Source organism: Choloepus didactylus, chromosome 27, assembly GCF_015220235.1.
Source record: "Choloepus didactylus isolate mChoDid1 chromosome 27, mChoDid1.pri, whole genome shotgun sequence".
NCBI classification, from domain to species: Eukaryota; Metazoa; Chordata; class Mammalia; order Pilosa; family Megalonychidae; genus Choloepus; species Choloepus didactylus.
This window is the reverse complement of record NC_051333.1, coordinates 10,257,874-10,327,500: the sequence shown is the minus strand read 5'-3', so window position 1 is coordinate 10,327,500 and position 69,627 is coordinate 10,257,874. Positions and strand designations below refer to the sequence as shown.

The following is a 69,627-nucleotide window of genomic DNA, read 5'->3' as shown; positions in this document are numbered from 1 at the left end:
AAGACTGTAACTGTGTAGCGAAATAAACCCCCATTTTATAAAAGCCTATCCATCTCTGGTGTTTTGCATTCTGCAGCATTAGCAAACTAGGACAGACGTGGACACACGTCTGCACTGGGGAGTGAAAGAGTCTGTCTGTCTGTTGGAGCTTTGTCCGGCCGCCCTTCAGGCTGCAGCTCCTTGGAGAGTGGGGGGCAGTTTCTGATTAAGTTCCGCATCCCCTATATCTGGCAGAGAAGGGAGGTGCCATAAATCCTGGCATGAATGAGCAAGTGAATAACTGAATGAGCAAATGACAACAAATCCCATTTATTTCACACTCCCCAGGTGCTGGGTGCTGTGCGAACCCTCACACACCTGATGGAATTAAATCCATTCCACAGTTTCTATGATGCAGGGATTATTATGATCCCCAGTGTACAGAGGAAGGAAATTGAGGCATAGAGATACCCCATAATTTGTCTAAGATCATACAACACCTGACAGAGTCTAGAGTTGGTCCAGGTCTCTACAACTCAAAAGCCATTTTTCCTAACCACTGACCCCTCCTAATTGTGATGGGATAAAACTTTCCCCCAATCCCTGGGACATATGGCCACCTCTCTCCAGGTCAGGCATTCAGCAAGCTAGAAGAACAAAAGGTTCCGTTTTGCCCTGAATTCAGAAAGGATAAAAGAGGCAGAGACACTTTGAGCCCAGCGAGGCTTCCAATGTTCTGTATGACATGGCAACTCTTTGAAGGGGTGGGGGTGTCTTGAGGATGCTTGAGTCAGTATCAGGAAGGTGGGAGGGTCCCTTCTCTCTCCCCAATCACCGTGGACCCATAGCCCTCACCAGTTCCACGCAGGGGAAGCCTCTGCACATGCTGTGCCACCTACCCAGAATGCCACGCCCCATCACCCCACCCCACCACCCCCTAAAAGACTCTACCCTTTCTCTCCTCTCTCAGCATCACTTTATTGGGGAAGCCAGCCCTGACCTCTCTGGTTGAACCTATTGCCCCTCAGGGAATCTCAGACTGGAGGTCCTCCGTTGTATTCTCTCTGACACACACACACACACACACACACACACACAGGTTAACAGCTCCTGGTGAAGGATCTCAAAGAAGATCGGGCAACACTGGGCCTGTGTTCCCCAATGCCAACAATTGGCTGGACTACAGTGGCTGCCCCTTTAGATGAAGCTGGACCCCTCCAGTTCCCCCACCTCCCTCCTCACTGTGTTGTATTACACCTGCCCAGCTCCCAGAGGTGTTTGAGTTTGAGACATCAATCCTGTAACATTTTCTGTGAGCACCAGCTTCTGCGTCTTCATTACTGTGAACTTAATTCCTTCATCCATTCATTTAATATGTATGTAATGAGCATCATCTGTGTGCTAGGCTCTCTTCTAACTGCTGAGAACACAGCAGAGAAAAAAAAGAGACCAAGTCCATGGCCTCTTGGCACTTATAGTCTAGTGTGGAAGACAACAAATAAATACATAGGTGATCAAATGTAATATAATATATGACATGATGCCAGGTGGTCTAAAGTGCTATTAAGATAAATAGAACAGGGTGGGGCCAACTCTGTCCATGTCCCAAATATCCATGTGCTCCTCTACAGTCTCCGGCCTCATGCAGCTACACTGGGGCCATGGGACAGGGGGTGTTCAATGGAATAAGGGTGACTGTGGTTGGTATAAGCCACTTCCAGACCTGACCCTTAAAATCATCCCAGGTGACCCATCTGTGCCGTCTTCCCTGCCAGGGTGGCCTTGGAGAGATTCTAGAGTGTAGACTCAAAGAGAGTTTGGCTGCCTTGCCAGGACACGGTGCGAAAGGAAGAGACCAGCCTCTGTTGTGCTGACCTGCTGAGTTTGGGGAGATATTTGTTACATCAGCAGAGCCTATCCTGACTAATGTACAGAATAAGAAAATAGAGAGTGAAGAGGTACGGGGGCTGTTTCAGATGGAGTGGCCAGGGAGGCCATGGGGAACTTTTTAATGAATGGAGAACGGCATAAATAATATTCCACTTGGAATTTTGTATTTGTTTATATGATAATTTGGTTATTGTCTATCTCCCCACAGAAGTGTAAGCTCCATGGGAGTGGGTTGGTTTATTTCTTGCCATTACATTCATAGTCTCGGGAGGCTACTATTTTATTGTTAGTTTTTAACATGGAAAATTTCAAATAAATACAATGGTAGAGAATATAATGAATTCCCATGAACCTAGACCCCAGCTTCAACAATTACCAACTCATTGGCCAGTCTTGTTTCTGCCATCCTCCCGCCACTCCCTGCCTCCAGCCATGGGTATTTTGAAGCAAACCCCAGAGTCATGTCATTCCATCCATAAGTATTTTGGTATGTATACCCCATGTTCTAGTTTGCTAATGCTGCCAGAATGCAAAACACCAGAAATGGATTGGCTTTTATAAAAGGGGGTTTATTTGGTTACACAGTTACAGTCTTAAGGCCATAAAGTGTCCAAGTAACACATCAGCAATGGGTACCTTCGCTAGAGGATGGCCAATGGTGTCCGGAAAACCTCTGTTAGCTGGGAAAGCACGTGGCTTGTGTCTGCTCCAAAGCTTTGGTTTCAAAATGGCTTTCTCCCAGGACGTTCCTCAAAAATGTCACTCTTAGTTGCACATGGGGTATTTGTGTTCTCTTAGCTTCTCCGGAGCAAGAGTCTGCTTTCAATGGCCGTTTTCAAACTGTCTCTCATCTGCAGTTCCTGTGCTTTCTTCAAAGTGGCCCTCTTGGCTGTAGCTCCTCTTCAAAACGTCACTCATAGCTGCACTGAATTCCCTCTGCCTGTCAGCTCATTTATATGGCTCCACTGATCAAGGCCCACCCTCAACGGGTGGGGCCATGCCTCCATGGAAATATCTCATCAGTTATCACCTACAGTTGGGTGGGGCGTATTTCCGTGCAAACAACCTAATCCAAACGTTCCAACTTAATCCCCACTAATATGTCTGCCCCACAGGATTGCATCAAAGAATATGGCTTTTTCTGGGGGACATAATACATTCAAACCAGCACACCCCAAATATAAGCATTTTTTAAAAAAAGAAACACATATGCACAATATCAACAAATCATAAAAATAATAATTTCTTAATATCATTAAATATCCAGTTATTGCTCAAGGTTACCTTATTCTCCTAAGTGTCTTATGGACAGTTGATTCATTTGAATCAAGTTCTAAACAAAGTCCATACATTGCAATTAGTTAACATGCCTTATAAGCCTCTCTTAATCCACAGGCTCCTCTATCTTGCAATCTATTACAGAACCTGGGTCATTTGTCCTCCAGAACTACACTGTCCCATTTAGTAGCCACTAGCTGCATGTGGCTGCTTAAATTTAAATTAAATAAAATTAAATTAAATTGAAATTCAGTTCTTCACTCACTCACTGCATTTCAAGTGGCTGACAACCATAGGTGGCCAATGGCTACTGTCTTGGACAGCACCGATCTGGAACATTTCCCATCATCACAGGAAGTTCTATTAGACAGGACTGCTCTAGAGTCACCCAGAGTCTAGAATTGACCAGTTGCTTCCTCATGGTGTATTTCACATTTTCCTGTGTCCACGCAAACTGGTAGTGAGATCCAGAAGCTGGATCAGATTCGGGTTCATTTATTTTGGCTGAGACCCCCCACTGGGAGACACATCAAGTCCAGTTGTCTCTATTTCATGATAACGGCTGCCACTCACATCCTATTGTCCAAAGGAGACCACATGACCAAGCCCACCCTCAATGGAGCAGGAAATATTTGATGTATTTCACCTTCTCAGGAGAGCCTGCAAAGTCACCAGGTAAAGTCATGGATCTATAATTCTAGAAGAAGCAGGGAGTGGAGATTTGATAATGATTAGCCAATCTACCTCAGGGGCTACTATTTTTCTCATATCCATTTTTCAGAAATCACATTTCTAACTCACAGAGAAGTTAAGTAACTTGCCTGAGAGCACACAGTTGGGAAGCAGCGGAGCTGAGATTTGAACCCAGGCAGGCTGGCTCCAGAGCCCAGGCTCATAACCACTACACTATAGGAAAATAGTTCCGGTAAGAGCAGGAATGCAAAGGGCTCAGCATAGCCCATGGCCCGGTGCCCGGGTACAGTGCTGGGAGCCCTGCTATCTATGTCCATCACCTGTTTCCAGGTTGGCCTTGGCTTGAGTTTGGAGGGATTTTCTGACCTTGGCAGGGTTCCAGGGAGGACAGCTGCACTTTCTAAACCCACCTTATTAGGAGCTGGAGGCATGAGGGATAGGGGTAAGAGATAAGATCAGATCACCAGAGCCACTCCTCAAGCCTTGGACAGTGAGGGAGGGCGAGTCAAACAAGGGAGGGGAACATCAGGCAAGCAAGACGTCTGATCAGAGGTAGAAGCGGTCCCAACCAGCAACACTGGCTTCTCGGAACTGGGCGCTCACAGTTCCGAATTTTTGTTGCCGAGCCCTCTTTCCCTGTCAGTAAGAGAAACATTTCTTCCCCGGTATCCCAAGGCCTGAGACTCTGCCTCCGTGAAGCTGCTCACAGGCAGTGCTCCAAGATAATTTCCTACAGAGAGTGCAGCGGATATTTCCCAAAAATGGCTACAGCATGCTCTTCCAGAACCTTGCCACCCCCATCAAGAAATAAAGTCCATTTCCCTGGCCTTCGTGATTGCCTTGAAGGAAAGAAAGAGGTAGAAGTGACACCAAGTGTGACTTCCCAGGCTAGGGCATGAAAGGAGTCACTGCTTCTGTCTGTCTCCTCCCACCCCACGCCCCTTCTCTCTCCCTCTCTCCCTTCTCCTCTCTCTTGGAACTTGGCCGCCATAATGAGAGGAAGCCAAGCAGTCACGGGGAAGGGCTGCTTGTGGGGTGGTCCCATCACAGCCTCCAGTGGAGGTCCCTGCTGACAAGCAGTGTCAACCAGTAGACCCCTGAGCGAGGACACCTTCAGGTGATTCCAGTCCTGCAACTGATGCCAAATGGAGCAGAGAGGGGCTGTGTCTCCTGGACCCTGCTGAAATGGCAGATTTCTGAGCAAAATAAGTCTTCTCTTTGGGGTGGTTCGTTTTGCAAAATAGAGAGCTTCCAGCTCTTTCCCAGCTGAGGGGAAAGAGAACTTGGGGAGGTGTGTCCCTTCATCCAGATGGAACGCAGATAAAGTCGCTTCCCTGATCAGAAGTCTCCCACTCTTCCGTCTCCCTCAGAGTTAAAGTCAAGTCCATGCATAACCTAAAAGACCCTTCCCACGTCATCTGACCCCACCACCACGTCACCCCCTCCCCACATGCCACCTCTTTGCTCTCATCTCTACCTGCTCTCCCCGTCCATCTCTCTGCTCCAGCCACACTGGCCTCCTTGCTGAGCCTTGAACTTGCCAGGCAAGTCCCACCCCAGCTTTTCTCCCAGAAATCCCCACAGCTCCCTCCCTGACCTCCAGGTCTTTGCTCAAATGGCACTTCATTAAACCCCTCCATGACCACACCATTTAAAATCACAGCCCCTCCCTGTCTAAAAAGCCCCCACTCATCCCTATTCCCTGTTTTGCATTTCTCCATAGCACTCATCACAATCTAATTATTAAATATTTTACTTATTTTTCCCCTGTGTAGTCTGTTTCCCCCACTAGAGTGTAAGCCCCATGAAGGCAGGGCAGAGATCTCTGCCTTTTTTTTCCCCACTGTGTCCCCTGTGCCCACAACAGTGCCTGGCAGGTATTTGGCTCTCTGTGACTATTGGTTGAATAAATCAAGTGAATGAATGGATTAATAGGTGGGAATATTATTGGATAAGCAGATCAGGGGATGAAGAAAGAGTAGCAGAGGAAAAGACCACAAAACACCTTGAAAACATGATTTCCAATGGCCCAAGACAGACATATTTAAAAAAAAACTCTCATCTCCACCATCAAACTAATCAACAAATAATCAGAGAATCTCCAAACGTGCCTCTCTTGCTCTTGAGTGTCTTGTTTCTCTTATTTTATTACCAGCATTTTCAAACGTACAAAAAAGTTGAGAGATTTTACAGTGAACACCCATATAGACAGTCACCCAGGAGCTCCACTTAACATCTTCCTTTATTAGCTTTGACTTATTTCTATCCATTTATCCATCCTTTAGCTGTCATCTCTCTAGCTTAATTTTTAATGAACTTCAGTGAAAGTTGCAGACAATAGTGCAACCCCTAAATCCTTCAATTTGTCTATCAATATTTGTTTACTGTTCTTTATTTTCGATTTTGAGGTAAAATTCACATACAGTGAAATGAACAAATCTTAAGAGTACCATTTACTGAGTTTCTTTTTCCATTCACTGAGTTTCAAAAATACCTATACCTATGTAACCCAAACCCCCATCAAGATAAAGAACCACATTTCCATGACCCCAGAAAGTTCCCTCATGCCCCTTTCCCAGTCAACTTTTGTCCCTGCCCTGAAGTAACCACTGTTCTGATTTTTTTTCCCACCATAGATTAGCTTTTCCTGTTCTGGATTTAAAATGGAATGACACCATATATTCTTTTTTTGTGTCTGGCTTCTTTCATTCAGCAAAATGTTTTTGAGATCCATCCATGTTGTTGTGTGTGTCATTAGTTCATTCCTTTTCTTTGCTGATTAGTATTTCATTGCATGGGTGAATTACAGTTTGTTGATGAACTTCAATAGCTCCTCTGTGGGTCCCGTCTCCATCTCTTTAGCACCTGCCCTAACCAGCCATCAACCCTTCCCACCCAGGTCCCCACCGCAGCCTCCTGCCTGTTTTCTGGCCTCCAGTCTTGTCCACATGACAGCCAGAGGGATACTTATAAGGCAGGCACATTCTGTGTTCCTTTCCTGCTCAAACTCCTTCTATGGCTCCCCAGTACTTTCAGGAGAAAGCCCGAGCTGTTTAATTGGCTTAGAGGCCTGATTTGAAATCACCCCCATGCACCACTCCAGCATCACATCCCACCTCCTCTCCTTGCTGCAGCCACAGTCCGCTTTTCAGTTCCCCAAATGCACCAAGCCCTCTTTTGCCTCTGAATTGTTGCATTCTCTTCCCTTTGCATAGAATACTTTTCCCTAGCCCTCTATTCACCTGCCTCACTCTTATTCATCCTTCAAGTCTCCATTCAGATGTCCCCTCCTTAGAAACCTTAACAACCCCCACCGGCAGGGTGAGGCCCCTCCACTGAGCTCCCCGCAATTTCTGGAGGCTCAGATCTCTCCCCTTTTTCATATACAAAGGCTGTCAGTGCCTCCTAAACTTTGCTTCCAGGAACAAAACTTGTCTTTCCAGACAAATAAGAACACTTCCTTTTCAGCAAAAATTGGAAACCATGTTAACAAACACATTTCCCTTATTGCCTTAGCTGCCAGGAACCTCAGGGTGAAGTTTAACGTTAACCTAGGTCATAGATGCCTGATGCATCTGTATATAAAAAGTGTCAGTTCTCTTAACAAGTGTTAGTTTTCCTCAGTCAATGATAGAAATGTAAGTCCCTCAGATTGTCTATCTGCCATGACTCCCTCATCCAAATATCCTTTCCACTGAATCAGCCCTCCACTCCTTCCCCCTTCCAAATCCTTGCATTATGCCCCCTGGAACTCTCATTACATGGTTAACAATGTCTCTTCCCTATGGTCTTCCTTGAACATTTCTACTACCTGTGTCCTTACCTAAAAGTCCTAAGGACGCTGCTTTCTCAGCAGCCCTCTCTCATTCAGGTCTTTCATTTCTTCACACTCCGCATGCCTCCATGCTGGGGATCAAGAGCTCATTGCTCTGTTTATCTAGATTCTTTGGGGGGCAAGCAGCTGAAATCAACTCAAACTAATCCAAGCATAAAATAGGCAAAGAAAGCAATATTTAGGAACAAAAAGCAACAACCAAAGAAGCATAATGGCTTGTGTAAAAGTCCAACACTTATACAGAATTTAATAATTACATCAGGTTCAGGTGTGGCTGGATCCAGGTACCAAGTGTTGGCATCAGGACTGTCTTCCCCAAACTTTCAGTTCTGCTTTGTTCTGTATTGACTTCATCTGAAAGATGCCTGTGCCAGTTTGAATGTATTATGTCCCCCAAAATGCCATTATCCTTGATGTAATCTTGTGTGGGCAGACTGATCAGTTTTAATTAGATTGTAATTCTTTGAGTGTTTCCATGGAGATGCGACCCACCCAGCTGCGGGCGATGACTCTAGTTGGATAATTTCCATGAAGATGTGGCCCCGCCTATTCAGTGTAATCCTTGATGAGTTTACTGGAGCACTAGATAAGCTCAGACAGAAGGAGCAAGCTTGCTACAGCCAAGAGGGACACTTTGAAGAATGCAGAGAAGCTGAGAGAGTAGCTGCAGATGAGAGGCAGTTTGAAGATGGCTGTTGAAAGCAGGCTCTTGTTCCAGAGAAGCTAAGAGAGGACAAACACCCCAAGAGCAACTAAGAGTGACATTTTTGAGGAACTGCAGCCCAGAGAGGAACATCCTAGGAGAAAGCCATTTTGAAACCAGCACTTTGGAGCAGCTGCCAGCCACATGCCTTTCCAGCTAACAGAGGTTTTCCAGACACCATGGCCATCCTCCAGTGAAGGTACTCTTTGTTGATGGACACTTTATGGCCTTAAGACTATAACTTTGTAACCAAATAAACCCCCTTTTATAAAAGCCAATCCATTCTGGTGTTTTGCATGCTGGCAGCATTAGCAAACTAGAACAATGCCCCTTCCCTCTTGGTGGCAGGGTGACCCCACCAGCTTGGAGCTCACATCCCTCCAGCTGGGCAACTCCAGCAGAAATAGAGAACCTGTTTCTTGATGGGTACAGCAAAAGTCTCAGGGTTGGTTCTCATTGGATTAGGCTAGGTCACATGCCTCCCTTGAACCAATTGCTGTGACCAGGGAAACAAGATAAACTGATTGGCTCAGTCTGGGTCTTATGCCTATAGCTGGTGCTGGTGAGGTGAGGAGTGTGATCAGCTCCCATTCAAAAATATAAAAATAAAAATGAAACAGACTGAGAGGGCAGAGAAGCGGTTCCCCAAAAGAAAACAGCAGATACTGGGTAGGCAAAACCTGCGGACTTCTCTTCCTCGGTTGCCTTCAGAATGTTGATCCCCCATGCTGTTGATTAGCAACCCCGCCCCAACACACACCCCTACACTGTTCCTTATCCAGTTGTGATGCTTTTACCACTCCGTGGTAAACTTATACCTTCACCTTCTTACCTGGACAGTAGAAAGGTGTCATTTTACTGCTCCTTTAAGAGTGGGTGTGATTGGATTTTACATACTTACTTGGCCTAATCTTAATCATTCATCAGTGGGAACCTGAAAGGGGAGTTAGAGAGGCTGTGGGATCAGGGTGGAGCAGAGGAGGTGGGGCTGAGGTACAAGAGGGGGTGACACTGGAGGAATGGGGGACAGTTGGCGGTGGGAGATGACGGATGAGGGTTGAAGGGAAGGCCTGGGGACCGAGGGGGGAGTGGGGGATACAGAGGGGGAAAGACTCTAGAAGTGGGGTGGGGGTGGGCGCTGGAGAATGAAAAGGGAACACTGCGGGGCTCAGAAGGAAAGGAAGAGGGGGCAGAGCTGGGCGACTGCGGAAGGTGGGCACAGAGGAGGTGGGATTGGAGGTGCGCGGGCCCCAATTAAGGGAGGAAAAAGAGGGGTGAGACGGGGAGTGGGGGAGAGGGTGGTGTAAGGTCCAGGGTGGGTCCAGCAGAGCATGGGTGTCGCACTTCGCGGGACATGCAGGCTGGGCCAGAAGGTGCGGCCCGCCCACCGGTGCGGGTGACACAGCTGAGAAAGTCCGCGGCCAGGGGCGTGGCCGGGCGCGCGCGCCTGTGAGTGCGTGTGTGAGTGTGTGCGCGCGTGTGTGTTACACGGCACCCCCCACCCACCCCTCCTAGCGTTCCGAGCCTTCGCCTCTGGTCCCGCCTCTTTCTCAGGAGTGACGGGCCCATCATCCAATCACACCGCGGGCGGGGAGCGACGCAGCCAACGGCGCGGCAGGGGGCGGAGCTGGGGAGGGGGCGCGCAGGGCCAGGGGAGGGGGCGAGGGGCCTCGGAGAGCTTCCGAGCCGCGACGCGCGAGCCATGGCGCTGGGGCAGCAGCGCGCAAGGTACGCGATTCCGGGACAGGGATGAGAGGAATTGGGGGGCTCCCTTGCTGGGGACCCCTGAGACGGTTGGGGAGTGCGCGGGTGCACATCCCCGCCGCGCCCTCAGCCCTAGGGGATTTGCAGGGCTGGGGGACTCCCTCAAGTCCCCGACTGCCCCGCCCCTCTCGCCCGGAGCAATCTCGGGGTCGTGATCCCTGATTTCCTAAAGCCCTGGGTGCGCTTCCCGCCTGGTTGGGGGTGAAACTCGGGGACCCCACGGAATTGGGTTTGAGCAGTCCCCGGGCGGAGGCAAAGTCTCCACATATTGTCTCCTTCGGCCGCCGGAACCCCAGAATTGAGGTTGTTCTTTGCCACCAGCCCCCTGGGATCCTAGGGGTTAAGGGGTATCCCCAAAATTGAGCCTCCCCAGATATAGGAAATCCCTTGGAATCGGGATTTCAGTTCTGAGATCAAGAAAAGAGGGATCCCCTTTGAGCACACTCCCCCCGGCAGTCTCCCCAACTTTAGGTTCCCCTAGAAATGGACGGCGGGATCCCCTTCTCAGGGGCCCTTGCATCTCCTTTGGAAAGGTAGGGTCACCCCCTTTAATAACAGGGAGACAAGGCTGACACACTTCCCAAAGTCTGGCCCCTTATCTCACCTCCCACCCAACCCAGTCCTTATTACTTAGGCATATATTGAAGGGAGAGGGGAAACCCACTGAAGCCATATTTTGGGGAGACCCCCATGTGGGGTGCTGTGCCTGATTCACTGTGAGACCCTGCAAGGCGTGCCATGAGTGCTCCCTGCCGCAGTCCGCAGTGGAGTGGTCCTCAGCAGAGAGGAATTGGGGGTTCACCTCCCGCAGGTGCAGACTGCAGGGGCACAAAGGGACCTGTGCTCAGGCTCCACTCCCAAGGGTTCCTATCTGGCCTTGTTCCAGGGGTCCCCAGAAAATGTCCCAGTCCCTTGGTTTTCCTTTTCCAATCTCAGGCATCCAGCAAGCCTCACCCCCTTCCCTCCTCCCTGGCTTCGTGGGTCTGATTGGATCCATCCACACCCCCCTGTTTTTCACACACACCCCCAAATCCCCCTCCCTACCTCATTCTACTCCAGTCCATGGCTCGGGGCTGATCAGGGAACACCACCCCCCCCCTTAGGGGGCAGCCCAGCCCCGCCCCTCCTGGCACCCCCTCCTGGCTGGGTGGGGGCCCCTCCTGGCTGAGCTGGGGCACCCCCTCCTCCCCACCCAAGGCCAGCCCTTTCCTGTCGTGTCATCCCACCGCTGTGCACCACCCACTCATAACTTGCACCCGGATCCCAGCCGCGGTACCATCCCCTTCCGCGCCCCCCAGGATGGCACTTCAGCCAAAGGGGGTCTGGACAGTGGTGAGTGGGCTCCCCACGCCCCCTTCCCTCCTTCTTTCTTGCTCCCAGCTTGGGCTTGCTGCCATCTCACCCCAGGCAGGGATATTCTTGGGAAGTCCCAGAGGGGCACACTGCCCCGGGTGCCTTCCTGGGGCAGAGGAAACCCCAGAGAAGAAACTGCTTTGGGGACCAGCACTCCACCAGATTACCTGTCCTTGGGAATGAGTAGTTGGGGTTCCAGAGACCTCCCCTGGGTCCCTTCTTGAACCCAAATCCAGCCCCTGGCCCCTCAGGCCACCTCCAGGAAATGCCAGCAGTGGTCCCTCCTAGATACGACCTAGCCCCCACCCCAAATCCCCTACACTTTTTGCAAGATGCCCCCAATAACCAGCTGAAAGTCAGGAGAGGCCCAGGAGCAGTCCTGAATGTGGGGCAGGGTCTCCCCACTTTGTCCTTGCCTTGGATTGTAGATGGTGAGTTCCTCAGGGCAGGGAAGAGGTGGGCTTCTCCCCTTTCTTTGAGCCCCCCCATTCTCAGGCCTCAGCCTGGGACCTCCAGACCCTGGCCCCGCCCTCTGTTTTCAGCTAGAACACGGAGGAAGGGTGGCAGAGTTCCAGCCACACGTCCCAAGCCGGGCAGAGTGCCAGGGGGCTGGACTGGGGCTGGGCATGGGGCCAGACAGGGAGATCCAGAGGCAGCAGGGCTGGGGGAGGGGGAGGGGACTTGAGCCACTGGGCAAAGGAAGGACAGGGACAGGGGACCCATGGCATGGCCTCTAAGGGCACAAACCCCAAAGCCAGGGTTCGAACCCCAGCTCACCTGCTTCCAAGCTGTGTGGCCTGGTGATTGAATGCCTCTTGGGCCTCAGTTCCACAGCCTGGAAAACAAGGGCCATACCCCCTCTGCACAGGACTAAGGTGAGGAGCCTGGGAGGTAAGAGAAACGGACGCTTGGGCAAGGCACTCAATAGGTGCCCAATACACTGAGTTCAAGTCAGACAGTTCTGGGCGGAAGTACACAGGCCGGGTCTGAATCCCAACTCTGCTCTCCTTACAAGCTGTGTGACCTCAGGCAAGTCACATTGCCTTCCTGGGCCTGTTTCCTTGTCAGGAAAATGGGGGAGGCAATAGTTGGTACAGGGTCGGATCAAGTAGGGTGTGAGGTTGAGCATAACTGAGCAGTGAAGATGCGGAAGGTGCTGGAATAGTTGGTACAGGGTCAGATCAACTGGGGTGTGAGGTTGAGCATAACTGAGCGGTGAAAATGCCGAAGGTGCTGGTATCATCAGCTGGGTGCCCTTGGGCCAGGAGCCTGTTTCTCTCTCTGTAAAAGGGAGAATACTTTTCCTACCCTCTAACTCTCTAGTTTGTGAGTCTTCAACAAGTCAAAAGTGTTATTATCACTATTATTTAGTCCTCCACCCCAAGGTACCTGTGTGTGAACCATGTACATACCTGGCAGGTAAACACACACCGTCTCACATATTCACCACCAAACCCCACATGCTACTGCAGCACCTAAGAACCTCTGGAGCCTGAACCTGCCATCCTGGAAATGAACAAAGGGAGAAAAATAATAAAATTCTAACCTTTATATAGCACTAGCTGCTTGCCAGGTCCTCTTCTAAGCCCTTGACAAATAGTAACTCATTTAATCTTTAAAAACAAAAAACAAACCAACCCTATGAGGTAGGTGCTATTTGTTATACTCAAAGAGGCAGGGCAGCTCGCCCAAAGTCACACGGCTCATAAGTGGGAGAGTCAGGACTGGAATCCAGGCCTGAGCCCAAGGAACTAGCCCCCCACTCAGCTTAGCCCAGGAAAGGCCAGAGACCCAGGCGTCTGTGATGGGAGCAAGAGGCCCGCACTTTCCCCTTGGAGGAGGAAACAGAAACAGGCTGGGAGCTGGAAGGAGGGTCCCTGCAGCCACCAGCTGGCTCCTTCTATGGCAGGAGCAGCCCTGCCACAGAGAGGATTAGGGATCCCAGCTGCTTGAGAAGTGGGGGGGCTGGCCCCACCCCCATTCCTCCTTCCTCCTCCCTCTGCCTGGGCCCCCAGCTCAGGGAGGCCCTCCCACCCTCTGGGCAGGAAGACAAACAGGGCTGGAACAGAACAGAACAGGACGGAATGTCCTCTTGGGCAGGGCAGGACGGGAGGCCCCTGCTCCCCACCAGCGAGGGAGGGACTGGGGGGATTCCTGAAGCCTCGATCCATCCAACTCCCCGCCAAGGGCCGTCTTCTGTGCCTCCCACCCTGTCGCATGAGGGCTTTTTTCCCATCCATAGTTGGGACCAAAATCCCCTCCCCTCTCCCCCTGGTGTCTGGGACTAGGGCTGGTGCCACCCCCAGAAATGGCCTCGGGCTTGCCTTTGGGATTAGACAGAAACATGAAGACTGGAACCTCACTACCCGGGTTCAAATCCCAGCTCTGCCAGTTCCTGGCTCTTGATCTCTTGGGCAAAAGACTTCACTGGTCAGATCCTCAGTTTCCCCTTTGTAAAATGGAAGCGTAGAATGCCTCTCTTCCAGGGCTCTTCTGAAGATTGAGAGACTGCCTATAGGCAGATTACTTAACCCAGTGCTAGACACCAATGCTTAGCAAATTAGACCTGCTTAGTATTAATGGCATTGTCGATATTATAAATACAGAGATTACAGACTATGTAAGAGAATAAGTATACTATCTAATGCATATAAGATGACTATATACTATATACCATACCATAAGTACTATGCTCTGTAATTCTTTATTCAAATATTAAAGCACACAGACTTTGGATTCAGACAGACCTGGAGTCTGGATTTTAAAACAGTGACAAAAACCAGTAGAGGCACTAAGACCTGGGGACAAGCCCAGAGCCAAAGAGACAGAGAATAATTAAAAGTGTTTATGCTGACCAGTATTCAAACTCTGGTTTCACTACTTATGGCCAAGCACTGTACCTCTCTGTGCCTCAGTGTCCTCATCTGTTCAGTGGGGATATTGAGCATTAGATGGGGGACGTCGTTACAGGCTTGGCACAAGGACTGTCATAACAGTGCAAGCTAGTTAAGCGACAGATATTTCTGACAATCGCACACTTCCACTCCCAACCTCCCACACAGAATTTAGGTATTTAAAGTGGATTTAAGGGTAGGGGTGAGTAGGTTAGCCGTTGGCTCCACAGAAACCTGGGATTGCTTTTCTGTGTTACCGTGGGGAGACCCTGTCCCTCTTAGGGCCCCTCGTTGGTGGGTCATTGGACTTTGAGATGTGTGCTCACGGATTCTGAGGATTCAGCTCGGCTGGGGAGGGGAAAGGGCAGGCGAGGGGATTCCTGGAGGCTTTAGGGCCGCATGCCCGGGAAGTTGCAGACATTTCAAGCTCCCTCCTTCCCTGGCCCCGGGCCAGCTCAGCCATCGCCCCCTCCCAGCAGGAGGCCTCCCTGGCCCCCAGCCGTCCCCAGCCTGGGAAATAAACAGCAGATTAGTCAGGGAGGGGACAGAGCAGCCTTAGGCACGCCTAGGAGAGGAGCCAGGCAAGGCACCCGAAGGGCAGCATGGGCTGGCACCGGGACAGGTAAAAAGCTGGGCTAGGAGGGGCTCCAGGGGATAACCCTCCCAGGCCGAGAGGCCCGGGAACTCGCCCAGGCCACACAGCGAGGCTTGCGAGGACGCGGCCCTGCCCTCTGTGACCTCGGGCCCTGAGGGGCGGCACCCCGCGTGCTTGTCCCGTCCACCTTCTTCCCTGCGGGAGAGCGCTGTGTTCTTGCCCACAGGTCGAGCACCGAGTTGCGCAAGGAGAAGTCCCGGGATGCGGCCCGCAGCCGGCGCAGCCAGGAGACCGAGGTGCTGTACCAGCTGGCGCACACGCTGCCCTTCGCGCGCGGCGTCAGCGCGCACCTGGACAAGGCCTCCATCATGCGCCTGACCATCAGCTACCTGCGCATGCACCGCCTCTGCGCCGCAGGTGAGCCCCGCCCCCGGGAAGCCAGGCCCGGACCAGGCCCCGCCCCCTGAGGAGGTCTTCCTAGGCGGAGCCCCACCCCTCCTTGCAACAGCTTCCCAGGCGAGGGGCCCCGCCCCGCTTCGAGCTCCGCGCCAGCCGCAGCCCAGTTTCCGGGGAAGTCCCGCCCCCTCAGTAGCCTATCAGGTGGAAGGCCCCTCCCCTGGGAATGCGGCCTGTGGAATCTTTCCTAGAATTCTCCCAGGAAACAGGAGGTCCGATAACTGACTAAGGCGCCTCAACCCTTAGGATTTGGTCCCCTGGGAGACCATTCTGGCTAGGCCCGTCCGCTTATAATAAATACCTTTGGAAGGGGGCTCCTCCACCCAATACTTTTTAACGTAGGGGAGCCCTTCTTCCCCTTCCAGCCTCCCCCTCCTCCTTTCCTTCAGAAGCTATCGCGATGAATTCCCCATGCAGTTAAAAGTCCACTCTTCAAGAGGCTTACAGACACACACACACACACACACACACACACACACACATCTTTTGGGAATCCCAGGACTCTGAATACCTTTTATTTTGGGGGAAGTAGAGCAATGCCCTAGCAGATTATGCCCTATGAGAATTCCCTGCCCCCTAGTATTTCAGTTCTCTGGTTGGCTCTACCCTTTTAGGTCCCTTGGGAGTCCCCACTACTTTAGGATTCTGTCCCCTGGGAGACTCAGGCTCTTTAGAATTCTGCCTCCTTCCCCTAAGTCCCTGACCTTTAAGAATTCGGAATCCCCTGGAGGCCTGGTTCCCTTAGAATTCTGTTCTCTTGGGAGACCCACCTCCTTAGAATTCTGTCCCCCAGGAGGCCCTGCTATCTTAGAATTCTACTCCCTGTTGGCTCTGCACACTCCTTTGGGACTCCAGGCCACTGGGATGTGCCCCCACTCACCTGGAGGTACCTGTAGCCTCCTCTGAGTGAGGAAAGGCAGAGGGAGTCCAGCCAGTTTGGGGCCAGGGCTGATGTGAGATGCCCTGTCCACCCTGCCCTGGGCACCAGGGAAATGGAACCAGGCGGGGACAGTGGGAGAACCGCTGGATGCCTGCTACCTGAAGGCCCTGGAGGGCTTCGTCATGGTGCTCACCGCTGAGGGAGATATGGCTTACCTGTCGGAGAACGTCAGCAAACACCTGGGCCTCAGTCAGGTGAGAGGAGCTGCTTGCTGTGTGCCTGGCCCTGTGCTGGGTGATGCCGGGGATACAGCGATGACCGTGACAGCTCAGGTCCTGCCTTTGAAGGGCCCAAGGTACAGAAGGGAGAAAGGCATGTCACCAGACAGGAAAACTCAGGCTCGTCAGGGCTGGGGTGGAGCAACCCAGGGAACTGAGGGAGCCTTGGTAAGAAGGTACAACTCACCTAGCCTGGGAGGTAATGGCGGGCTTCCTAGAGGAGAAGATATCTGAGCTGAAACCTAAAGGAGCTAGCCAGACAAGGGGGTAAGGAGAACGGATGGGACCAGCGAAGATTGGGAATGAACATGGCAGAGGGAAGAGAACATACAAAGGCCAGAGGCAAGATCAAACAAAGCACCTGGGGGTAAATAAAGGAAGTTTTTACTGGCTAGATGCAGAGTGCAATGGGAAAAGTTGAGAAAAGGTTAGAGAGATCAGCAGGGCCCATATTATTTAGGGTCAAATTAGAAAGTTTATCTCCAAAGCAGACATGGAAGGATTGTAAGCAGGGGAGAGGTTGTTTCAGAAAGGTAGAATCAGATTTACATTTTAGAAATATCTCTGTAGCTATTGCTTGGAGATAGAATTGAAGGGAGTAAGATTAGAGCTAGGAGACCAGCCAGGAGGTGGATGCAAGGACTCAGGTGGGAGAAGAGAGGTGGGGATAGGGGCTATGAAGACAAGACCTAGATAAGAGAGATTTAGGAGGTAGAACAAATTTCACTGAATCCTGACGGCAAGCCCTATGAGTGAGTAACCATTCTTTCTTTCTATTTCACATAAATGGTCTCCACGATTGAAATCTATTGCTTTTCTGCCTAGAATTCATTACCCCTCTCCTGGTACTAATTTCACTACTTGTTTGAGTCCTTGAGCTCAGCCTGGTGTATGTCTTAAGTCCACAAAACTAGGAAATGGCAGAGCCAGGATTCAAATCCAGGCACAGATGGAAGAAAGAGAGGGAAACCTCATTCTTCCCAACTCCACCAGACTGTGAGCTGATGAGGGTCCACTTCATCTATGTCCCCTGCTCCCAGCACCAGGCTCATTTCTTGAATTGGAATGAAGAGTTGAGTCTTTGCTAGGTGTTTTAGTTTCCTAGGCTGCTCAAACCACATACCATGAAATGGTTTTGACTTAAACAATGGGAATTTATTAGCTTACAGGCTTACAGTTTTGAGACCTTGAAAATGTCCAGATCAAGGCATCGTCAAACTGACACTTCTTTCCCGAAGTACAACTGCCAGTGATCCTTGGCTCCTCTGCCATATGGGACGGCACATGGTGGCCTCTGCTGGTCTTTCCCTTCTCTTCTGGGTTTTGTTGCTTTCAACTTCTTGCTTCTGTGGCTTTCTCTCCCTCTCTCTCTCTATATATATTCAACCCATTTATAAAGGACCAAGAGGATTAAGACCCATCCTGAATGAGGTGGGTCACACCTTAATTGAAGTAGCCTCATCAGAAGATCCTACTTACAATGGGTCCACACCCATAAGAAAGGATTAACTTTAAGAACATGCATTTTGGGGATACATACAGTTTCAAACCACCACACGGGCATGACTTGAATGGAATCTCATCTCAGGGCCTTTGCATTTGCCGTTCCCTCTTTCTGGAACAATCTTGCTCCAGACATCCCCAAGACCACCTCACTCTCAAGGTTCAGCAATTTATCTGTGTCACCTCCTCAAAGAAGCTCTCCCTGATTGCTCTTTCTAAAACAGCTCACCCTTCATTTCATCACCTAACCATCCTTTTATTCTTTTTGTATCACTTATTGCATTGATTATATATAAAATTTCATTTTGTCTCGTTTGTTGCCTATTTCCCCCTGCTGGACAGTAAGCTCCTCAAGGCAGAGATTTTGTCAGTGTAAACACTTCTCTGTCTGTACCATTTAGAAGAGGGCCTGGCACATGGTAGGTGATGAATGAATGGTTGTTGAATGAATGGATGAATGAATAAGAGGTTGGTGAGGGCAGCCAGGCTCATAGACTAGGGCAGGTGTGATGAGGATGGGAAGGAGAAGAGGGGTCCGAGGCTGCAGTTAAAAGCCTTTTCCCTCCAAGACATGCCCTCTGTCCCCCACCCTCACAGCTTGAGCTCATCGGACACAGTATCTTTGATTTCATCCATCCCTGTGACCAAGAGGAGCTGCAGGACGCCCTGACCCCCAGACAGAGTGAGTCCCTGGAGGCCTTCTGTCTTTACAGATGGGGAAATGGGCCCTGCCCCTCCCTCAGCACATCCCCTCCTCTTCCGGAGCACTGGACTCGGAGAAACAGTGAAGGGGAGGACACAGGCCCGGCCTGGGGGTCTGCGGGGGACACAGCCCTGCCCTGGGGGTCTGAGGGGACACATCCTACCCCTGGGGGACCCTCTCTAGTTCCGGGTCCTATTTTTGAGGTGAGGCTGGGGAGGCTTTAGAGCCCAGGGCTGGAGGGAACTGGAGCCTGTGCACGGCTGCCCGGTGACTCCCTGTGGCCCTCCCCAGGCCTGTCCAGGAGGAAGCTGGAGGCCCCCACCGAGCGGTGCTTCTCCGTGCGCATGAAGAGCACTCTCACTAGCCGTGGGCGCACCCTCAACCTCAAGGCGGCCACTTGGAAGGTGGGCAGGGCCTGGCCCAGAGGAGGGGCAGGGGCCCGGGGACCGCCAGTCTGGGCCTGAGCCCCTGAAGGTCTCGAGGGGACTGGAGTCCAGGGTTGTCCTGGGCCGGGTCCAGCGGGTCCTTATGGTGTCTAAGAGTTTGGGTGTTTGTGCATTTGGGGTCTGGTGGTCCCTGTAATCCTTCTTAGGCTAGATCACTGTGGGCCTGGGCAGGGATTCCTTAGCCCGCTGAGCCTCGGTTCTCCATGGGGTTGGGGTCTGGGGTCAACAGAACCTCCTGAGCCAGGGTCTCCATGGGGTTGGGGTCTGGGGTCATCAGCACCTCCTGGGTTGGGTCTCCATGGGGTTGGCATCTGAGAAGCCCTCAGGAATTTCTTCTCAGCTCTCTGTGGGATCCACAGGGACATACCTCCCAGCCCCACGAGTAGCCCCAGGTCCAGAGGCAGATATCCACACAGATCGCTCAGGGGTTCCCTGTGACCCCACTCTCCACCCACCAGGTGCTGCACTGCTCTGGACACATGAGGACCTACAAGCCCCCTGCACCCCCTTCCCCTGCTGGGAGCCCCAACTCAGAGCCACCCCTGCAATGCCTGGTGCTCATCTGTGAAGCCATCCCCCACCCGGGCAGCCTGGAGCCCCCGCTGGGCCGGGGCACCTTCCTCAGCCGCCACAGCCTGGACATGAAGTTCACCTACTGCGATGAGAGGTGGGCAGGAGCCCCCACCCCCATCCGTCCACCCGCCCGGCTCCTCCGCTTCCCTGCGCCCAAGGTCACTTGCTCTGCCCCCCGACCCCGACCCCTTCCCTGTGTTTCTCTCTCTGATTTTTCTGTGGGTCTTTTTACCTTCAAATCTCTCTGTCTCTCTCTTTTGATTCTTTTCCTTAGCATCTCCCTCCAGTCCTTCCATCGCGTTCCTTAAACAAATCAATTTGTATAAAACGATTAGCACCGTGCCCGGCCCAGAGGGAGCACTCAGTAAACTGCCGTTATTGATTCTCCCTCCATCCTTTGCTTTCTTTCTTTTTCTCTCTCCCTTTCTTCACTGTACCCTTCCTTCCCTCACTTCCTCTCTCCCTTAATTTTCCCACATATTCCCTCTTTCCCTCACCGTGGAATGGTGCTTAGGAATGGTGACCGCTTGGGTTTAAATCCTGCCTGTGCATCCAGCTGCGCCGTGCCTCAGTTTCCCCATCTTTCCTACAGGAATGTACAGACCCAACTTGTGGTTGTTCTCTGCACTCTTTGGAGTCCCTGATGTGGAGCATATAGACACGTATTTTTAAAAATCATCATTATTACTCTTTTCATTCTCTTTCCCCTTTCTTTCCCCTCTTTCTTCCTTCCTCCTTTCCTTCCTTCCTCCTTTCCTTTCCTTTCCTTTCCTTCCTTCTTCCTCCTTCCTCCTTTCTTCCTTTCTTCCTTTCTTCCTTTCTTCCTTTCTTCTTTTCTTTCTTCTTCCCTTTCTCACCCTCTCTTTCCCCTCAGATTAGTTCCCCACGGCTCCTGTCACAAATTACCAACTTCATGGCTCAAAACAACACACATTCACTCACTCACAGTTCTGGGGTAGAAGTCCAAAGTGAATCCTGCGGCTAAACTCAAGGTGTCGGATGGGCTGCTCCTTCTGGAGGCCCCGGGGACAATCTGTTTCCTGGCCTTTTCCAGCTTCTGGAAGCCGCCCGCCTTCCTGGGCCCCTGGCCCCGTCCCCCGTCGTCAGAGCACGTCCCACCAACCCTGGCTTCTGTCCTCACTTCTCTCACTCTGAGCCTCCTGCCTCCCTCTCATGTCTGGGCCATGCAGGATGCTCTCCCCACCTCAGGAGAGCACATCTCCACGTGGGGGAACGTTCCCAGGTTTGAGGACGAGGACGTGGTCATCTTTGGAGGGGCCATTGTTTAGCCTACACTTCCCCCCCTTTTCTATTTCTCACTGTCGCCCCTGCTCTTTTACAACCCTGTCTCGCTCTAGCTTGCTGGCTTTGTCCCTGTGTCCCCTGCCCCTGGCCACTCCCCGCTTTCCATCCCAGCCAGCTGAACTCTGGCCTGACCGGGCCCCACTCCCCCCACGCCTAGGATTGCAGAGGTCGCCGGCTACAGCCCCGAGGACCTGATCGGCTCCTCCGCCTACGAGTACATCCACGCCCTGGACTCCAAGGCGGTCAGCAAGAGCATCCACACCTGTATGTGTTGCAGGACCCAGGCCTGGAGCCAGCCCCCAGCTGCCCCCACCCCAGGGAACCTCCTCCATCCCCACACCTCAGAGAGCCATAGCCCCCCAACACCAGCCCCCAGGGAGCCTTCTCCTCCCCACTCCACCATCAGTTTCCTGTTCCCATACCCCAAGGAGCCTTCTCCTCCCTGGTCTCCTTCATACCCAGCCCCCGGCACCTAGAGCCTTGCCCTCCCCAGCTGTCCCTTCTGCAGCCCTGACCCCTGACCCCAACCCCATCCACTCCCTCCCCATCCCAGTGCTGAACAAGGGCCAGGCAGTAACAGGCCAGTACCGCTTCCTGGCCCGGAGTGGTGGCTACCTGTGGACACAGACCCAGGCCACGGTGGTGTCGGGGGGCCGGGGCCCCCAGTCAGAGAGTATCATCTGTGTCCACTTCCTGATCAGGTGAGCAGGAGGCAGGGGTGGCTGGGGGTGTGGACGTGTGTCTGCATGTGTGTGCACAGGTGCATGTGGGTGCACACACGTGTGCATGTGTGTCATGCATTAGTGTGTGTAGTGTGTGTAAGGGAGTGTGCACAGGTCCATGGATGTGGAGGGTGTGTGACGTGAATTCACATTTATGTGTCTACATGTACACACGTGTGTATGGGGTGTGAGTACAGTTAATTTAAATTAAAATAAGACTGTTTCCTAGTTAAAATAAGAAATATAACAGCATCATGGGCTGGGTTTTCTTTTTCTTTCCTAAAATGGAGGATAATCTACATACAGTGAAACGCACTCATTTTGGTAAATGGGTCTATGAGTTTTGACAAGTGCATGCAGCTGTGTAACCACAACCTCAGTCGAGATATACAGCAGTTTCACCACCTCAAAAAATCCTCTTGTCCTCAACTGGCTTAGGTCCTAGGGCTGCTGAACCCAGCACCACAATTTGGGTGGCTTGAAAAACAGAAATTTATTGTTTGATAGTTCTGGGGCCGAAGTCTGAAATCAAAGTGTCGTCGGCAGGGCTGAACTCCCTCTGAAACCTGCAGGGGACACGCCTTCCTGGCCTCTTCCAGCCCCCGTGTTTGGCAGCTGTCCCTGGTGTCCCTTGGCTTGTGGGTGCAGCCAGCACTCCAGCCCCTGCCTCCCCCATGCCCACCTGTCCTTCTTTCTTGTCTCCATCTTCACATGATGTTCTCCCCTCTGGGTCTGTGTCTTTTCTTCTGTTCTCAGACCTCATCTTAACTGATCACATCTTCCAAGACCTTATTCAAATAAGGTCATCTTCGTGGGATCGGGGCTTAGAACTTGAACATGTCCTTTTGGGGGGACACAAAATTCAATCCCTAACATCAACCTTTCACCCTGCCCCCCAGGCCCTGGCAACCGCTGATCTATTCTCTGTCAGTTTTGCCTTTTCCAGAATGTCATATAAACAGAATCACACTCTATGAAGCCTTTTGAGTCTGGCTTCTTCAGTTAGCATAAGGTGTTTTAAATTCATGCATAGTCAGCAGCAGGTTGAGTCTCTTTAATGCAGAGTAGTATTACTGTGGTAAAGGGACCACAGTTTATTCATTCACCAGTTACAGGACCTTTGGGTTCTTTCTTGTTTGGAGCAATTGTTTTAAAAAGCCATGGTAAACATTTTCATATATGATTTTGTAAGATTATAAGTTTTTGTTTCTCCTGGATGAACACCTGGGAGTGGAATGGATGGGTTATAAGAAACTGCCAAACTTGTCCAAAGTGGCTGTGCCATTTTGTATTCCTATTGGCAGTGTATTCAAGTTCCAGTTGCTCCACATCCTTGCCAGCACTTTGAATTGTCTGTTTTGTTTTTAGCCACTTTAATGGTTGTCTAGTGATAGAATCATAGGCTTTTTCTCTCCTCCCCCCATCATGCGTCTTAGAGGTATTTATACCATTTACAAATGCAGGAATGTCGATGACTGGTGACTGCATTTTGACAAAGACAGCAAATTGTCCTATAAAATGACATTAGAATTACAGGTTCTCTTGGATGATTATCTTTCAGAACATAGCACCAATTTCTCAAGACTCAGGAGTTTTCCCAGATCTCTTTGCTCAAGGGCAGATCCTATCAACAGAAAACAGAAACTGTCAACAGGAATTTTCCTACAAATTTTCATATGGCTCAGGAGAGTGAGACTGATAATTTTGTGAATGTTCTCATTAGAACACCTTTCAAGTCAGAATCTTTTAATAAGTTGTAGACATGGACGATCTCTCCCCTGCTGTTGCTGCAAGGGAAAGGGATTCATTTAACATACAAATCATATATTTTACTTAAGGTCATTTTCCCGCTAGCATTTAAACCCCAGGAGTTTCCTCCGTCCTGTTCACTACTGCATCCCTAGCACTTTGAGTGCCTGGTAGATAGTAGATGCTCTGTAAACAACAATAGCAAACACATGGTGCTCACTCTGTGCATCTTTACATGTATTAGCCCATTTAATCCTCATACCAACCTGGGAGGTGGTGCTCTTACTATTCCCTTTCTACAGATGAGGAAAATGAGGCCCAGAGATGCTCAGTCACTGGCCTGAGGTCACACAGCCCCCGAGTGGCAGAGCTGGGATTTGAATCCAGGGTACCAGCTGCAGAGTCCTTCCTCTTTACCAATACGTGATACTGCCAGTCTAGGAAGTGTTTGTGGAATGAACAAATGAATGAACATGAGACTTGCATGCAGATGTGTGTGCCCATGTTTTGAGGAGGCGTGGGCGTCTTTGTGCCTGTGTGTACCAGGTGTGTGCATATCTGTGTGGGCTTGTGTTTTTCACTGGGGAAGGAGGATGGCTTCGGTCCAGTCTAAATTGGGGTGTTTCCAGCCCAGGAGGAGTTTGGTGAGGGTGGGGAGGGGTCATAGGTTTGGTGGGAAACCAGGACTGCCCCACCCACATTCCATCCTCTACTGCATAATGCATATGAGATGCAAATGAGGGCCTGGTCCCTCACAGCCCCAGGCCACTCCTCCAAAAGCCAATTTGCCCAGCAAACATCTGGATTCTCTCTGCAGCTAGAAACTGGGGAGGGACGGGGCAGGGGAACAAGAAGAATGTATTTATAGGTCTGTTCCCTTCAATGCGAAAAATATCTATGAATAGAGGCTTCATAAACATAATCCTATTCATAAAAATATATCCCTATGAATTCTGCATATTTGGTAATATGTTCAAGAATACATTAAAAATATGTTCTTCACCAGTGCATTTAAAGAATATGCCATAAGTAAATATCTAGAAAGAGAATATTTAGTTCTTATACCTTTCACACTCCCCTCCTCTCCTCTAAGCCCGTCCATCTCCTCCCATCTCTGCCCCTCACTCTCCCCCCTCCCATCTCTGCCCTTGGTCTCCCCACCCCCTGCCATCTCTGTCCCTTGTTGCCCCCCCTTAGTCTCTGTTCTACCCAGGCTATGCTAAATACCTACACTCTTCTCTGTCTTTTCTTCTACAAAGGGTACTTGGGAAATGACAAGCTTAACTATTACTTTCCTTTTAAATGCCGTTATAATGAGAACCAATCAATAGAAGTTAAATCCTGAGAAGAAACAAGCAAACGTGGCCAATTATTTTCTCCACAACGCCTTCCAGCCCCTGGATGCGATTGCCTCCTGTGAAAGGACACCAGCTGAGGGGGCTGCCTGGGATGGGGGCCGAGGACCCTCCCCTGACTCCCACCCCCCTTTCTGCCCTGTACCCCAGCCGGGTGGAAGAGACCGGAGTGGTGTTGTCCCTGGAGCAGACAGAGCGACATTCCCGCAGACCGGCTCCACGGGGCACCCCCTCTCGGAAGGACGCCCCTAATCGTGGGGACAGCTGTGGTATGGGGCGGGGCTGGGCCGGGAGGGGGTGGACGGTGGCTTCATACTCTTGTCTGCTCTGAGTCCTGCGGTGCTCCCCCACCCCCCAATTGCCCCTGCAGTGATCCCTGCTCCCTCCTCGCTGCTCTTGGGTTTCCTGAATGCCCTTGACCCTCCAAGTTCAGCCTTCTCCTCCCCTCCCCCAGTCCCTGCCAATCTGTCCCTCAAGGCCCCGCCTTCTCCAGGCTCTTGCTGACAGCCCATGCTCTGCATGTAGGCGGGTTTGCTGGTGTCCTTTTCTGGCTCCGAGCCAGGTCTTGACCTCTAGAGACCTTAGAGCCCCCTCGAAGACCTTGGGCCAGGCCTTTCCCTTAACCTGCAAGCCCCCAGGCCATTTTCTGTGCAGCTGGAGAATCGGGGTTCAGCTAAATGCCCCAGTCCAGCTGCACTGATTTCAAATATTTAAACATTTTCACACCATTTGGCAGATCACCCCACCCCTGCCTGGACCCCTTCCCTAGGACCCTCCAAGGCCTCTCCACAATCTTGCAACTGAGGGGTCCCCCCCTGGCTTGGGGTCCCAGCTCTGAGAGTGGGGTCCATCCTGACTGGTTGTTGAAGATGTCAGCTCTGTGCCCTGGGGTTGGCGATTGAGGGTTCTGCCCCGACTGACTCCCCTCCTCGCCCTGTCCTCCCTACCCCAACGTCTCCCGCAGACGCCCCTGGTCCCCGGATTCTGGCCTTTTTGCACCCCCCTGCCCTGAATGAGGGGGCCCTGGCTGCTGACCCCCGCCGTTTCTGTAGCCCTGACCTCCGTCGCCTCCTGGCCCCCATCCTGGATGGGGCTTCAGTGGCTGCCACCCCCAGTGCACCCCCGGCTGGGCGGCACCCCCAAAGTCCTCTTCCGGTAAGCAGTCCCGCCCACTGGATCCCCTGGGGATCCAGGCTGCCTCTGTCTTTGTCTTTGACTTGAACCTGCTCTTCTCTGGGTCTCAGTTTCTCCGCCTGTGTGATGGAAAGTTTGGACACGGTAGGGATCTGGGTTTCTTTGAGACTGGAATCCTACAGGCCCAAGAGTCCAGATCCTTGAATCCCAGTTACAGTTCTGGGGTGTGGACCCCAACTTGGAAAATGTTTGGTGCTTTCACTGGTGATCTCCTTGACTTGTAAGACCAGCCTCTCTGAACTTTAACCTCAAAGGGTCAGGAATGTCTAATTTAACCTGCTTTTACATCAGAACTGGTCACTTACCAGCTGTATTGACCTGGGCAGATGAATTCTTGGTGCCTCATTTCCTTCACCTGTGATTTGAGGATAATAACAAGTAGCCATCTCATTGGTTATTGTGGGGATTGAGTGAGCTCATTGATGGGAAGCACTTAGTAGGGACCTGGCACCTAGTAGGTGTTCAATAGTCCATAGAGGTTACCATTTTTATTTAAGGTCCACATAGTCTGAACTTTGACCTCAGGGGGTCCATATTCTCTGACCTTGACTTTCCTCACCCCCACTTCTGCCCCAGGAAATCTCTCCACCGGGGAAATACAGACTATGACCTTTGACCTCCCCCTTTACCCCCAGGACATCTGGACTCTGTCCCACACCACCCCCTCTCCAAGACCTTTGTCCTGAGGCTCTGATGTTTCTAACCTTCAATATTTGCTGTCATCTAAGTCTGGAATACCCGGGTTTTCAGAACTCACTTGCATTTGCTATTTGACCTCCTTGGTGCCCCAACTGTCAGCCATTTGGCCCTCACTCCTATCCTTGAGTTCACATGTCCGACTCTGTTGACATCTCCCAGGCTCAGGACTCTAAAGTCTCTGCTCTGGCTCCCCACAGGCTGATCTCCCAGATGAGCTACTTGTGGATGTAGAGAATACTCACAAAATCTTTGCCTCTGGAAAAGACCTTGAGGCAGTAGAGGCAGATCTAGATATAGCTCAGGTAAGGAGGGGCATGGAAGGAATGGCCTTCTCTGAACAGGCCAATGTATCTGGGCTTTAGAGAAGGGTTTGTGGGATGGTAAAATAGATGAATGGATGGATGGATGGATGGATGACAGATGTATGATTGGTTAGATAGATGGTTCATTGTCTTCTTTAGGAGATAGTGGTAGATGGATGGTGTTTAGACAAACAGATAGATGGATGTTTGGGTGGAAGGTTGGACAGATGGACGATTGTTTCATTGGATGGATGATGTTTGTTGGACGATTGAGTGATAGATAGATGACAGCAGTGTGTTGTATTAATGATCCATTGCTGTATAACAAATCACCCCAAAATTTAGCAGCTTAAAACAACATTTTTATCATGTCACACAATTCCTGAAAATGAGGAATCAATCTGGAAGTAGCTCAGCTGGGTGGTTTTTGTGCAGTCTTTGATTATATTACAGTCAAGTTGTGACATGGGGCTAGGGAATCTGTTTCCAAGCTCACTCACACAGTCATTGGCAGTTCCTTGCTGGCTTTGGGTAGATACCTCAGTTCTTTAACATGTGGACCTCTAGGCTGCCTGAGTGTCTTCACAATGTGGCAGCTTGCTTCCCCAGAGCAACTGATCCAAGAGGGAGGGGGATAGAGAGAGAGAGAGAGAGAGAGAGAGAGAGAGAGAGAGAGAGAGAGAGAGATGCAGTCTTTTATCACCTAATTTGAGAAGTGACATACCATTACTTCTCCTGTATTGTATTGGTCTCAGAGACCAACTGAATACAATGTAGGAGGCAACTACACAAGAGTGGTACCAAAAGGCAGGCAACATTAGGGGCCTCTGATGATTTCCATCTCTTCCTAATGTAAAATACACTTACCCCCTCTTTAGGCCCCCCAAAGTCTCATCCCACCATAGCATCAGGTTGGATTCCAGAATCTCATCATCTAAATCAAGCCCAGGTGCAGACAAAGCTCCTCAAGTACAGTTCCTCTCTGTCTGTATCTGCCACCCACATACCCAGCATACAGTGGTGGGTCAAGCATAGAATAACTGCCATAGACACTTCTATTCAAAAATGGAGGGACAAGGGAGCACTTGGGTATCACTGGTCCACAGCAGTTTTGAAATCCAACTGGGCAAATTGGGAGTTCCTAGATTAGTACTCATTCCTAAAACTGCCCAAGAGGTTTTCTCCATGACTCTTGGTGGTACACTCTGAGCTCTTGGTTCCTTGCTCTGAGCCTTCCTTCCTTTTGCATAAAAGGTAACAGATATTTGCAGCTGAGTGGTTTTCTCAGCCTGCTTCCTGCTTGTAGAATTTCCTGCTTCCTGCTTAAAGACCTTTTTCTCATTTTGTACCATCTCTGTCCCCCCTGTCCAAGTTGGCAACATTTTGCTGATGTAATTCTCGTAAGAACTTTGTGGGTGTCTTATAAATCTTCTTGGAGTTCACTCCACTAGACAAAAGCCATACTCTCAAATCTCTTCGAGAGAAGCCCTTCTCTACCCTGGGCTGAATAACTAAGCCCTTAAGTTTATTAGAATCCCTGTTGTTTGGTTGCAAACAACAACCAACAAAAATTTTCACACCTCATATCCTGGACTTCATCTTTAGATCCCGCATTCCTGAGAGTGCCCTTCTTTGCTCAAAAGTCATTTCTTAATTTTAGCATCATTTGCTTTCTGGGGAGTTGAGAATTTTTTAAACTTTCAAGTCCCATATACTTCATGCTTAACACTTCTTTCTTTGGCTTCTCTCTCTCCTTTTGCCTTTTACTGTTAAGTAGTGAGAAGAAACCAGGCAGCCCCTTCAGCAGTCTGGCTGGAAATCTCCTTAGCGTGATCACCCAATTCATTAATTATGTCTCCTAATTTCCACATAACTTCAGATGACAGTGTTGCTAAACTTCCAGCCACTACATGACAAGGAGTCCCTTCCCTCCAGTTTCTGATAACATGGTCCTCACTTCCATTTAAGCCCTCACTTAGCAGCCTCCTCCAAGTTCATATTTAGACTACTAGTTTGTCAAGGCTATTTAGGCTTTCTCCAACATGCTCTTCAAAGTCCTTCTAGACCTGCCCACTATCCGATATTAAAGTCACCTCCACTTTTAGGTTTTTGTCATGGCAGCAACCCACTCTTAATGCCAAAACCTGTGTTAGTTATTTACTTTTTGGATGACAAGTTACCCCCAAACTTAGCAGCTTGAAACAACAAATATTTATCATCTCACACAGTTTCTGAGGGTCAGGGGTCCAGGAGCCACTTAATGGGGAGGTTTTGCCCAGGGTCTCTCATGAGGCTGCAGTCAAGTTGTCAGCCGGGTTTGCAGCAGCTGAAGGCTTGACTGGGGCTACAGGATCTGCTTCCAAGCTCACTCACACAGCTGTTGGCTGGAGGCCTCAGTTCCTTCCTGGCTGTTGGCTAAGAGGCCTCAGTTTCTTGGCGTGGGAGCCTCTCCATCAGGCTGCTTGTGCACATGCTGACCCCAGAGCAAGTGGTACAAGAGACAGAGAGCAGCAAAAGTGGAAGCTGCAGTGTCTTTTGTAAGTTGATCTCAGAAGTCACACACCATCATGTCCACAGTATCCTGTTGCTGTCCAGGTCAGCCCTAGCACTGTGGTAGGGGACCACACGAGGGTGTGAATACTGAGAGGTGAGACTCCTTGAGGGCTATCTTGGCGACTGGCTGCCATAGAGTCCTTACACCCATTTTACAGATGAGGAAACTGAAGCTCAGTCTCTTGACTTGAGGCACACAGCTCAGGAGTGGTAGAGCTGGGACTCCAGCTCAGTTCCACCTGAGTCCAAGTCTCGTGCTTTTAATTCCCTCCTGCCCTCTGCAGGACGCCGATGCTCTGGATTTGGAGATGCTGGCCCCCTACATCTCCATGGATGACGACTTCCAGCTCAACTCCAGCGAGCAGCTCCCCAGGGCCCACCACAGACCTCCAGCGGCTATCCCCCGGCCCCGTGCTCGGAGCTTCCATGGCCTGTCGCCCCCAACCCCTGAGCACTCCCTGCTGCCCCGCTGGGGAAGCGACCCCCGGCTGAGCTGCTCCAGCCCTTCCAGAAGGGACCCCTCAGCATCGTCCCCCATGGCTGGGGCTCGGAAGAGGTGAGCCACAGTGAAGGGTGGGGGGTGTATAAAGGGAGTATAGAGAAGGTCCCTATGCCCCTTCCCATCTTGCCTCCACCTTCTACTCCAGCCTCATCCCTCACCATTCCTCCTACATGGCCTCTACTCTGGCCAAGCTTTCAGGGTCCCCAGCACATTCCATGCTTGTTCCAACCTCTACATTCTATGTCTTTGCTTAAGCTGGGCCCCTTCCTGGAACCCCCTCCATGTTCTCATTGTTTATCCAAATCTCACCGGCCATCCAGGGCTCTCTCCTTGGAGTACATTTATATCTGGCTGAGTGACAGTGTGGGTCATAGTTGAGAGGATATTACCTGATTGATGGAAAAAAATTGTGTAGAATTAAGTTTCCTAACCCCTTTGAGAAGCTAGTGAAAGCTATGGTCTCTTTCCCAAGAATATTTACACACACACACAGATGCACAACTCTTCATGTAATTTCAGAGGGTCCATGTCCCCCCTCCAAGGACAATAGTTTATTACTAATACTCAAATTTTTGCCCTCCAAGTTGCAGGCTTATGCCTGTTTAGTCAGCAGAATGGTTTCTTTACTATCCTTATAAGCCTTTTATGGCTATACCTTGGTATCTCTCAAGGATTCCAGCTTAGGGCTGGCTATACAGTGGGTGCCTAATAAATATTTCTGAAATGAGGGAGAGAGGGAATTAATGAATATAGTAGGTAGATAAATGGATAGTTGGATGGCAAGCGAGTAGATGGATGGATAGAGGGATGAGTGAATAGGTAGATGGTGGCTGGGTGCGTAGAAGAGTGGATGGATGGATAGATTGGTGGATGAATGGAAAGATGGATGGGAGTTTGGGTGGATAGATGGTGGATCATCAGATAGATGAATGGAAATATGGTCTGGTGGATGTATGTATGGATAGTGATGGTTGGGTAGATTGATGATGGATAGATGGGTTGATGGATAGATGGGTGGTGGATGGGTGGGTGGATGGATGGTGATGGATGGATGGGTGGATTGATGAGTAGATGGATAAATTAATAGATTGATGGATGAGTGAATAGGTAGATAGATGGGTGGGTGGGTGGAAGAATGGATGGATGAATAGAGAGTAAGTGGGTTGATGGATGGATAGGTGAACGAAGGAAAAGATAGATGGATGAAAGTTTCGGTGGGTGATGCATCATTGGATGGAAAAATGAAAAGATTGACTGGTGGATGGATGGATGGATAGATGGATGGATGGATGGGTGTGGGTGGACATGTGAGTAAAGGAATAAACGAGTCCTTGGGAGATGAATGAATGCTCATTGCTTGCCTACACTGGTGCCCACACCTGCCCAGATTTCCTGTGCCTGAGATTCCTGCCTATTTTCCCAGGGCCCTGGCCCAGAGCTCAGAGGACGAGGCTGAAGGAGTGGAGCTTCTGGGAGTAAGACCACCCAAGCGGTCCCCCAGCCCAGAGCCCGAACACTTCCTGCTGCCTCCTCTCAGCCTGGTATGTTTGGGGATAGGTGGGATTCTCTGGCCCTCAGGACCTAGCAGGCTCACACCTCCTATTTTATAGACAGGAAAACCAAGGTCCATAGAGGGTCAAGGACTGGCTGAAGGTCACATAGAAAGTCAGTGGCTCAACTGAGGATAGGACCTTGAACCTCTGGTTCAGGAAATGGGCATGAAAGGGCTTTGCAGCCATCAAATGCGCAAGGTGCTCAACTGTTTTAGGAACTGGGGATACAGCAGTGAACAAAACAGATGTCTCTGCCATCAAGGAGCTGACATTCTAGTAGGAAGTGGAAAATGAACAAATAAATAAATATATATAGGTGGGTGATGAGTGCCAGGAAGTAAAATTAAGCAGGGTAAGGGGAGAGATAACAGGTGATGAGAATCTGTAGGAACTGTCTGTGCTCCCATGGGTTCAGGGCAGGGATAGCACAGCCTCAGGCTCTGGGATGGGGTCTGTCCCACCCTGGGACCAGATAGGGGACCAGGGATGCAAGTGGGCTCTGGAGCTGGACAGATGCAACTTCTAGCTCCCTTCCCAGCCTCTCTGAGCCTCGGTTTCCTCATCTGGAAAATGGGGACGCTCACAGGACTGCTGTGGGGAGTAAAGGAAATCAGGCCTATAGGTGACATGTGTTGAGCTCTTGATAAATGATACTATGAAAACAAACCAAACAAAAGCAGCCTCCCCCCAGTCTCCTTTCCTCCAGTCTCATCCCCACTGTCCATTCTGCAATCAGCCACCAGAGCACCCTTTCTAATAGCCAGACCAGACTGTGTCACTTCCACAAGGCCTCCCTCCAGGCCTTCCATGGCTCCCCATTGCCTGCAGAAGAGCTCCCTGCCTCCTTGGTTTGAACACTAGGGGTGAGGTTGCTAGTATCAACAGCTTACATCTATTGAGTGCCTGCTGTATGCTGTATGCTGACCTCACTAAGTGCCTTGCATGAATCACCTGATCCCTACAAACACTCTGGTTGACATTTTATGATGACACACATTTGCACAGAAGGAAACTGAGGCACAGAGGGCTTAAGCAGAGTCTGGGCAGGGAACAGTTGGCACCCTCAAATAGCAAAGCAGCGTGCTGGGTGGAGGGAAATTACCAAGGGCTGGTGCAGCACCCTGGGGCTAGCAAACTGGGGAGCCGGCACCACCCACAGCCTGAATGAGCAGGAGAGGGGGTGGCCACCAGCTCCTGGAGAGGGGAGAGTCTGCTTCTTAAGAGCTGAGGCCTTCTGTAGAGGGACGCAGCCAACACACGGTGACCCAGCGGGGAAGCAGCTAGAGGAATAGAAACCCTGCCCCTTCCTCCTGCTGCCCACTGGGGTGTCTCATTAGCTGAGCCCCCTGAGAACTGGCACAGCCAGTTGTGCATTGACGTGGCCCACACAGGCCAGCCTGCAGGAGCACACAGAGGAGGTCTGGCACTGAGACTTGCCCAACAAGCAACTGCTGCACCCCTACATTTCTCCTGACCACTGCCCCACCCTGCCCCCGGGATGTTGATGATGACAACAGTGATGATGACGATGACGATGATGATGACGACAGTTTTGTGTCCCTCCTGCAGAATTTCCTTCTGACTGGAGGAGCAGCCCCAGGGAGCCAGCAGGACCCTGGCATCCACCTCCTACATCTGAGTGAGCCCCTGGGTGAGTGGCAGCCTGGGTTTACAGAGGTCTTGGGGTCCCCCTGTCCCCTGGGAGGGTCCCCTGGATATTTAGGAGGGGGAGCCATCCTGAAGGCAATGGGGAGTGTCAGTGCCCCTTGTTGGAAGCAGGCACCCCTCTCTCCTCTCAGAGTCCCCTCCCAGTGGGGCCCAGATGGGACAGAGGGGCCCCAAGGGAGCCAGGGGCTTGCTGAGGCTGTCCCTTGGGTGAAAACCCAGCCCAGTGTTCCCCACTTAAGTCTCCTGAAAGCTGTATATGAGTATTGCTTTGCAGCCTGGCAAAATCGGGGTTGCATCCTGCCTTGGCTGCTTCCCAGCCATGTGGCTTTGTGAACTGGGTTCTGTCCCTGGAGCCTTGCTTTCTCCCGCTGTTGATGGGGGCCGTGAGAGTTCTCACCTTTGTCCCTTACGGATATGTTTTGAGGACTCATGGAGAAGCTGCTCAGCCTGCGATCTGAACACAGTCTGTGCTCCAGAAGGGTCGGCCTTGTGGTCATAGTGGTGGGGCCATCCCCAAGTGTCCATTCATAGAGCTGGAGCCAAGCTGCTGCTCATTACCATCATCTTCCAGTGCAACTACCAATAGCTGTAGCCCCAGCAGAGCCTCCAGGAGTCAGCCAGAGCGAGCTTGCCAAAGCGCAAATCTGACCCTGGCCCTCCTCTGCTCAAACACCTCCCATGGCTCCCTAGTGCCTTCCAGAGAAAGATCAAGCTGCTCCTCACCTTGAGGCCCTGTGGGGTCTGGGTGCTGACTCTTCTCAGGCCACATTGTGCTTCAGACCCTGTATTTCAGCCACAGTCATCATCTTTGAGCTCTTCCTTCCTCCCTTCATGTAACAAATATTTATTGAACACATATCACGCCAGGTACTGTCCTGGTGCTGGAGACGCAGCTGTGAGCAAAACACAGAGACACCCGGGCCCCCGGAGCTGACAGTCTAGTGAAGGAGCCGGACCACAAACAAATAAACAAACCAAATAAAGAGCGGGGAGAGGTAGAAATAAGCTCTACTGGGAAAAATAAAGCATGTCAGGGGAAAGCGAGTTCTGGGGCGGGGGGATTCCAATTTTAAACATTCTGCTCAGGGAAGGCAATGTGTGAGCAAAGACCTGAAGGAGGGGAGAGAGGGAGCAGAGAGGATACCTGGGGGAAGGGCATTCCAGGCAAAGGGAACAGCCAGTGCAAAGGCCCTGAGGTGGGAATGTGCCTGTCTCGTCTGGGAAAAGCAAGGCCAGCTTGGTTGAAGCAGAGAGAATAAAGGGAGAGAGGTGGGGTGCAGACGCCCGGGGCCTCCGTGGGGCATTGTGATGACTGTGAAGTCACCTGGCATGAGGAGGCTGCCTCAGGGCCTTTGCACATGCTTGTTCCTCTGCCTGGAATGTTTTTCCCTCTATCCTTTGCCTAATTCCCTCATCCGTTAGATCTCAGCTCAATTGTTACTCCTTCCAGGAAGCTTTGGAGGAGTACCTTCCCTCGGCTCCCCCAGATGGGGTCAGGTTCCCCCACTTCATAAGCTCATGGCTCAGAACACCTGTCGCGGTCCGTAATTACCTCTGTGTTTGTGCCATTACTTGGCCGTTGGCTGTCTTCCCCCGACGGTGAGCCCCAGGACAGACCCGGGCTGGGTTCCATTGGGTGCGTGAGGCTGGGCAGTGGATGGGCACAGAGGCTGCCCCCAGTGAGTATTTGTAGAATGACTGAAGGAAGAGCTGACATTTTTTTGATCGCTCACTCTGTGCTAAACGTTGTGCTAAATCCTTTACATGCACGATCTCATTGGCCCTCACGAGATGTCAGCTCCACGAGGGCAGGTTGGTGTCATCTGTCCTGCTCCCTGCTGTGTCCCCAGCACCCAGCACTGTGCCTTGTCAAATGAGGCAGGTATGAGTGTCCCCTTCTTCCAGGCAACCACAGGTCAAGTGCTGGACACTCACCACATACTAGATATTGTTTAAGGCTCTTCACGTGGATTCACTCACTCAACCCTCACGAATGCCCCATGGGGGTGGGACTGTTGTTAGCCCATTTTACAGATGCAGTAATGGAGGCACAGAGAGGTGAAGTCACCAGTCCCAGGTCACTCAGCGAGTGAGTGGCAGAGCCTGGATTCAAACTCAGACAGTCGCTGGCTCCAGAGGCGGCTTTTTTTGGCCACTTCACAGAGCAGAACCAGCTTGTCCAGGTTTTCACTGCTGTCTGAATCCAGGCCTGCCTGGCTCACTGCCCGCACTTTTAACCCTCAGGAATGGAAGATGGGTTGGGTGATCCTAATTCCTTACTGGTTTATTTTCCATCTTTCCCCACAGGCCTGGGCACCTCGCTGCTCGCTCTCTACCCAGAGGAGGACAACACCCAGCCCAGGAGCCACTTCCAGCCATCAGCGGGCCTGGCCCAGGCCAACTGAGAGTCCCTCTTCCCCCCCCTTCTTTCTCCCACCCCCCAGAAAGGATCTCAACCACACTTCAAGCCGGCAGCCAACGCACAGGATGGGGGTGCCAGAGAGGGTCTCTCTCTCTCTCTCTCTCTCCTCTGAGTGCCCCCACCCACCCACCTTGGGCCTACCTCAGCCCCCACCTCTCCAGCCCCCTGTCTGTGGGCTCTCTGGGGGTGGTCTCAGCTCAGTGACTTCTAGGAGGGGGGGGTCCCTGGCCCCCTCTTTCTCCTTCTCTCAGGACTTCCCTTGGGGTTCTCCATACTTGGTTACCTCATCATCCCTTTTCCAGATTCTCTTGGCTTTATTTGGGGGAATTGGGGGGGAGGGAGAGGTTGGGGGGGTGTCAGGTCTATGTTTCTGGGCTCTAGGGTGTATGGATAACCATAATCACATTTTTATTTCTTTCTACCCATCTTTCTTTGATTATGATTTAAATTTTTATTGTTTTCTTGATACGGTTTTTAAATTGCCATGAGTGGCTGATGGACAGACAAATGGGGGAGCTCCATCTTCCCCCCACTCCTCAGGTGTTAATAGGCAGGAGCTCTGGGCCAGACCTCATCCCCAGCTACTTCCGACTGAGACCTGCAGCCTCTGGAGCTGTCATCCAGCTCTGCCTGCCCCCTCCGCTCTGGACTTCCTGCTGCCCCCAACCTCGCCCGCCCAGACACTGACTTCATCCACAGTCTTCTTGCCCCAGGTGCACCTCGAATGCCCCCTGCTTCCAGATCTCGTGACCGCCACCCTCTGGTTGCACGACCTCCAACATGTTGTGGTTTAGACCCACATCCTCCAAACTCTTCCGAATCCAGACACCACCATCACCAGCTCTTTCTCATTCTGGATCTCACAGCCTCCAAGTCTGTCTGTTTTCAACCCTTGCAGTCTCCAAATGTGCTTGGCTCTAAGCCTCACAACCTCCACCTCTCCCTTGCTCCAGAGCTGATGACCACCGATTCCTCTCCTGCTAGAACTCATTCTCTAACATCCTCAGCTCAGTGACCTCTGGGAGGGGGGGTCCCTGGCCCCCTCCTCCTCCTTCTCTCAGGACTTCTGGATTTTTCCCTATAAGTCCCTCTTGTTCTAGATCTCACACCTTCCAACCTCCCCTCAGATTCCAGATCTTACAACCTCCAATTTCCTCTGATTCTGGATCTCACAACCTCCAGCTTCCTGTGGGTTCCAGATCGCCCAGTCGGTGATGCATCCAGACCTCCTAATTTTTTGATCATTTTGGTTCTAAACCTCATGCCCAACTCATTCCTCTTTGACTCTGTATTCAAGACTTCCCCATGAAAATGAAGTAAAATAAGCTTTTTTGTCTGGATCTTATAATCAGTTCTTCCAGAAACAGACATCAGGCTCCATTTTTCTTTGGTTCTGGACTTCATGACCTCCACCATTTACTGATTCTAGACTATACAATCTCTGGACCTTGCAACCTCCAAGGCCCTCTGATTCCAGATCTGATAACCCCCCATTTCTCTGTTTCTAGAACTGAATCTCAAAATGTCTTCTGATTCTAGACCTCATCCTGTAAGTTCCCTTGGTCCTAGACCTCAAAATCTCCAACTCTCCCTCATTCCAGGTCTTATGATCCCAAATTACTCTGGATCTAGAATTCAGCCTTCAAACATCTTCTAATTCTAGACCTCACCTTATAAAATTCACTGGTTCTGGGTCATGCAAACTCTGGTTCCATCTGATTTCAAATCTAAATTCTTCCAGCTACGAAACTCAGCCTCCAAATGCTTCTGATTCTAGAATCTAGGCCACACCCTGTAAATTCTTCTGGTTCCAAATCTTACAACTCCTGATTCCCTGATTCCAGCCCCTACTCTCACCTTCCTACTTGGATTTTGGGCTTCCCATCCCACTCAACACTCCCCAATTCCTGCCCTCAGTCCTAAGTCTTCCTATTCCAGATTCCTAACCAGGGCCCTTTGCACATAAACTTCATACCCAAGTCTCTCCATTCTCAAGCTCATATTCTGGAAACTTCTCTGTCCTAGAACCCCCTGCACTTCCCACCCCAACCCTCCAGACATGCACTTACCTTTTCTTTACCCCAATGACTGGGTATGGGGCTCCCTCACCCTCTTGGAGGGTTCACAATCCAGGAGACTTCTCAGGCCGCACAGGTCCACGCACAGCCCTGTCTGCGTATTGTGGGGTTGGGAGAGAGGCCATGACTCCTCAACTCTCCACCACTACCTAGGCGCCCCCCTTACCCCCAACCCAGTTTCTACGAGGGTGCTACTTTTGGACTCCCACAGGAAAAGGCCCACTTCTCTCAGCACAGTTCACCTCCTTTTCGGAAGGCTCTGCCTGCTATGTTTTGATGGGGGTTGGGCTGTCCAGATTGGTGCTATGTGGAGGAGAGGGGTCTCACCCCTCCCTCCCTCAGGGGATGATCTGGGCCCTACAATGGAGGGAACTGGGCTGGACTGGGGGAGGGGAAGGGTCTGGAGCAGCCATAGCTGGCTCTGAAACCTGCCAATCTCCATCCTACCATAAAGACCTCGCTTCAGTAGGCACCAGAGCTCTGTGTGTTGACTCATCTGTGGGGTCCCTTTGGGGGGGGGGTGTGCAATGGGTGATTCATATGGACACCTGTGTGTGTGTGTGTGTGTGTATGAATCTGTCTTCCTCTGTGGGTGTCTGTAACTTGCTTGTGTCTGGTGGTGATGTCAGTTGTCAGTCTATGTATATATGTGTATATGGCTTTTGTAGCCAAAGGACTAAAGAAACTACCAGACACGTTCTGAGACATGAACTTTTATTATAGGGCTTACCTACAGGGTGGGGAAGTCGAGCCAAATTGTCCTAAAACCAGGAGCTTCTCTGAATGGATTCAGGAGCTGCTCTGAATGGCGGCATGTTCAGAGCACAATGTGGAAACAGTCAGCACTTTGGGGGGCTGAATAAGCTGGTTATAAGGGCTTGACATTCCAATGGGTATGAGAGCATAAGGCAGGGAGCAGGGTAGTGCAATTTAGGGAGCAGTTGATTGTAATCAACAGGGAAGAGGGGAGGATTATAGAGATAACAGTATCTCAGGGAGTCTCAGGGAAGAGGTAGTTTCTGGTATAGATTACAGCTAGCACCTGATATTACAAGGACAAGAGGTCAAATCTTAACTGTCCTAGGTTAAGCAAACTGTCCTAGGTCAAGACACTTGGGGGCCCCGGCTCCCACAATGACAATGCTTTGAACCTGTGTGTGTGCGTGCGCAGTAACTCTTCTGACATTGTGTCAATATCCAGGTCAAATGATTCTTCCTTATAGGTGTTTCTGGTTACTTTGGTGTCTTAGTTTCCCAGCTGCTTTGACAAATACCACACAATGGGTTGGCTTAAACAACAGGATTTTTTTTTAATATTCAATTTTATAGAGATATATTCACATACCATACAATCATCCCAAGTGTACAATCAGTCGTTCACATTGCCATCATATAGTGCTCATTGATCACCCCCATCTATTTTTTTGAACATTTTCCTTGTACCTGAAAAAGTGAAGACAAGAATAGGAAAAAATAAGAGTAAAAAAAGAACACCCACATCGTACTCCCCCTCCTGCCCTATTTTTTCTTTAGTTTTTTGTCCCTATTTTTCTACTCATCCATCCATACACTGGCTAAAGGGGAATGTGATCCACAAGGCTTTCCTGATCACATTAAACAACAGGAATTTATTTTCTCCTGGTTTTGGAGGCTGGAAGCCCTGCTTTTCCCTGAAGTTAGTGGTGTTCTGGCAGGCTGGCAATCCTTGGGTTCCTTGGCTTTCCCGTCACATGGCGATGTCCTCTCCTTTCTCTTCTGGGTTCCTCTGACTTCCTGCTTTACTTTTTACAAGGCCTCTAGTATTAGGATTAAGACCCATCTTAACTAAAAATAACATCTTCAAAAGGTCCCACAGGAATGGGGTCAAGATTGAGAACAAGTGTTTTTTTCTTCTGGGGTACATAATTCAACCTACCACATGTAGGTTCTGTGTTCCTGACTGTGAGAGATGTGATGTTTTTGTAGCTGTGTGTGTCTGTATGGGGTTGTGATTCTGTGTACATATGTGTAATTCTGTGTCCTGGTATGTGTCTGTGTGACACAATTCTCTGTACCTGTAGTCGAGAGTGATTGTGTGTCTACAGAATCACGTGTGGGTGGGTGTGTCTGTCATGTTTCTACATCTTGCCCTCATATTTCCTCTCCTTTGTGCCAAGTAGGAAGCTTTGTAAGGGAAGAAAACCACTTTCCAGCCTTTGCACTTGCTGTTCCCTCAGCCTTAATTCCCTCCCCTCACTTGGTTATCTCCTACTTACACTTCAGACCTTAGTCCAGACAGCCCCTCCTCCAGGAAGCCTTCCCTGCCTGCTGGGTGGGAACCTCCTCTGGCTTCCCACACACCCCTGAGGGCCACCCTCTCCCATCACAGTGCTAGGCACTCTGCCTCATTCTCAGTATTTGTAATTGAACGAATACAAAAAGTACTTACTCTGTGTCAGGTCCTCTGCCAAACACTTTACTCATGTGATCTCATCAAATCTTCTCCTAACCCTATACAATAGGCCCATTTGCAGAGGAGTTACCTTAGTGAGGGTAACTACTTGCCCAAGGTCACAGAGCAGAAAAATGGCTGAACTGGATTCAAATATAGGACTCAAGTCCATTTCACTAGTCCCCTCTCTCCCCAAAAACAAAAACAAAAAAAAAACCCACAAGCCACAAGGCAGGCTCTGGAGCCAACGCAGTAGAGCAGGAATTAAGGGTACAGGAATCAGGTGGGGCAGATTGAAATCCTGGCTCTGCCACTTCTTAGCTGTGTGACCTTGAGCAAGTGCACTGACCTCTGAGAACCTTGGTAAAAACAGAGATGACACTAGAACCTACCTTCTAGGGTGTCTGTTGGCTGGGATGGTGAGGGGCAGTGGGAGGGTTGGGGTCAGACTGATATGTGGAAACAGGTTTGGGTTTGGGACAGCTTGTGCTTCCTGAAGGGGAGCCAGAGCTAAGCTTCAAAGGACTCGATGCTAAGGATTTGGCAGGAGTAGAAGCCCTGGGCTTCGAAAGAATAGAACGGAAAGGTGTGGATTGTGCGGGGTGGGTTGGGATCTGGAGATTCTGGAGCCTGAATCTATACTATTCCGGGTCTCCTAGGACATCAGAAAGAGTTTGGGTTTTCTCTTAAGGGCACTGAGGAGCCGTAGAAGGCTAGGGATGGTGCGTATATCACGGTCACGGTCATATCATGTTATTAGAAATCTCCCCCTCCCTGCCTGGTGGAGAGTAAACTGGAAGCTGAATGCACGCCCGAGGAGGCTGAAGCTGTGATCCAGGCAAGAGAAGGGAAAAGGAAGAGAATCATTGTGAAGATTCAGCAGGATTTGAGAAGCTGACTATAAATCGGGGAGAAAGGAAACGGGAGACAAACCATTGAGCCTTGGTTGGAGCAGGAGGATCCGGGGAGCCCTCAGTTAAGAACTTGGACCCTCAGGATTGGAACTTGGAGTAACCGTCCATTTTTCAGAGGGGTAACTGGGGCCGTAGAAAGGAGGGGAGGCTTTGTTCAAGGTCACACAGGTAAGACTGCAGCTCCACGTTCGCCAGCGGCATTTGCAACCCACCAAGACGAGGAGATGGAGGGAAATCCCACTTTCAGACCCAAGGAACTTTCGCCGCCTCGGAACACGGTAACTTCGGGACCGGGGGCAAAGTTGGGACTTTTTTTCCGCGTGCCTCTTTCCATTTCCCTATTGGCACACGCTGTCTGAGGGACCCTCCGGTCACTTAATCCTCCACGCGCTCTCCGGCGAGAGGGCTCTGCGCAGGCGCGCGAAGGAAGCCTTCGGAACCCGCGCTTTACGACACTTGTGCGGCAGCGGCGGCGGCAACTCGGCGCTCCTTCGCGACGGTTCGGTCGGGTGCCGCTGGCGGCCGTTGCCAGGGTGGGGGTCGCTTTGCGGCATGGCGATGGCGGAGGGTGAGCGGACTGAGTGTGCTGAGGCCCCCCGGGACGAGCCCCCGGCTGATGGTGCTCTGAAGCGGGCAGAGGAGCTCAAGACGCAAGCCAACGACTACTTCAAAGGTGCGCCCGCCCCGGAGGGTGCGAGTGAGGGTGGAGAGCGGCCCAGGCCGAGGGCTACCCGGCCCGCGCGGAACCATGGCAACGCGGAGCGGAGCCGGGCGCGGGGAAGGCGCTACCAAGTGGATGGAGTGGGGAGGCCCAGGATGGGTGCTACCAAGGGCGACGTAGGGGACTTTTGAGGGAGAGGGTAATACCAAGGTGTGGTGTATAGAGCTTGTGCTACTAAGTGGGGAGACTAAGGAGGGCACTTCCAAGTGTGAGGCGGGAGGGGGAATGAGGGTGCTACCAGATGGTGAGCCTTGGGGAAGTGCTACCTGGTGGTGATACCTGAAGGGGCGCTACCAAGTGCTGACATGTGGCAGGGAAGTGATGGCGCTACCGAGTGGAAAGAGCGGGGTGGATAGTCCCAATAGAGGAAGGAAGTGGGGGGGCGGGGAATAGGTAATTAAGTGGGCAGAGAAATAAGAGATTTGGTGACTCAAGAAAAAGGGAGTTTAGTCCCCTGAGAGTGGGGAGGGGGTCCCCAAAATGGGATGACTTATATTAGGAAACAGATGTTTTGAGTAGCTGCTTTGTACCAAGGACTGTGCTGGACTGGGGAAGTAGCTGCAAATGAGACAGATGTTGCCCTCCATTTACACAGCTTGTGGTTTAACAGATGAATTAGACATTGAGTAAACGTGCAAATAAATAAAATAGTTCAAGTTGTGATAAGTGCTTTGTAAGAAAATCACCAGGGTGCTGAATTAGAGATTAAGGGTTGGAGGCTATTTAGATTAGGTGGTCAGGGAAAGTCTTACTGAGGAGGTGGCATTTAGGTTGAAACCTGGAGAAGGAGAAATGGGGAGGAGTGTTCCAGGTGGTTGGAGCGGCGTGTGCAAAGGTCCTGAGGTGAGAAGTGAAAGGAGGCTGGTGGGACTGAGGGCTTTAGCAAGCTTAGCGGGGGAGGCTGATACAAGATGAGGTTTAGCCAGGGTTCAGAATGCAGGATCTTCTAAGTCATTGCAATGACTGGTTTGAATTTTACTCAGATGTCCAAGAAGAGACTTTGAGGAGGTAGATGGGCCAGTCTGGAGGTTGGGGCTGAAGAGGTATATGGGTGTGATCAGTCTGTGGTTGGGATGGATGAAGTCACTTAAGAAGAGGGTCTGGAGAAGGTAAGCAGCCTAGAACCAAACCCAAGGAACTCTGATGTTGAGAGTGAAACAGAGGGAGGCTGAGGAGTGTCCAGTGAGGTGGAAGGAAAACGAGGAAACAGATATCAGGAAGGCTAAGGGTTGAGGAGAGAATGCTTCCAGAAGGAGGGGCTGGTGCCCGAGATTGGATGCTGTCAAGGCAAGTACCTAGCATTGACCATCAGTTTTGGCTCCATAGACGGTGCTGGTGACCTTGACAAGGGCAATTTCTGGGGAATGGTGGGATGGCAGCCAGGTAGGAGGGCACTGAAGAGTGAGTGAGAGGTGAGGAAGTGGAGACGGGAAATGTAAACAAGTCTTTTAAGTATTTTCATTCTGAAGGGAAGCAGAGAAGTGGGGGAGGGCCAGTAGGAGAGAAAGGTGGGGTCAAGAGAGGTTGCTGTTTTTAGGAATAGGAAAGACCATGGTCCAATAGAGAGGGGAGACTTACAGCAGCCAAACAACTGGCAAAGGTGGTGGTGGTGGGATCCAGAACTCTAGTGGAGGACTTGGCCTCCAGTGGGCGCAGAAATGGATTCCAGATTTGTGGCGGTTTGGTCAGGCTGGAGCAATGAATGGGAGGTGGGACTGGTGAGGGATGAGACTGGGTCCGTTGTGGGGGGATGTCATCCTGAGGGCTTTGGGGAGCCATGGAACGTTTTAAGCAGAGGAGCAATGTGGTCTGATTAGCATTAGAAAAAGATTCCCCCCCCCCCCACCCTGCTGCCATGCAGAGAGTGGACACAAGAGTAAGACAGGAAACCTGGAGGTGGGAGACTGAGGGGCAGGTGAGAGCTGGGGGTGCATGATCCGGTGGTTGGGGGGGTGGGGGGGTTGGGCGGAAAGTGAGTGTTTCAGAGGAAAGGAGGGTGATGGCCTGGAGAGAGGGAGAGGGGCACTCCAGGCAGAAGGAACCAGGTGGTAAAGGCCCAAAGGGGAGTGAAGCCTGGCACTGGGAGATGAGGAGGGCTGGAGTGGTTCCTGCTGAGGCTGCAGGGCCTTAAGGATGAGCCTGAGCTTTCTGCTGGGGGGCCTGGGGAGCCATGGCAGGTGTGAGCAGAGGAAGGGCGGGGTTAAGTTTGTGCTTTAGAAAGACTTCTCTAACTGCCGCATGGAAGGAGCAGGGCTGGAGCCTGGGAGGCCAGGAAGGAGGCTGGGGCAGGATCCTGGGCAGGAGAGGAGGGCAGGGCAGGGCAGAGGGGATGGAAGTGAGTGAATGGATTTGGGAGACGTTCAAGAGGCCAGTTTGACCAGGCATGGTGACAGCCAGGCTTTCGGGGTTGAGTGATTGGGACGAGGCCCTGTCTCCAGCTGGGTGACGCCATGGAAGGTGGGGTCACCCCTGAAATGGACATGGGAAGAGGAGTGCTTGTGGGTTGATGCTGAGGTTACTTAGGAATTCTGGGAAACAGTAGACCCTTGGGAGGGGCACCTTGCCCCCCAGGGTCTGGGATCCAGCTGTCAGGAGCCCCGGGGCTAGGCAGGCAGCCAGAGGTACCAGGCATTGAGCCGGCCTGGAGGAGAACGCAGGCAGCAGCCTCAGCCTCCGGGGCTGTGGGAATAACAATAAAAGAATAATTACAGCTTGCTTTAATTGAGCCCCTGTAGCAGCCAGGTACACCACTTTGTTTAATCCTCCTTGGGGCTCTGGGAGGTGGGCAGGAGCAGGCCTGTTTGTTTTATAGAGGAAGTTGAGGCTCAGGAGTGAAACCACTTGCTCAAGGTCAGAGTGTGTGAGCAGCAGAGGCGTATATCCCCCCTTTCCTCAGCACGTGCTTGGCTCCAACATTCAGAGTCTTTACCCAGAGCCATCCTGTGGGAGGTGGGGGGTGAGCAAAGGCTCAGAAGACCCCTCCCTCTGTGGCTAGGTCACGTCTGTGAGCTCTGGCCCATTCCAGGCCCTGGGGGGCAGAGCCTGGGTCCCTAGCTCAGGTCCATCTGCTGTGACTCAGCTCTCGAACCCTCTCTCTGGGCCTTGGTGGCCCCTTCTGTAAAATGGGAAGGGGGAGCTGTGTTTAACCCCCAAAGGAGACCCCCAGGTAAGAGTTTAAATAGAGGAAGTAGAGAGGAAGCACGTCCTGGTTAAGAGCTCAGGCCACCTGGGTACAGATCCTGTTTCTTCCTCTCACTCACTGTGTGGCCCCTGGGCACATGAATTAACCTCTCTGTACCTCAGTTTCCTCATCTCTAGAATGGAGACTGTCGGGAAGATTAAACGTATTCATATCTGTAAAGTATATAGAACAGCCGGGATGTATTCTCATGGGTAGAGGCGTGTAGTCTGGGGCCTCCCATCCCCCCCCCCCCATCCCCCCCCCCCCCCCCCCCCGCTCCCTTCTCTTCTCCCTTTCGTTTTATAAGTATGTGCGGATCGCGTCCTCTGCTGCGGCAACCTTTCATACTCAGGTTTACATGAGCCTCACAGCCGCCCGCTGAGACAGGACCGATTGCTGTCCCCGAATTTCAGATGAGCAAACAGGCTCAGAGACGGGAGGCCACTGGCTCGAGGTCTTGGGTTAGAGGTCAACAGAGCCAGGTGTTGGGCTCTGGGACACCAAACAGCCACTCGACTAACCCCTCACCCATCAAGAGTGCTGGCCAGCTGCCTCTGGAATGCTGCCGGAAAGCTGGAAGGAGTCCTCAAAGGCGCTGGCATTCCTGGGAGGCTCGCTCTGAGCTGGGCTTTCTGGTTCTGCCCCTGCTTGTTTCTGGAAGTCCTGGACCCCAACCTCCCTGGGCTTACTGTTCGGGGTGGGGGGCACACTCGTCACCTAACAATGTTGATCCAAAGTGGGCAGGGCTGGGTTGGGGGAGCCTAGGGAGGTGTCTGACTTAGTCTGGAGGGGTCAGGGAGGGCTTCCTGGAGGAGGCCATTTGAAAGATTCCCTGAGTTAGAATGGCCAGGAGAACTGTTGCTAGTTCCTGGCCACATCACCAGGACCTGGCTTCTCCCTTCTCTAGCATCACTCTCTCTCCCTCCCACCCTCTCTCTCTGTCTTCTTTCATTTATTCGTCCAAGAATTATTGATGGAGTCTGGAAGGGTTTTCTTCCATTCTCTTCTCCCGACTGTCTCATCTTCCAGGTCTCAGCTCTGGCGTCCCCTCTGGGCTGCCCAGCCCTGCCCACCCTGGTCTTCACTGTCTAGGGACAGCTCTGTCTCACCATGGGACTGGGAGCCCTGTGGGGCAGGGCCAGGGGTTTCTCTGTCCCCAGACTGGGCCAGGGCTCAAGGCGGCTGAGTGGGAGCAGTAAGGATGAATGCCAGGCTCTACGGAGAACAGACCCTCTCCTGAGAGCACAGGCTGGGGGCCAAGGAAGGGTTTGCCTTGGGAAAAGGACATGGTGAGAGTGGTGCAGTCGAGCACTCTCTTCCCTCTCGACCCCAGGCCTTTGCACGGGCTGTTCCCTTGGCCCAGAACACTGCTGCCCACTGACCTGCATCCTCCAAGACTTGCTCTGGTGATCCTCCTCTTTGGAGGAGACTTCCGTGGTTGGTTCTCCTGCCTGTCGAATGGCTGGGGTGGGGGTGGGCTCCAGGTCTGGCTCTGCCACACACAGCCTGGGATTTGACCTTGAGCAGCACCTCCAGGTCTTGTCTGTAACATGAGCACCTGAGCGGTGCTTATGCCACAGAGATATAAGTACAGGGCACAGGCATGGCTCATTCCAGATAAAAACTGACCTTGTCCCCTTGGCCAGATGTCACAGCCTGTCACTCCCCTGTTCAGAACCTTCCATGCTCAGAACACCCATGCCCAGACCCCACTGTGGCCGTAGGGCCTGTGGGGTCTGCTCCCACCAGCCTCCCCAACCTCGCCACCTCTCCCCACTCACTCCGCCCCAGCCACACCGGCCTTTCCCTGTTTCCGGAATACCGGCCTCACTTCCACCTCAGGCCCTTTGCACCTGGTGTTCCTCCTGTCACCTGTCGCTTCCTTTGGGTCTTTGCTGATATCCCCTTCTCCTTGAGGCCTCAGTAGGTTCCTTCTCTGCTTCCTGTTCTTGCATTTGTTCCTTCCTTGGGTTTGCTTACTTGTTTTGGGGGTTTGCGGGGTTGGGCAAAAGTTATTGATGGGTGGGTGGGTGGGTGGGCACGATTTTGAACTAGGCCTGAGTTAGGGTGAGATGTTCGAGTTGGGGATGGAAAGAGGGCGTAGGCTGTAGGGACATTTCTGAACTCGGCCCTGTACCTCAGCTTCCCCGTCTGTAAATGGGGAGCTGGGTCAGTGCCCAGTCAAGGGGCCGTTCTTTCTGGTGGCCGCAGCCCTGCCTCATGCCTCCCCCTCCGCCGCCTTCCCAGCTAAGGACTACGAGAACGCAATCAAGTTCTACAGCCAGGCCATCGAGCTGAACTCCAACAATGCCATCTACTACGGCAACCGCAGCCTGGCCTACCTGCGCACTGAGTGTTACGGCTACGCCCTGGCCGATGCCACACGGGCCGTTGAGATCGACAAGAAGTACATCAAGGGCTACTATCGCCGGGCTGCGAGCAACATGGCGCTGGGCAAGTTCCGGGCTGCTCTGCGTGACTACGAGGCGGTGAGCTGGGCAGCAGGCTGGGGCGGGCGCCTAGGGACCAGTAGGGGCAGCCTCTCGGCGGCGTGGCTGCCTGGGGGTGTATGAAGAGGCCATTCACAGGTTTACTCATAAATGCCCATGAGGGGCCTGGGTCCAGAGCAGACTGCCTGGTTCACCTCTCAGCTCTGCATCACTTGCTGTGTGACCCTGAGCAGGTTACCTAGCCTCTCTGTGCCTTCCTTTCCACACCTGGGAAATGGGGATAGCACTAGGACCTGCCTCTGAAGGTGGCTGTGAGGAATGAGTTTCCCTTTTGAGGAACTGAGGACAGGGTTTGGCCCATGGCGTTCGTATGGAGTCTCCATTTGATTATTGCTGTGGCTGTTTGTGAATGAGCGTGCCACAGCCCTTCAAAAACCGATGGCATGGAATAGGTGAGCCAGTTAATTCCAGGTGAGGATATGTGCCTTGAAGAGAACAGAATCCAGTGAAATGCTGTAGAGGGAGGGCAGACAGGGTCAGGGCTACTGAGAAACCAGAGACTGTAACTCCACTGGCCCCTGGCCTGGGGTGGGAGTGGATCTCAGGCTGGGTGCCACCTGTCTCAGGGAGAGGGTGGTTTAGAGACCAAGGGGCAAATTGGAGAGAGAGGCTGGGGGAGGGGTGGCCTAGTGTTGTTGTTAGGAGACCAGCTCCTGAGCCATTTCCCAGCCAGGCTCCGCCCTTGCTGCCCCTTGGTGTCCTTATCTGGAAAATGTTGTCAAGGGCAATAGCCGCCTCCTGGGGTGGCTGTGGGGCTGATGAAGCCGCGTGAGTAAAGGTCACTGGGGCTGGAGGACTTGGTAATGAGTAACCAGAGGACAACGCTGGGTTGGACAGAGGAGTTTTCTAGGGCTCTGAGTGGGAGGAGGGGTCTGGAGGAGGTGGGTGGGGGCAGAAGACAAAAGGAAGCCAGGCAGGTCTGGGGTGGGGTTTTTGCCCCTCAGTCCTGGGGCCTAAACCCGCATATTCAATAAGGCAGGGGTGTGAGGCTGGGGTGGCCCCTTCCTGCCATCTGTGGCTGCACCAAACCTGAGTTTTACCCCATTGGCCTTGTGGGCTCCATGGAGGGCCTGGGGGGTGCAGAGGCCCTTGCAGGCCTGAGCAGGGCCACCCCAGCTCTTAAATTGTCCATGGCCCATTGTCCTGCGAGTGCTCTCTGGGTGGCCCTGGGAGGTGGCCGTCCATAGGCCTGCTGCCTTCAGCCCTTCTCCTTTCCGTTACCCTCTTGTCTCTTCCTTCTGGTGTGTTTTAGAAGGCTCCGTGGGCCATGGCAGAGGGGCCTGGCCCTTAGGCTGGTCTTTCGTCCAGAGCTCCTCCTGCCCCCTGCCCTCCCTGAGCCCGTTTTGCTGCTCCTGTGGTTGGAGGCCTTCTCGTGGCAGACTCCGCGATGGGGGAAGAATCCACAGCATAGGAAGGGCCACAGTCGCCAGTAGGGTTGGGGAACTGGGGCAGGGGGTGCGTGCAGCTCCCATCTGCTCTCCCTCCAGGGCCTGGCCTCCGACCGGACCCCCCTACCCACATCGCCACGTTAATCCTCAGGTGGACCCGCCCAGAATTCCCTGCCCCCTCGTTGGCTCTTCTCAGAAGCTGCACTTGGCCTTTCCTCAGGGGGACATGCAGGCCCAGGCCAGGGGTGGTTTGTAGATGGGTTGGATTTGGTTTTGTTACCCTGTAGTCCAGTGCAGTCAGTTGGAAATACATTTGTCACCATGTACCCATGTGTAACTGGGTGACGGCCTCAGTGAGAGTACCAGCCAGCCCTTCACCCAGCACCACTCAAGGGCCAGATGTGGTCGTGCTCTTAGTGCCATAATAACTCGTCTGCTCGTCAGAGCAGCTGTCTGTGGTGGTACTGCTCTCCCTGATTTAAAGATGAGGAAACGGGCCCAGCACCCAGGATTGGGGAACCTGTTACCAGGGTCATGTCCCTGCCCACAGGGTAGGGGTCAGGGCAGAGATTTCACAGCACAATACTTGCCCTAGCTCAGGCAGTGCGCTCTGACGGTTTCTCTTTTATTTATTTATTTTTAACAAAGGGAGTGAGTTTGCTAATTGATACGGTGTTGATTTGGGTATGGATTGCTAAGTTAATTCATCAGAGGGTCTCTGCCTGTGGAGTGTGAGCCCTGGTGTCAGGCTGAGCACATGGCTGTGGAGCCGGGCTGCTGCCTTAGAAACCTGGCCTTCGTGGGTGCTGTGGGCCTTGGCTGCGTGCATCACCTGTGCATCGTAGGTGTTATGATAGTCCCCACTACATGTGGCTGTGTGGGTCCACAAATCCTGACCCTCAGCTCCCAAATCCAAGTTGTTTTGGTAAGTTTGGGCCGCTCCTTTGGTGACAACCTAACCTGAACCCACAAGAGGCTGGGGCAGTCTTGGTTGGCCCCCATGGTGTGACTGTTTGGAGATTTTGCTTTAGAAATGGGGATGAAGGTGATTCCCAGGTGCTGCCCCTGACCCACTGGGGATGTGCACCCTATCACCCTTTGAAAACCCCCAGATTTCCCATATCCCAACCACATCCAGCTCCCAGGGCTTCTGGTAGGGATGGTGAATCTGTGTTACCATTAACACAACTCAAACATTGTCATTATTTGCTGGTGAGTTCTCCCAGCGGAAGATAACAGTTTAAAAAAAAAAAAAAAAGGCAAATACTCCATGCAGTGTCTCAGTTGGGGTGATGACATTGACAGAGCTCAGATGCCACTAAAGACAAGTCCAGCTGTCGGTTGTGGCCCAGCAGGCCTCGGCTCTGGAAGGACCCAGCCAGTCCCTGTCTTCGGGAGGGGGCATCCGGCATGCCACTTCCACTTTCCCAGTGATGGCACAACAGCGGGCCCTGGAAGGAGCCCTTGCTCACTGCTGGGCCCAGGGTCAGTCTGACATTGAATTCTCATATTGGCCCCATTTCTACTTTCTAGAAACTGAGGGGGGCTCATAGGTGGGGCCTTTTGCATAGAAGGCCTGGATTCTGACCCAGGCACCCAGCCCCTCAGGCCTCCTAGAGGGTGCCAAGTGCCAGGGGACGGTGGGGTGGGGTGAGCACATCCCAGTGTGCATGGTGGGCGTCAGGGCCAAGGCTAGGGCACAGCTGCCCCACAAGAGCCTGGAATCCTGGTTTCTCAGGTCAGTGACTTCACCTCTCACCTGTCACATGGGGGGCGTGGTAGCACTACGTCCTGGGGCAGCTTTGAGGATAAAAAGAACGAGCTTACATTGGGGTCAATACGGAGCAGGTGCACAGAAAACTAGCCGAGCCTTATTGTGCCTTTCCTGCTCCTCTTCCCCTGCCCTGTGCTGGTGTGCCTCCTCCTCCCAGCCTGCAGTCTCCTGAAAACAGGGCTCAGAGGAAATGCTGCATCGTTCATTTATTAACTGCTGGAGACACAAGTGGGCCTGAGCCCCTGCCCTGCCCTAATGGGGCACATTCCAGTGGGGGGCACAGACCTATCCCTGCAGAGCCCACAGCTTGGGTGGGGAAGTCTAGAAGGGGCATCTGAGTCAGTCTGGGGATCCATGGGGGCTTCCTGGAGGAGGGAATGGCAGAGCTGAGACCTGGAGGAGGAGGAGGACTTAGGAAGGAGTTGGAGGTGGAAGTAACATGTGCTGGGCCAGGAGCAGCTGGTACAAAGGCCTGGTGGCGCAGGAGGTGCTTGCCTGGGGGGGGGGGGTGGCTTTAGTTGGCTGTGTGGTGCGAGGCAGGCAGAGAAAGCAGAGTGGTGGGCGGGGCCGAGGGCCAGGGCAAGGGGTGGTTTGGATGTCACCCCGGGGTGTGGATTCCTAACCTCTCCTCACTGGGAAGGACTCCAGGGGATGTCTGGTGACCCTGCCCCCTGCCACTACTACATCCACACCCTGACAGGTGCCCCTAGCCTGGGCCTGCCCAGACAGGGAAGAAGCTGTTACCTGGTTTCCTCCTGTGCCCAGTCTGCACACCCGGTTCCTAGGCTGGACAAGCCTCACCCCTTGCCAGGGACATCTCAGAGGTTAGCAGACATCTTTGAATAGGCTTCTGACTCACCCTGCCAAGCTTCCCACTGGCTCCCCCACCCTTTGAGGGCCAGTCCTGGCACCTCCTTCTCTGCCCCCGTCACCACTCCTGGCAGGCCAGGGCATGGGCAGGTCCCTGGGGTCCACTTATAACAGTTACAGGACTAGTTACAGATGAACTGAGGAGGCTCAGAGAGGTGAAGCCACTTGCCCAAGGTCACACAACAAGTCTTTGGCAGAGCCGGGATCTGAATCCAGTCCTGACTGGCTTCCAAGCTCAGAGGATCAGAGTTTGCAGGAAGAGGGTAGAAGGAGGGAGAAGGAAGAGGATGGGCCCCCTTACTGAGAATGTCCTGGGTCTCAGGCCCATGCTCATGTGTGCAACCTCATCTGACCGGCACAGCACCCAAGGAAGGAGTGGGTGAGGAGCAGCCGACACCAAGGTGGAGGTGACTCTGGCCTGGCCCTGCTGCATGCCTGTGACAAGGCTTCCCTCGTCCTCACAGCAGCCCTCTGAGGCTTACCCCCACTTCACAGAGGAGGAAACTGAGGCCCAGAGAGGCATGTTCACTTGCCTGAGGTTACGCAGCTGATAGTTGGAGGTGGGATTTGAGTCCACGTGGCCTGGATGTGGTGCCCACAGTCTTCACCTCACTTCAGAGGAGGAAACTAAGGGAAGTCGTTTGCCCCAGGTTTCCCCCAAAGCCCAAGTTGAGTGAGGGATGTGACACCAGTTGGTGCTGGCTGCTGCCTGCTGAGCCCCTCCCTACAGCCTGGATAGGTGGGGCCATTATGACCCCAGAAGAGGAAACTGAGGCTGGGAGAGTCCCAGTCACTCAGCCCATCCTTGGACTGCCCCCCTTTCTCTCAGAGTCCCGTCCACCTTGGTAATGATGATAATATCGGTGAAGTGTGCTCTGCTCACTGGGCCTGGGCAGGCTCTCCTCACCCTTGCCCTGGTCTCCCTGGGGAACCCAAGGCTGAGGTCTGGTCCTTGACTGGGGGCTTTTTATTTTTCCGCTGGTCAGAGCCAAGACTTAGTAAGCGTACCCACATGGATTCTCTCGTTTCCTCTCCCCACAGCTCTGTGGGCAGCACTGTTATGCCCCATCTGGGGATGCAGAAACGGAGGCCTGGGGGTTCAGTGTCCCCTGTTCACCCCTGTTCAGGCCCCCAGAGCCCGGGTCGGCTGACCAAGGGCCTCCACGGGACTGAGAGAAGGGCAGGGAGCCCAGGCCACCCCCCGGCCTGAGCCTTGTCGCCTCCCCTTCCCACTTGCCACCCGCCCAGGTGGTGAAAGTGAAGCCCCACGACAAAGATGCCAAAATGAAATACCAGGAGTGCAACAAGATCGTGAAGCAGAAGGCCTTTGAGCGAGCCATCGCGGGTGATGAGCACAAGCGTTCTGTCGTGGACTCGCTTGACATTGAGAGCATGAGTGAGTTGGGCCTGGGTGCTCCCCCAGCCCCATCTCTGCCCAGAGCATTCCACATCCCCGATGGGCCCTCTCCATGCCCTGCCCACTTGGCAGTGGGGGTGGGTTTGGTGGCAGCCTCCATCCCTGTGTTGCTGTCTGTTGCTCCTCCACCTGCATTCCCAGGAGGGCCCCAGTCCAAAGTCGGGCCTCCGTTCCCCATTTTGGGTGAGGTGGGTGAGCCATGAGCCCACCATCTCGCTGACCCCTGCCCACCTCCCCCCCCCAGGCCCGAGCTCCCCACTGGCTTCTGTGCCGTCTGCCCCTCCCACCGGCGGTAGAGCCAGCCCCTCCGTGGCCTCCCGGGTCTGATTCACTTCTAAGTCCTCTAGGCGCTTAGCAAAATCAGTCATTCATTCCGCAGGTAATTATTGAGCACCTACTGTATGCCAGGCACTGTACCTGGCATGGGGATACACCTGTGAACAAAAAACAGGGAGCTGATGTGCAGTGGGGGGAGAGCATGAGTGAGTTGGGCCTGGGTGCTCCGCCAGCCCCACCTCTGCCCAGAACATTCCACATCCCCGATGGGCCCTCTCCATGCCCTGCCCACTTGGCAGTGGGGGCGGGTTTCGTGGCAGCCTCCATCCCTGTGTTACTACATCCCTGTGATGAGTCAGCAAGTGAATGAAGGGGTTAAGTGCTGCAAAATCAAATGGGGTGGTGGTGGGGGGGTGCACTAGGCAGGGAGGTCATAAACAAGGTAATATCTGAGCCAGACCTGAGTGGAAGGAGGGGCTGCAAGAGGGCCTGGGAGGGGAGTGGAATCTTCACTCGCTCCACCCCCCACGCCTCTGTTGACCTGTGCAGGTCCAGAGCCACGTCTGCCCCATCCCTGGGAGAGGACCCCCAACCTCCCCCTCCCCTCCCGCCACAATGGCTGTGGCCACTGACTCTCATCCCCCCTGCACACACCAGCCATTGAGGATGAGTACAGTGGGCCCAAGCTGGAGGACGGAAAAGTGACAGTCACCTTCATGAAAGAGCTCATGCAGTGGTACAAGGATCAGAAGAAGCTGCACCGGAAATGCGCCTACCAGGTAACACACCTGTCGGGGGCTGCGCACACCTGTAAATCCCACTAGCGTTACAGCGCTGGCTGCATCTAAACTTAGCCACAAGGGACAGGTGCCCTCTGATGCGGCTCAGCCCTGAGCCTTAGGTTCTCAGACAGAGCAAGATGAGAGGGGAGGTAACGAGCTACTGCTTGTTGAGTGCGGGGCGTAGCAGGCGCCACACGGAGGGGTCACTGCCTCGTCTCTTCTAGTTCCCCCAGCAGTTTGGTGACGGGCAGACATGGCTGTTTGACAGGTTCAGATGGGGGGCTGGTGAGGGTAGGGGATTTGTCCGAGTCAAAGGTGAGAATGCAGGGGAGCCGTTGGCTGTATTTTGAGCCCAGGTGTCTTGGCTTGCTGTGGCATGGCTGCCTGTGGCTGCAGGTTGTTTGGGGCTTGCTGTCTCTGAGGCCCCCAGGAGGGGGACTGGCCACGGGGTGGTGAGCTGGTTGAGTGACGGGTTCTGGTTTCCCGTCCAGATGGGACTGCCAGCTCCTGGGGTGAGGACAGCATGAGCCATGTTGACAGGCAGGTGATAGGAAGGCATGTGGCAGGTGATGAGGAGGGCAGAGGAAGCAACAGGGCTTCACCTGCCCCATCTGAAAGCAATGGTGAAATTGCCAGTTGACGGCCTGGGGTCAAATCAAGGGATGGTGACCGCATTGATGAGGATGAGAAGGGGAGGAATTCCCTGGCTGTTTTTATATTATGATTTGCATACAATAAAATGCACACGTCTTAAGTGTTCCATTAGATGAGTTTTGATAGTTTTATATCAAACAAGTTACAGAACGTTTCCATCACACCAGAAAGTTCTTTTATGCCCCATCCAGAGGCAACCACTGATCTGATTTTTCACCCCTGTACATTAATTTTACCTATTCTTGAACTTCACATAGACGTGGTACAAGATTCGATTCTTTTGTGTCTGGCTTCCTTTGCTTGACATAATGTCGTGCGAATCGTACGTTTAGGTTGCATGTATCAGTAGTTATCCCTTTTTGTTGCTGAGTAATATTCCCTCGTGTGTATACACCACCATTTGTTTATGCAGTTCTCTGCTGGTGGATGTTTGGGTTGTTTTCTAGTTTTTAGCTCTTAGGACTAAAACTCCTACGAACTTTCTTGTCCAAATCTTTTTGTGAACATGAGTTTTCATTTCTCATGGATAAATAAATGCCTTGGAGTGCAATTGTTATGTCTTAGGGTAGATGGATGTTTAACTTTATAAGAAACCCAAACCAATTCTCCTGCCAGCGCTGTGTGAGTTCCACTTGCTCCATGGCGTCACCAAATTCGGAATTGTCAGAATTTTTTATGTTAGCCATTTTAGTAGGTATGAAATGGTAAATTGTGATTTTAATTTGTTTCCTCAAAAACTAGTTATGTTGAGCATGTGTTTATTCGCCGTTCATGTAACTTTTGTGAAATGTTCAAGTCTTTTATTAAAATTCTTAAAATTGGGTTAAATGTCTTTCTATTGTTTATTTGTAGGGTTTCTTTATATATTCCAGACATGAGCCCTTTGTCAGGTATATGTATTTGAAAGTATTTTTTCCCAGTCCATGGCTTGACTATTCATTGTCTTATTGGTGTCATTTGATGAGTACATAGTTGAATAGTAGTTTCTGAACTTCTTTTTCTCTTGTTCTTGAATTTAGGGGAAGATGTTCAATGTTTTATGATTAAGTATGATATCAGCTGTAGGTTTTCCTTAGAAACCCATTATCAAGTTCAGGAAGTTCCTTTCTAATTTGTATTTGCTGAAAGTTTTTCTCAAGGGCATTGAATTTTGTCCAGTGCTTTTTCTGCATCCATTGAGATAATGCTATGATTTTTTTTCTTAATTATGTTAATGTGGTGAATTACGTTAATTGATTACAAATGTTCAGGTAGCTTTGCATGCCTGAAATAAATCCCAGTTGGCATGCTGTATTATCCTTTTTATATATTGTTGGGTTTAATTTGTTAATATCTTGTTAAGAACTTTTGCATCTATGTATATGAGTGATACTGGTCTGTATTTTAATGTTTGATGGAATTCATCGATGAAGCCATGTGGTCCTGAGTTTTCTTTGTGGGATTTCCTATTATATTGTGCCAGCTTTGAAAGTTATGTTTTCAAGAAATTTTCGTTTCCTCTAAGTTGCAGTTACTAGCATCAAGGTGTTATAATAGCTTATTCTTTTAATGTCTGTAGCATCTAAATGATGTTCCTACTTTCATTTCTGATATTGGTAATTTATGGTTTTATCCCCTAGCTTAGTCTTATGGAAGTCTGTCAATATTTTATTAATAATTAACTAACCAATAGTCAGGACTAGTCATTAATAAATCATTAATTATCCCTCAGGAGCCAACTTTTGACTTTGTTGACTTTCTCTATTTTTTTCTGTCATTAATTTTCATTCTTTTTTTACTTTTAATAAATATTATTTATTAAATTTATTTACTTGCTTACAATTTTGGAAAGAATAAAAATTCTTAGAGTAATTGTTACCTAGTTGTTATTGTTCATTTACATCTGGGATACATTATATAGATGTCTTGGATGTCAGAATGCCACTCTCCTTTCATGAAAAGCCTCACAGAGCATTTGTTCTTTGCAAGTTAATTATCCTTTACTATCCAGAACATAGTATAGATTTTGTTGAATTTCTCTATTGTTTTTTTTTCCCCCATATCGATTTTCACTCATTTTTTATTCTTTCCTTTCTTCTGTGTGCTTTGAGTTTAATTTGCCTCTTTATAACTTCTTAAGGTGGAAGTTTAGGCCGTTGATTTTATACCTTTCTCTTCTAATCTGGGCTTTTAAAACTAAATTTCCTTCTGTATGGTGTTCCAGCTGCATCCCACGAATTTTGATATGTTGTGTTTTCATTATCATTTAGTTAGAATTTTTTTCTAATTTCCTTTATGAATTCTTGTTTGACCCATGAGTTACTTAGAAATGTATTGTTTGATTTCCAAATATTTAGGGTTTTCTATTGTTTTATTGTTATTTATAATTTAATACCATTTTGGTCAGATAACATACTTTGTATGATCCCAGTTTGGGCTATTTCTAGGTCTCATCTTGGTGAACATGCAGTGTGCACTGAAAAGTAATGTGTATTTTGCTGTCATTGGTTATAGGGGTCTATAAATGTCAATTAGGTCTAGTTGGTGATATCACTGTTAAAAATCTTTTATGTCCTGTTTGTTTTCTAATTGTTCTATGAGTTATTGAGAGGAGGATGTTAAGTATTCCAACTATGTTTGTGAATTTTCCTGTTTCTCCCTATAGTTCTGTCAATTTTTACTTCATGTATTTTGAAGCTCTCTTATTAGTACATTCACATTTAGGATTGTTATACCTTCTTGATGAATTGACCCTTTTATCATTAGGAAATGTCCTTTGTCTCTGGTGGTACTCTTTGGCTTGAAGTCCACTTTTTCTATGAGTAAAATAGACCAGATTTCTTATATTTATTATTTGCATATAGGAAAAGTGCAACTTTCTCCACCCTTTTACTTTAAACCTGTCAGTGTCTTTATATTTAAAGTGTTTTTCTTGTAAACATCATAGAGTTGAGTTTATATATAGACTGGATTAGTATGAGAAGCTCTGCCTTTTAATTGGAATGTTTAGTTCATTTATATTTAGTGTAATTATTGATATGGTTGTGTTAAAATCTCCTGTCTTGATACTTGTTTTCTCTATATCCCTTCTCTTTTTCCTGTTCCTCCTTTTTTTTTTACTTTTTTTTGTGTATGTGAATCAAGGATCTTTTCATATTTCATTATCTTGTCTGTGTGTATTAAGGAGGTTTGTTTATCTGTGTTTTTAGTGGTTGCTCTAGAGCAGTCCTCAACTTGCGTTCTTTTGAGAAAATTAAGCTCTAATGCTCTTAGGCATCCATTATATGCAATGAATTAACTTCTCTTCTGTGCATTTATGCATCCTCTTTGGGAGAATTGAAAAAAATAGTCACTTAAAATATTTCTTGTGGGGCTTAATTATATTTCCCAGAACCTTGAGAAAGGCTGCTCCAGAGATTATATATGCAACTTTAATTTCTCCTGTTCTTCTTTCAAATAATATCGTGCTACTTCATAAAACTTGTAAGAATCTTATGACAGTATGATTCCTTTTACTTCCTTCTAAACTTTGTACTCTTGTCATACTTATGCATATGCATAAACCCCACAATAAATACATTGTTATTTCTTTGGTCAAGTCTTTTAAAGAATTGTATATATATGTCTATATATATATATGTGAGATAACTTTTCTTCTTAATGTAACCCCTTTCTTCCATCTGATAACCTTTTTTAAATGTCTTTTATATTTGCCCTGGTATTTACCTTGTTACTCCTTGTTTCTCCTTACAGATAGGAACTTCTGTCTGGTATCATTTCCCTTCTGCCTGAACATTTTTAGCATTTTTTCAGTATAGGTCTGCAGGAACTTAACTCTCTCAGCTTTTGTCTGCTGGAAAACTGTCTTTATTTTGCCATAATATTTGACAAATATCTGTGCTGGATATAGAATTCTAGGTTAACATTTTTCTTTTAGCACTTTAAATATGTTTCCCCATTGTCTTCTGGCTGCCATTGTTTCTGGTGAGAACTCAGTGACCACTTGGATCTTTGTTCCTCTAATATATCCCAATATGTCCTCTTTATTTATTTTTGTCCCTGACCACTTTCAAGATTTTATCTTTGGTTTTCAGTAGTTTGACTATGACTTGCCTTGGTGTGGCTCTCTTTGTGTTTATCCTGCTTGACATTTGCTGAGCTTTTTGGATCTGTAGGTTAAACTTTCATCAGTTTTTGAAAATTCGTGGCCGTCATCTCTTCATATATTTCTTCTTCCCATTCCTTCTCTTCTCTCCTTCTGCAAATCCACTTGCATGCATTTTAGACCACGTGATTCTGTCCCACAGACCTTGAATGCTCTGTCCATATTTTTTTTTCCCCATTTTTCCTCTTTGTGTTTCAGTTTGGATACTATCTGTTGAACTGCCTTCATGTTCACTGAATCTTTCTAACTGCTGTTAAGCCCACCAAATGAATTTTTTATTTGTTATCATATTTTTCATTTCTAGCTTTTCCATTTGGTTCTTTTTTTATATAGTTTTCATCTCTCTGCCTAAATTCCCCATATTTTCACACCTGTAGTCCACCTTTTTCACTGGCTCTTTTCACATATTTATCATAGTTCTTTTAAAGTCTCTGGTAATCCATCATCTTAGTCATCCCTGGGTCGGTTTCTATTGTCTGTTCTTCAAGTGTTTCATAATTTTGTATTGTAGGCTGGACATTTTGTGTAAAAAAAACAGTAGAGGCCCTTTCTTCTGTCAGGTTGCTAGTGTGTGTCGTCATGTCAATCTTGTCTGCACTTAGAGTACAGCTTTAGTTGCACTTGGCTGACCCCTGGCTTGTCATGTTTTTAGAGTGGACCACGGCCTTTCCCTTCAGCAGCGCTTGGAATCTTAGCTCTGGCAAAATTCCAGGGATGTCTTTATGTTTTGAAGTTCCCTTCTTTTGGAACTGAGGGAGAGCTCTCTGTTTTTCAGCCTGGCTGCCAGTGTTTTGGGCTTCTGGGGAGTTCTCACTGTTCTCCATCTCGCCCCCCACTTTTCTCCCACAGGAGGTCTCCCTCCACCCATGCCTGCTGTGGGCTGAGAGAGTAGTGGCGGGCAGGGCAGAGGCGTCCTCGGGGTCTCACGTGTCCCACCAGCCCACAGCGGCCATCCACCTCCTGCTGGTTCCTGGCTCCTCTCTCCCGGCCTCAGTGGGTCCTTCCCGCCTGCCACGCTGCCACGACAGAGCAGCCACGCTCTTTCCCCCAAGGGAGGCTCCTCACTGCCTACAACTTGATTAATTGAGGCTTCTTTGCATCCTCAGCCCTGGTGATTTTTTTTAATTTGTTGGTCATTTGGCTTGTTCTCTTCATTAGAGCCAGAGTGGCAGTCTTTTGTGATTTTGTACGTTGCGACCTCACGTGAACGTTTTTCTGAACTTTTTTTCCCAACTATACATTTATACATATACATATTTTCTTCTTTGGCATTATTTTATTAGTTGTAACAACATATTCACCTTAAAAAAATAATAAAAGAAGGAACAATCCAATGGAAAAAACAGTACCACTATCACAATTGCCCAAAGATTAAATATACGTGGCCAATAAACAAATAAGAAATGTTCAAGTGAGAGAAAGAAAATTTAAAAAAAGGAAAAGAAAACTCATCCCCAGGGCTAGTAAAATTTTCAGGAAGTAGGACTCTGATACATTGCTGATGGAAGTGAAATTTGGTAGGATCTTTCTACATCTCAAATTGATAACATACAGCAAAGCTTGTAAGCATGCTTAAAACTGTGAGCATATTTGAGCTGACATTTAAAATTTGGGCCTAGAGAAATGACCTGTTGCATGTTCACGAAGAGTTATCTACACAAATGTTAATCAGAGCATTGTTTCTAATAGTGGAAATTCGAAAATATCAAAATTTCTAATAATAGGGACTCGGTTATCTAATGATGGCTCTTCTGTTAGAGCTAATACATAGTCATTAAAATGAAAATGTAGAAGATTGTGATGGTTTAGTGTTGATATGCACCCCAGAAAAGATCATGTTCTTAAAGCTAATCCATTCCCGTTGGTGCAGACCCATTGTAAGTAAAATCTTTTTTTAAATGCAATTTTATTGAGCTATATTCACACGCCATGTAATTCATCCAAAGTATACAGTCAGTGGCTCACAGTATCATCATATAGTTGTGCATTCATTGCCACAATCAATTTTAGAACATTTTCATTACTCCAAAATAAATTAAAAAAATAAAAAAGAACACCCAAACCATTCCATACCCCTTATAGCCCCCTATTATTTATATATATTTTGTCATTATTTTATTACTTATTTGCCCTTACACTGGGTAAAGGGAGTGTCAGTCACAAGGTTTTCATAATCACATGGTCACACGATAATGAGCTATATAGTTATACAATTGTCAAGAACCAAGTCTACTGGGTTACAGTCCAACAGATTCAAGTATTTCCACATTTCTAATACACTAGAAACTAAAAAAGGATATTGATATAATATGGAAGAATAACCTCCAGAATGACCTCTCGACCCTATTTGAAATCTTGCAGCCACTAAAATTTTGTTTTGTTTCATTTCTTTTCCCTCTTTTGGTCAAGAAGGCTTTCTCAATCCCACAGTGCCAGGGCCTGGCTCATCCTGGGGTGTCCTGTCCCATGTGGAGGAGAGGGTGATGAGTCCAACTATATTTTGAAGATTGTCAGACCTGCAGAGAAACTGAAAGAGCAGCACACTTAACACCATGCACCCTTGATCTAAAGTCACCAGTTGTAACATTTTGCCACATTTACTTTACCTCAGTCTTTCTATACACACACACGTGCACACACACACTTTTTTTCTTTTGCAGAACCATTGAGAAGTAGTTGCATCCATCATAACCTGTAGCTCCTAAACACAAGGACATTTTTCTGTATGACTACAATTTAATTATCTGACCTCAGAAACTTAACATTGATGCGATACTATCGTCTAATGTAAATAGTCCACTGGCCATCCATGAAATTTGGAAACATTGGTAAAATATACGTGTTTTTAAGGACATCTTTAATCTGTAAAAAATAATATTATTTTTTCAATACAGCTTCCAGATGTATAATCTGATTTCCTCCATTTTCCCTCAAATGTCCTTTCTAGCTGTTTTTTCTTTTTTTTTTTTAAATCACACTCCATTGAAGGATCAAATATTGCAGCGAGTTCTTCTGTCTTTTTGGTCTCTTTTACTCTAGAACAGTCTTACAGCCTTTTTTGAAAGAGTCTTTATGATTTAGAAGTATCTAAGCCATTTGTTTTATAAAATGTTCTACTGTCTGGATTCACTTCTGCATTTCCTTGTGATGCTGATTATTTTTAAAAAGCCAGAAGTCTAGGTTTTCATGTGAAATAATCCCCTTGTCTAAATGCTCCAGAAGCCTCCCCTCAGAACGCAGCTTGGGGCCGCCTCTGGCCCAGGCCAGCCCCCTGCAGGCCCAGTCCTCCCCTGGCCCTGCCTCTCCCTGGCCCCAGCGCTGCAGCGTCTCCTGGCAGCCCCGCTCTCCAGGGACTGGGGTGGCTGGCAGCCCTCCTGCGGGCTCCACTCACAGCTGGCCCTGCCTTCCAGATTCTGGTGCAGGTGAAGGAAGTCCTCTCCAAGCTGAGCACGCTGGTTGAGACCACACTTACAGAGGTGCGTGCTGGCGGGCGGTTGGTGGGGGCGGGCAGGCACTGGGGCTCCCTGGCTGGGCAGGGGCTATGTAGCCCAGGAACTCACTGGTCCCCTTGGCTTGGCCCACCCTTCCCTTCCTTTCCCCCTGATGTCCCCCCCCTCGGTCACCCTTCCCCTGCCCCTCTTCTCTTCCCTCCTGCTGTCTCTTTCCTTTCCTGGTCTCCATCTCTGTCCCCCCTTTTCTGTCCTCTGTCCCTGGCCTGTGGCTCTTGCATGTTTTTTCTTGGTCTGCTGTGATCTCTCGGCCCCTCCCCTCACCTTTGCTCCCTCCCCACGTCTCTCTCTGGGCCCCTCCCTCTCCGGTGGCCTCTTTTCTTCCAGACAGAGAAGATTACAGTGTGCGGGGACACCCACGGCCAGTTCTATGACCTCCTGAACATATTTGAGCTCAACGGTTTACCCTCGGAGACCAACCCCTACGTATCCTTCCTCAAAAGAGCAGTCCCCTCCCTTTTGCCCCCCCCACTTGGATTTGGGATACGGGAAGGAGAGGAGCCCCTGTCAGTGAAGAGGGTGTGAACGTGCAAAAGGAGAAGCCTTGAGTGGTTGCTCAGGCACCAAGACTTGGGTGGAGTGGCAGGCTGGCCTTGCACTCCAGGCTCTGGGCAGACAGGTCACTGTGTGACCTTGGGCAGGTGGCTCAGTGTCTCTGGGCCCCGGCTCTTCTGTGAAATGGGGCTGTTACACACATCCAGCACCTGGCCCTTCCTCACATTTGGGTTCCAATGCTGTCTTTGCACTTCTCAGCTTTGTAGCCTTAACAGGTTACTTCACTGCTCAGTGCCTCAGTTTCCTCATTTGTTAAATGGGGATGATGATAATAGGGCCTGCCTCATAGGGTGATTTTGAGGCTTGGATGAATTACCACGTGTGAAGTCTGAGAGCAGGGCCTGGCCTATAGTTGGTGCTCTGTGAGCATTTACTTATATTACTGTGATGTTTGCTTGATACATGGCCACCATGTGGGGCCTAGGCAAGGTTGGGTGGGAAGACCTGTGTTCCTTCTTCCCCTTGGCTTCAGGCTGCATTCAGGGGAGAGCTGAATCCGGCAGGCTGCCCAGTGCCCCCCCACCATCCACCATCAGCTTCACTGGGAGCTGGATAGGTGGGGGGCTCAGCACCGTCCTCCTGAGACTCCCAGTGAGGAGTGGGATGAAAGCTGTGGTCCCTGAGCTTCCCCCACAGGCGTGGGAAAGAAGTGTCCCTCTGGCCCATCACCCGCCTCCCCCGTGTTTTCCTTAGCAGGGCAGATATTTAATGGTGACTTTGTGGACCGTGGCTCCTTCTCCGTAGAAGTGATTCTCACCCTCTTTGGCTTTAAACTGCTGTACCCAGATCACTTTCACCTACTTCGAGGTGAGCCAGGAGGCAGTGGGCCCTGGGGTCAGCCATGGGGCCCTGGGCAGAGAGCTCGCTTCTCCTCTGAGTCTCAGCTTCCTCCTCTTGTCAGGTGGGGTAATAATTGCAGCCCTGTTCATTTGTAGATTCACCAGATCCTGCACCTTGTAAGTTTGGGCAGGTTGTGCACTGCACAATGACTGGGCTAGTGGGTGGCAGTCACATCAGAGTTTTTTTACTGGTTCTAGCAGCTGGCAGTCCAGGGTATGAGGAAGGGGAGCCTGTTTCCTAATTTTCAGAAAGATGAAACAGGCTCCTGCGTGGCCCTGATTACATAGGAAAGTCCACTGGAGTAACTGAGTTACTAAATAACCAAGTACTCTGTTAGCAGAGGATGGTGTCATTTGAGGGGACTGGTCCAGGGCTAGTACAACTTATCCCCAGAAGAGGCAGGAAGCCTCCGAGCCCCATGCGCAGGCCTCACCCTGGAGGGGACAGGAGGAGCCATTCCCAGAGGGTGCCCCCAGGGAAGGGGGGCAGGAGATTTCTCATCTTCCCCCCTTGTAAGTTTTGAACCTTCGTACCTGTTCCTCCATAAAAGAAATACTCTAATTTAAAAAAAAAAAATAAAAAAATCCCAAACTGATGAGACAGGGTTGGGGCATCTCCGAGGGGAGAGGAGATGGTGAAGCCATTGGCAGTGATGCCGGACCAAGGCCCGGGGCTCACCTTCTCTGTGCCTCGGTGTTCTCGCCTGTACAGGGGGTGCAGTGTGGTGCTTCCCACACTGTGGTGCGGATTCAGTTCTTCCTGCATCCACCCGAGGTTTCCTGAGCTCTGCTGAGCCAGCCCTGTGTCGGGACCTGGGCTGCAGGAGGGAGCAGAGCAGTCCTCAGGGGGCTCCCAGGCTGGGGTGGAGGGGGTGGTGTGGGAGATGCAGGTGCCCAGAGGAAGAGAAGGGAGGGAGTGGGGCCTGGGGAGGAAGGGAGCTGCAGTTTTACCCTGGGTGGTCCAGGAGGGCCCCACTGGGAATGTGCAGCTGGGACAGAGGCCTGGAGGAGGTGAGGGCATAGCTGGAGGGTCCCTGGGGAGATCCCTGCAGGCAGGAGGAGCCACAGGCACAAAGGCCGGGGCGGGGGGGGGGAGTTGGGTGGAGGCTGGGGGTGTTGGGCACATCCAGGCCTCAGCCCCAGTGCTGGAGGGAAGGGAGATGTTAGAGCCGTGGAGGCTGCCAGTGATGGCTCTGGCTGAGGAGGGGCCCAAGCTGTCACGACTGGTCACAGGCTCCTGCAGGGCTGCCATGTGGGGGCTGGGCAGGGCTGGAGCAGGTAGGGGCTGGGGTTGGGTTCTGCTTACGTTGAAGGCAGAGCCCAGAGCACTGTGGTGGCCTGGATGTGGGTATAGAGGGTCAGGCACAGGGTAAGTTCTCAGGGGTGCCCTCTGAGCGCCAGATGGGAGGCCCCGAAGAGCTCAGGCTGAGGGGTTAGATGCTGCAGGTGAGGTGCTGGCTCTGCAGAGTGGCCCATTTGTCTCCCCCAAGCCCCAGGACATGGAGGGAGGAGGAGGTCCTGGGTAGGAAGGACACAGGGCTGGCTAGTGGTTGGTGCTGTGCACAGGCACCTGTTTTTATGTCAAGACACCGTCCTCTGAGAGGGAGCCTGAGGCCCGCAGGGGCAGGGGACATTCCCGTGGTCCCTTGGCTGGAACTGAAGCCAACTCTTGCTCCCGTGGCTGCTGCCCGGGGACCGAGGCCATTGCTTCATGGCCTCACGTTTCTCCCCCACCCAAAGGCAGGCCTGTCCTTGAGGGCACCCAGGCAGGGCTGCTGACAGTGCCCTGGGGGCCGGAGGCTGAGGTTTCTTTCCCTCCTGCTGTTGGCCAGGCAACCATGAGACAGACAACATGAACCAGATCTACGGCTTTGAGGGCGAGGTGAAGGCCAAGTACACGGCCCAGATGTATGAGCTCTTCAGTGAGGTGTTCGAGTGGCTCCCGTTGGCCCAGTGCATCAACGGCAAAGTGCTGGTGAGGACAGCACCAGGCCCAGCGCACCCCCACCCTTCACCACGGAGGGGCCACCGGACAGGGTTGGGTGGCTGGCCCCTCCCTCACAGCACTGTCCCCTCCCCAGATCATGCACGGGGGCTTGTTCAGTGAGGACGGCATCACCCTGGACGATATCCGGAAGATTGAGCGGAATCGGCAGCCCCCAGACTCAGGTGAGTGGGATACGGGTGGGGTGGGTGGGGCAGGAGGCCAGGCCGGGGCCAGGGGACACCCCTTCCCTGCCGGGGCCTTGGGGCTCCCGCGGAGAAGCGACTGAACTCAGGGCTGGGCTGGGTCCCGGTCCTGGCTTGGTGCTCTTGGCGGGGACAACAAGCCTGAGCCTCAGTTTCCCCACCTGTCACTTGGGCCTATGCACCCCCCTCATGGGGCTGCCCTGACAAGGGTGCGCTAGTGTCCGTGGGGCAGGGCGTGGCACGCTGTGAGTGTGGCGCACCCGCTGTGAGTGTGGAGCATGCGCTGTGAGTGTGGAGCACCCACTGCTCATTATTTGCTCGTGAGTCCTCCACTGATCATGAGTGATGGAGATGGCGCAGAGTCCTCACAGGCCAGTTCACAGGGTCGATGGAGGCAGGGGGTCGGGGCTGGGGAGGGCAGCTCTGGAGCAGACATTTGAGCTGACACCGAGGGAGGGGTGCCCATCATGCACGGGTCGTGGGGAAGAGCCCCCCAGGGGTCCTGGGGTGGCGAGACCTCGGTGTGGGGAGGAGCAGCGAGGAGGCCAGGGGTACAGAGAGAGTGCTTTCAGGTGAGCAGGGAGTGGCTCAGGGGAGTCGAGGTTGGACATGAGGTTACCTGGGGCCGGGTCCTGTGGAGTCCCCACAGGCGGGGGTGAGGAGCTTGGCCGTTAGCCTCTGAGCAGGGGGAGCCCCAGAAGGCCTTGAGCAGGAGAAGGAGCGGATCTGAAGGACAAGGTTAAAAGCTTTCTGCTGCTGTGCAAAAGTGGGTTGAATGGGTAGAGAGGGGAGGCCTGGGGCCAGCCCCAAATCGGGGCTCGTATGTCCGAGCCTCATCCCTGATGCGGCCCCGGCTGGGCGGGGGGATGGTGGTGGGGGCCCACCCTGGGGAGGATGGGGCAGCAGGCCCTGATGCTCCTCCACTCCCCACAGGCCCCATGTGTGACCTGCTCTGGTCGGACCCGCAGCCGCAGGTGAGTTGGCCGGGGAGGCCAGGCATTGGGGGCTGGGACGTGGGCACTGTGGGTGGGTGGGCGGACGGGTGCCCTGAGGCCCCGCCTCCCCCCTCTGCTCCCAGAACGGGCGCTCGGTCAGCAAGCGGGGCGTGAGCTGCCAGTTTGGGCCCGACGTCACCAAGGCCTTCCTGGAGGAGAACCGGCTGGACTACATCATCCGCAGCCACGAGGTCAAGGCTGAGGGCTACGAGGTGGCCCACGGCGGCCGCTGTGTCACCGTCTTCTCTGCCCCCAACTACTGGTGCGTCCCCCCCCCACCCCAGGGCCTCTCTTTGCCGCAGCTCCCTCCAGCCCTCATTTTTGTTAAACTTTTTATCATGGGAAATTTCAAAAATACCCAAGGGTAGATAAAACAGTATAATGAACCCTGTTTTCCCGTCACCCGGTCTCAGCACTTACCACTCAGGCTGATTTTGCGTCACCACCACAACCCAAACCTAGATCGTTTAAAAGCGAACCCCAGGCCTCATGTCCTTGCATCCATTGATAGCTCAGTGTGCTTCTAAAGGTAAAGAAGACTTTTCTCCCTTTTCCTTAACATATTTTTGTACCGTTACCTCACCTTTGAAAACTGGGTGTTAATTCTGTGTATCCCCAAATCCATTCTCCCATGTTGCTCATAAATGTCCTTTTTCAGTTGATTTAGTGGAACCCAACCAAGGGCCATGTTTTCAGTCCCTTAATCTGTACATTCTGTGTCCCACTTTCCCCCATGACCTTTTATTTCCTGAGGAGACCAGCTCGCTCTCCTGCAAACTGCAGGTGCTCCGCTCTGGACACAGCTCTCCCGGCCCTGTGGTGCGTTTCACAACGTCCCCCATCCCATTTCCCGTTTGCCAGGCATGAGCCAGAGGCTGGGTCAGCTCTGAGTCCAGGACTCCCAGCTCCTGCGTGGGTGGGCTGGAGCTGCTCCTGTCGGGTCCACCTGCCTCGTCCCCTTCGTCCCCTTCTCCCCACCGTCTTTTCCTCTATGCCCCTCCTCCTGCCTGTGCTCCTGGGCCCCGTCTTCCATCAGATTCCCTTCTCCCCACTCCCCTTGAGCTGCTCCCTCTCCCATCTCTCTGTCTGTGTCCTCGCCTCTCCATCTTTCTCAGCTCTCTCGAGATCACTGTCTGTTTCTTTCATTGTCTGCCCTTGCCTCCACCCTGTGACACCCTCTTCCTCTCTCTCCACACCTCTATCTTCCAGCCTCCTCATGTCTCCTCTCCCCCATTCTTCCCCCTCCTCCCTCTCTCTGGCTCCTTTCTGTCCTGCCCTTCCTTCCCCTTGACCCCCCAGCCCCTGACCTCAGCAGCCACTCTGCGCCTTTCCCTGCAGCGACCAGATGGGGAATAAAGCCTCATACATCCACCTCCGGGGCTCTGACCTGCGACCCCAGTTCCACCAGTTCACAGCAGTGGTGAGTCACCCTGGGGCCCCTGCCCTTCCCTGCCCTGGCGTGGGGAGGAAGAGGGTGGTGGTGTGTGGGGGTGGGTTCTGCATCTGGGCACTCAGGGACTCCCCCTGAAGCTGGCCTGTTTGTCTCTGTGTCTGTCCCGTCTGCCTCTGGATCCACAGCCTCATCCCAACGTCAAGCCCATGGCCTACGCCAATACGCTGCTGCAGCTAGGGATGATGTGAGGGGCCGGAGGGGGCAGCTGTATCCCAGGGCCCCTCCGCTTCCCACTGGACCCCAGGCCCCTGGCCGGGGGCAGAGCAGGCCCCGGCTCCGGGCAACGTTGGACCCCCTTTTACTTTGTAAAATTTGTATTTATTCCCCTTTAGGTTTGCAGAAGGGGTGGGGGGCAGAGTCGGGGCAGGCCAGAGGGTCTGCTCCCTGGACAAAGAGGAAGGAGGTGGAGAGGCTGGGGCTGGGGGCTCAGCCCGGGCATTCTGGAGGGAGGCCAGCCTGGGGGTGGGTAGAGCCATGAGGCTTCCCTGCCCCCCTCGTTTGCATGGCTCCTCCCCCCACTAAAGCAATAGGGCCCCGCCATAGGAAGACCCCCAGAAGGAGGGTCATCAGGGAGCCTTGCCTGCACCCCCTACTCCTGGGAGCCCCAGGGCGGGGCTAGGCTGGGGCCCACCCCCTTCCCCAGCTATTTTATGTCTGTAATTAAATGTTAAAATAAAGTCATTATTGTAAGTCAGTCTGTCTCCGAGGGTGGGGCTGCCTGGTGGGCTATGGGTTACCACTTCCTCAGGGGCTCCAGTGGGGCTGGGGATCCGTGGTGCACCCCTTGGAGCTCCGGGGTGGAGGAAGCTGGACTGGCTGGTTTCCGGCTGACGGCCTGCTGCTGCGGTTTCCTGTGTGTGCACAGGGGGCTCTGGGGAGAGGTCCAGGGTGGGGAATCCCACTCACTGGAGGTGTGCACAAGAGGAGCCCGAGGCCCTAGTGGGCCACAAGGCCAGGCAGGCATGAATGCTGGAGGAGACACTCATCCGTTCCTCGGCACAAACCACTCAGCAGTCGTTTACTGGGCACTGCCCTCCCGCAGCTCACAGCCCACCTGGGACCTTGCTAAGACTAGGGGTGCCACCCCCCTCGGAGTAGG

The 69,627-nt window shown here is 51.4% G+C and overlaps 2 protein-coding genes across 5 annotated transcripts; both read left to right on the top strand.

The window, feature by feature from the left end:
* Nucleotides 1-10,062: 10,062 nt before the first annotated feature.
* On the top strand, nt 10,063-38,403 carry HIF3A (hypoxia inducible factor 3 subunit alpha). Of its 4 annotated transcripts, none has more exons than XM_037819712.1 (15): nt 10,063-10,106; nt 15,211-15,401; nt 16,429-16,574; nt 18,699-18,783; nt 19,096-19,208; nt 19,709-19,917; nt 21,286-21,392; nt 21,682-21,829; nt 25,105-25,223; nt 25,919-26,109; nt 27,045-27,149; nt 29,987-30,258; nt 31,628-31,745; nt 33,327-33,408; nt 35,733-38,403. In XM_037819712.1, the coding sequence occupies exons 1-15, from the start codon at nt 10,081-10,083 to the stop codon at nt 35,828-35,830; spliced, it is 2,010 nt and encodes a 669-aa protein (XP_037675640.1). In that variant the 5' UTR covers nt 10,063-10,080; the 3' UTR covers nt 35,831-38,403. The 4 variants fall into 4 exon arrangements, with proteins under 4 accessions (XP_037675640.1, XP_037675642.1, XP_037675643.1 ...); XM_037819715.1 differs by lacking the exon at nt 10,063-10,106 and adding an exon at nt 11,269-11,474 and having other exon boundaries at nt 12,322-15,401; XM_037819716.1 differs by lacking the exon at nt 10,063-10,106 and adding an exon at nt 11,417-11,474.
* A 3,350-nt stretch (nt 38,404-41,753) lies between these two features.
* PPP5C (protein phosphatase 5 catalytic subunit) lies at nt 41,754-69,222 on the top strand. Its single transcript, XM_037819813.1, has 13 exons — nt 41,754-41,943; nt 47,420-47,661; nt 52,963-53,110; nt 54,065-54,186; nt 62,398-62,463; nt 62,824-62,922; nt 63,753-63,858; nt 65,723-65,865; nt 65,972-66,059; nt 67,014-67,054; nt 67,159-67,337; nt 68,414-68,495; nt 68,654-69,222. Exons 1-13 carry the CDS (start codon nt 41,823-41,825, stop codon nt 68,714-68,716), a joined length of 1,500 nt encoding a protein of 499 aa, XP_037675741.1. The 5' UTR covers nt 41,754-41,822; the 3' UTR covers nt 68,717-69,222.
* Nucleotides 69,223-69,627: the final 405 nt, after the last annotated feature.

What these genes read in the sequence shown, in the direction of transcription:
- HIF3A (XM_037819712.1), top strand. Translation starts at nt 10,081, where the DNA reads ATGGCGCTGGGGCAGCAGCGCGCAAG. An exon ending in AACACCTGGGCCTCAGTCAG is followed by an intron (nt 16,575 to 18,698) that starts GTGAGAGGAGCT and finishes CCACCCTCACAG; the next exon opens with CTTGAGCTCATCGGACACAG. An exon ending in CAGCAAGAGCATCCACACCT is followed by an intron (nt 21,393 to 21,681) that starts GTATGTGTTGCA and finishes TCCCCATCCCAG; the next exon opens with TGCTGAACAAGGGCCAGGCA.
- PPP5C (XM_037819813.1), top strand. Translation starts at nt 41,823, where the DNA reads ATGGCGATGGCGGAGGGTGAGCGGACTGAGTGTGCTGAGGCCCCCCGG. An exon ending in ACCGGAAATGCGCCTACCAG is followed by an intron (nt 54,187 to 62,397) that starts GTAACACACCTG and finishes CCTGCCTTCCAG; the next exon opens with ATTCTGGTGCAGGTGAAGGA. An exon ending in TTGAGACCACACTTACAGAG is followed by an intron (nt 62,464 to 62,823) that starts GTGCGTGCTGGC and finishes CTTTTCTTCCAG; the next exon opens with ACAGAGAAGATTACAGTGTG.